This window comes from Arachis ipaensis, chromosome B1, assembly GCF_059453495.1.
Source record: "Arachis ipaensis isolate K30076 ecotype BB chromosome B1, ASM5945349v1, whole genome shotgun sequence".
NCBI classification, from domain to species: Eukaryota; Viridiplantae; Streptophyta; class Magnoliopsida; order Fabales; family Fabaceae; genus Arachis; species Arachis ipaensis.
The window spans coordinates 36,423,092-36,495,180 of record NC_142436.1 but is presented as its reverse complement, the minus strand read 5'-3'; the positions used below and the strand labels follow the sequence as shown (position 1 = coordinate 36,495,180).

General features: G+C 37.2%; 2 protein-coding genes, 1 non-coding gene and 1 pseudogene across 3 annotated transcripts; 1 reads left to right on the top strand and 3 right to left on the bottom strand.

Annotated features, from left to right (window-relative positions):
- Positions 1-12,261: 12,261 nt before the first annotated feature.
- LOC148576220 (small nucleolar RNA R71) lies at positions 12,262-12,365 on the bottom strand. The gene has a single exon (XR_015904107.1). It is a non-coding gene; the product is annotated as a small nucleolar RNA R71 (small nucleolar RNA).
- Positions 12,366-32,244: 19,879 nt separating this feature from the next.
- LOC148576219 (uncharacterized) lies at positions 32,245-40,334 on the top strand (annotated as a pseudogene).
- A 4,551-nt stretch (positions 40,335-44,885) lies between these two features.
- Positions 44,886-51,688, bottom strand: LOC148576218 (uncharacterized). Its single transcript, XM_088500087.1, has 2 exons — positions 50,563-51,688; positions 44,886-44,911 (listed from the first exon to the last, which is right to left on the bottom strand). Exons 1-2 carry the CDS (start codon positions 51,686-51,688, stop codon positions 44,886-44,888), a joined length of 1,152 nt encoding a protein of 383 aa, XP_088356213.1.
- Positions 51,689-56,915: 5,227 nt separating this feature from the next.
- On the bottom strand, positions 56,916-59,199 carry LOC148576217 (uncharacterized). The gene is made up of 2 exons (XM_088502690.1): positions 57,454-59,199; positions 56,916-56,969 (listed from the first exon to the last, which is right to left on the bottom strand). Exons 1-2 carry the CDS (start codon positions 59,197-59,199, stop codon positions 56,916-56,918), a joined length of 1,800 nt encoding a protein of 599 aa, XP_088358816.1.
- Between the last annotated feature and the right edge of the window lie 12,890 nt (positions 59,200-72,089).

Here is a 72,089-nt window from a genome sequence, read left to right as displayed (position 1 = left end):
CAGTAAACAGAGAAATTGAGAATGGGAATCCAGATCTCAGGACTCAAGAGACTAGATAACCAAGTCTAGATCTCAATGCCTTCCTAGATCCAACAAGAGCAATTGCAAAGGAAATGTAAATTGCAGAGAAAGTAGAAGAAGAAGCAATTATCAGAAATTGAAATTCAATTGTGCAGTAAAATTAAACAAGATCCCAAGGTGAGATTGAAACAGAATTTCTTCAATTCTCCACCCAAGATCCGAAGCAAGAAAAGTAAAGAGTATTCAAGCAAGAACAAGGAAGAAGAGAGATCAATTCTCCTCTCCAAATTCTCTTGAATTAAAACAACAATGCCAAAATGTAAAAGTGAGCTCTCTACAAAACTACTAAATCAAAACCGAAAAGAAAGCTGTCTAGAAACTTAAATCTTCATCTATTTATACACTTTCTTCAAATGGTCTTCAAGCCTTGAATTGGGCCTTTGCTCTTGATGGAATTGGGTTGATAGAGGCCTTGGTTGATTGCTCTTGGAGTTGGAGAGAGAACCGAAGTGAACCGGGTTGGGAATTATAAAAGCTTGGGTAAAAGTTTGAGTAAAAGTTTGAGGCAAACTTTTACTCAAACTTTTTACATCAGCAACCCCATTCTTGCTGCTACCAACGTTTGAGCTAAAGTTTGGGGTCAAACTTTTGCTCAAACGTTGGCCCCCTTATGCACACTCATGGCGCCAACGTTTGCCAAAAAGTTTGAGGCAAATGTTGGCGCAAACTTTTTGTCTCCAGGGTGTGTTGTTGATGGCGCCAACGTTTGCCAAAAAGTTTGAGGCAAACGTTGGCGCAAACTTTTTCTCTCCAGGGTGTTGATTTCTGATGCCAACGTTTGCCAAAAAGTTTGAGGCAAACGTTGGCTCAAGCTTTTCTCCCAAAAGTTTGAGCTAAAGTTTGAGGCAAACTTTTGCTCAAGCTTTTTGTTCCCTGGTGTGTTTTCACTTATCCGAAAGTTTGAGCTAAAGTTTGAGGCAAACTTTTGCTCTCTCTTTCTCAAACTTTTTGTTCTCTCTTTCTCCTAGCCATTCCTTCTTGCTTCAACCTTTCTCCAAGCTTTCTTCACCTATCATCAATCAACCAAACACATCAAAGCTATGCTCAAAATCATGAGTTTGTCATTCTTTCATAATATGTGGCAATTATAGCATAAATCCTCATGAAATTGCATTAATTCATCTATGGTTGATTAAATCAAAGGAAACATGGAAATCTACCCAATTGGCTTGCTTATGGCTCAAGAAAGTGCATAAATCAATTGAAAACAAAAGAAAAAGGCTAGTGAAACTAGGCTAAGATGACTTGTCATCAAGGGGACAAAATTATCCCAATATTAAGTTTAATAAAAGATCAATGCACATGTGATAAAAATTAAAGAAAAATTTGGTACATGAGTATGGAAATTATACAAAAGTGAGAATTATGGGTAGCTAGGCATGAATTTAAAAGTATATAGAGTATATGTATATTAGGTGAGAGCTTAGGTTAATTGAAGATTCATATTATAGCTCACTTGGCCATACATATATCCTTACCTTTACCTCAGCCCCATTACAACCTTGAAAAGACCTCATGATGTTTGTATTGGTACATTAAATATTTGTTGATTGGTTAGATGAAGAACAAAGTTTAGAAAGCATGATTAGAGAAGAGTAGAGTGAATTACCCTATACACTTGAGAGTTAGAGTGATATACACTACCAGTAAGGGTTCAGTGCTAAATTCTATGTTCCCTGCTTTCATGAGCTATCTTCTTACAAGTTTGCTTGTGCCTTATTTTGTATAATTTGAATTAGTGAAATCTGATTTATATTTGTCTTGGAGAATTTATTTATTTTTAACCAAGTAGGTAGAAATATTTTGCAAGTAGTTGCATTCATAGGTTGCATTTCATACCATTCCTCTTCATCTTTATAGTTTCTCTTGAGCTTAGCATGAGGACATGCTAGTGTTTAAGTGTGGGGAAGTTGATAAACCACTATTTCATGGTTTATCTTGTGCTCAATTGAGTGGATTTTATTAACTCTTTACCCACTTATTCATAATATTTGCATGGTTTTATGTTGCCTTCCTAATTATGTGCTTTGATTGAAAACATGCTTCTTTGATCTTATATTTGCTTATTATTAATCCTCTCTTATTACCATTAGATGCCTTGATATGTGTGTTAAGTGTTTTCAGATATTATAAGGCAGGGATGGCTTGGAGGATGGGAAGAAAGCATGCAAAAGTGGAAGGAATGCAAGAAGTTGGAGAAATTGCTAAGCTGTCCAGCCTGACCTCTCTGCACTCAAACGGCTATAACTTTAACTACAGAGGTTCAAACGACGCGGTTCCAGTTGCGTTGAAAAGCTAACATCCGGGGTTTCGATTTAATATATAATATGTTATAGTTTCCCTGATGCTAGGTGACGCGACCGCGTGATCCATGCGGCCACGTCGCAATGACAGAAATCCAGCGTGGCAAAATTCGAAACCAGCGAATTCTGGACTGTTTCTGACCCAGTTTGTGGCCCAGAAAACATAGATTAGAGGCTATAAAGTGGGAGACTGCATCCATTCATAGGAAGGCTTTCACAATTCACAATTTTAGGAGTAGATGTAGTTTTTAGAGAGAGAGATTCTCTCCTCTCTCTTAGGATTAGGATTTAGGATTTCTCTTAGTTTTAGGAGTGACTCTCAATCCCAGGTTCAACGTTCTTTTACTTTATATTTATCTCTTACGTTCAGATACTTTAATGCTTATATTAGTTATGTTGCCTATTTGGCTTATGCTACATTCATGTTATGATTTTCTTAATTGATATTATTGAGGTATTTCAGATTTAAGATTGTTTTACTTTTAATTTAATTTAGATACTTTCCTTTTGGCTTTGGTTAAATAATTGGTGACTCTTGAGTTATCAAACTCATTGTTGATTGAGAATTGGAATTCTTCAAGAATTAATTCATCCACTTAACTTGCCTTCATAGTTAGAGGTTAATAAAGTGGGAGAAAAATCCAATTCTCATTACAATTGATAAGGATAACTGGGATAGGACCTCCAGTTCTCATACCTTGCCAAAAGCTTATTTTTCAGTTATTTATTTATTTTTATTGCTTTGAAAATATACCTGTGCACATTGCCCAAACTCCAAATTTCTCAAAACCCCAAATTTACAATCTCCATAACCAATAATAAGAACATACCTCCCTGCAATTCCTTGAGAAGACGACCCGAGGTTTGAATACTCGGTTATCAATTTCAAAGGGGTTTGTTACTTGTGACAACCAAAACGTTTGTACGAAGGGATTTCTGTCGGTTTAGAGACTATATCTACAACGCGACTGTTTTTATGACATTCTTTACTGGAAGTACAAACATTGGTGGAGATTCCTGGATGAATACAAGCATAAGCCACCATAACAGGAAGCTCACCAAATGTCCAACTTAAGGACTTTAACTAAAAGTGCTAGGTGGGAGACAACCCACCATGGTATGATCGTTCTTTTTCATTTTTATTTAGTTTTATTTATTTTTGAAATTTTATTTTATTTTATATTGAAACTGGAGTTTTGCATCACATTCATATTAACACTGCATTCTGCATCTTTTCAGATAAAAAAAAAAAGCGAGCACGCGACGCGATCGCATCAGCGACGCATCCACGTCGCAAGGAGATGAGAGAATAATAAATTGAACAGAAAGTTACGCAGGAGCAGCGCTGGAGGCGTGCCAATGGCATAATCACCCCATGCGACCGCGTGACCGGAAATCGGCGTAAAAAGGGTGCATGGCTGAAAGTTGTGCTGGAGTTGGGCTGGACTCGTGCTGGCAGCCCAAGCCCTCCCACGCGAACGCGTGCCCCACGCATCCGCGTCATATTGGAAATAAGGCCACTCACGCGATCGCATGCCCCACGCGACCGCGTCACCCTGGATTTTGGCAATACTGAGTTTTGAACAGAGAGTTGTGCGACCGCAAGGTTGCACTCGCGCCATGATGTGCATAAACTTGATATGCTACGATTTAGGAAATTGCACGATCGGCAAAATTCCTTCCGGCAAGTGCACCGGCTATCGTCAAGTAAAAACTCACATTAGAGTGAGGTCGAATCCCACAAGGATTGGTTGAGTGAGCAATTCGGATTAGAAGTATGTTCTAGTTGAGCGAAATCAAGATTTAGATGAGAATTGCGGAATGTAAAATTGCATGAATTAAAGAGTGAGAAGCTAAATTGCTGAAATTAAAAGGGATGGGGGTGATTGCATGAATTTAATTGCAGAATGTAAAGAGAAAGTGGTAAATCAGAAATGGGGAGTTCATTGGGTGTTAGGAGATATTGAGATCTCCGAATCAAAACAACTTTTATCCCTTCCTCAACCAATGCATTCATTGAATTTTGCTTGGCAATCTTATATGATTGGATCCCAATCCCTTGGCTCACCAATTCTCTCTAAAAACAAACAAATTCCCAATCCCTTGGTTTAAATGTTCATAAGAAGAGATGATGCTCGATCACTGATTATACCACACAGTTTCATGAACCACAATTTGGTAGGATTACATGTCACAATATCCATCCAAACCCCAATCCAATTCACTGTGAGAAAGCTTCTCTAGCATGAATCCTCCATTCCTTTCCCAAGGTTCCGAAGGACTCCAATTATGGGTAGTTTCTTTCCCAAGACAACTACCCAATGGAATTAGATCGAGAAGCTTTCTAACAAAATTCAAGAGAAAAGATTGAAGAAGAAGATAAAACTATTATTGATTCATTGAATTACAATAGAGCTCCCTAACCCAATGAAAGGGGTTTAGTGAGTCATCGCTCTGAATTCAATTACAAAACTAAAAGAAAATGATCCCTAAGTTCTCCGTGTAAAAAAATATTCCTACTAACTTAAATTCTATCCTATTTATACACTTTCTAAATTGAGCTTTTGTTGTGTTTCTTGGGCTTTGAGGCCTTTCCCTGATTTCCTTTTGCTTTGGGTTTATGGTCCATAATCCTGATGAGGCAGTGATCCAATTCTGTAACATTCATTGAGCAAACTTAGTGATAAACAAGTAATGACACAAGACTCAACAAATTGAAGCTCCAGACTCATCAATTCTTCAGGCCCAATCCCATAAACCATGATATTCAATTGGGTTTCATACCATAATACGTTTAAGTTAGTGTTTGTGCTCAAATGCTAACTTAAACTTCAATATATTTGGCCCAGAAACCCCTTTCAAAAAGTGGCGTTTAAGTTGAAGTTTAAGTTTTAGTTTAAGGTTAAACTGAAACTTAAACGTGGAAATGGAAGAAAGCAACCCAGGAGTGTGAAATGTCGAACACGTTTAAGCTTCAGTTTAAGGTTAAACTGAAGCTTAAACGTGGAAATGAAGAAAGCAACCCTGGAGGAGCAATTGGGTCGAACACGTTTAAGCTTCAGTTTAAGGTTAAACTGAAGCTTAAACGTGGAAATGAGAAAGCAACCCTGGAGGAGAGAAATAGTCGAACACGTTTAAGCTCCAGTTTAAGGTTAAACTGGAGCTTAAACGTGGAAATGCTCCTGGTGCCTTTCTTACTTCTGGCGTTTAACCTCCAGTTTAAGGTTAAACTGGAGGTTAAACGTGGAAATGCTTCCTGGTGAGATTCTCATTCTGGCGTTTAACTTCCAGTTTTAAGGTTAAACTGGAGGTTAAACGCCAGTTCCAGCATTTCTTAGCCTTCATGATTCTGGCGTTTAAGCTCCAGTTTAGGCTTAAACTGGAACTTAAACGCCATTTCCAGCATTATATGGTTTGGTAATTTAAGTTCTAGTTTAAGCTTAAACTGGAACTTAAACTCCACATGTGATATTCAAGCTTCCTTTATTGATTTTGTTGCTTCCTTGCCTAGCCTCTTCTTCCCTGAAATCATCCAAACAATTGCATCAAAGTCTTGCAAAATTTCATGAGAAATCTTCCATTCATAGCATTCAAGTAATATAACTAAAAACTCATGGAATTTGCATCAAAATCATACTGTTTGGATGGTTCATTGCTTTGTTATTCATTTAACCATTCTTGGTTACTTTGAGCTCAAGAAAATGCATAAAACAACTAAAACTAACAGAAAAATGCTAGTGAAACTAGCCTAAGATGCCTTGGCATCACGCCACTAGCACAAATCAAGTCACGCGATCGCGTGCCCCACGCATCCGCGTCACCTAACCTTATTGCGCACCACGCGACCGCGTCACCCACGCGACCGCGTCGCCAGCATCGCACAACCTATCCAGATTAGTGCCAATTTTCTTATCTTTTCTCTTCTAATCCTAATTTCTTCCTTCTCTCTCCTTTCTCACTTTCTTTTTCTACTTCTCATTCTTTTTCACTTTCATTTTATTTTATTTAATTGCATACTCTCATTCATTGCATATTTTTATTTTCTCTAAATTTATTATTGGTGTTCAAATGTTCTTATTCAACTGTTACATCATTTCTGGTATTTTCTTGGTGCTTCATGACTTGTTTTATTCTGATTGGGTAATATTATTTAAATCAATGCTAATTTTTATAATACTGATATTCCTTTTGCATTGACATGAACTCACATTGTCTTTCATTACCCACTCTATTCCCCATTGTTGCAAATTTTGCACCACTGGTATGCCATGGCTTCTATTGTTTTCTCACTTACATGTTGAAGCTTCCATATAAATGAGACCCTTATCATTTGGCATCAACCCATACTTTTTTTATTTTCTTATCTCTATTTCTGGGTTACTCTTCTTCCCTTTTTCTTTCAGGATGGCCACCCGGAAGGGAACCGGAAGACGTTTACATGGAGAGACAGATAAGTCCATCTGCACAATCCTTAGAGAAAAGCAACAGTTGAAACAACCCATCCACCTGCAAATCTCAGCATGCACCGAGGACGGTGCAATCTTTAAGTGTGGGGAGGTCGATACCGATCTCCGTGGGTTAGTACTTTCTTTTCAACACCAATAATCTTATTTTCTTTATTTGTTCATTGTTGCATCTGCATATTTGATTGCATATTTATTTGATTTTGTGCATTTAGTTACTACTTGGTTAAAATAATAAATCTCTTTTTAAGATCCTATTTTAAAAAAAAAATTTCACTAATTTAAATAAAAAATTAAAAAAAATTTTTTTTATGTGTTAAATTTGTTTGAAGTTGTATTTGGAACATGATTTTTGAGTCAAAGAACACACAACCTGTGAGACTTTGAGCTTATTTACATGGTTACATTATTTAACCATAAATATTTTATTCCTGTGTGTTCCCTTCTCTATAATTGTAATCTATATTTTGTTCCAACCTATATGTCCATTATTTAGTGTATTTACATGTTTGCATATGATTGAGGCCATTATTTGATTTTAGCTCACTTATCCCAAATAAGCCTACCTTTTAAATCACCCTTGTCAGCCACTTTGAGCCTTTTAACCCCCTCTTGTTCTGTATTTTACCACATCACTAGCCTTAAAGCAGAAAAACAATTAAATATCCCAATTGAATCTTTGGTTAGCTTAAGATAGTGTGTTAATTAAGTATGGGGAAACTGTAGGAACATGGGTTAATAAAGGAAAAGTATAATGTTTCTAATTTATTTGAATATCAGGAATTTGGGAACCTACTCATGAAAAAACCAAAATAGAAAAATAATAGAAAATCCATGTGCATTGATAAGTTATGTTTGTTTCTCTACAAAAAATAAAAAAATAAAAAATAAATAAAAAAAAAATAAAAAAAGAGAAAAAAGAGAAAAATCCAAAAATACTCAATAAATAAGTAAATAAGGGGACAAAATTATCCCAATATTAAGTTTAATAAAAGATCAATGCACATGCGATAAAAATTAAAGAAAAATTTGGTACATGAGTATGGAAATTATACAAAAGTGAGAATTATGGGTAGCTAGGCATGAATTTAAAAGTACATAGAGTATATGTATATTAGGTGAGAGCTTAGGTTAATTGAAGATTCATATTATATCTCACTTGGCCATACATATATCCTTACCTTTACCTCAGCCCCATTACAACCTTGAAAAGACCTCATGATGTTTGCATTGGTACATTAAATATCTGTTGATTGGTTAGATGAAGAACAAAGTTTAGAAAGCATGATTAGAGAAGAGTAGAGTGAATTACCCTATACACTTGAGAGTTAGAGTGATATACACTACCAGTAAGGGTTCAGTGCTAAATTCTATGTTCCCTGCTTTCATGAGCTATCTTCTTACAAGTTTGCTTGTGCCTTATTTTGTATAATTTGAATTAGTGAAATCTGATTTATATTTGTCTTGGAGAATTTATTTATTTTTAACCAAGTAGGTAGAAACATTTTGCATGTAGTTGTATTCATAGGTTGCATTTCATACCATTCCTCTTCATCTTTATAGTTTCTCTTGAGCTTAGCATGAGGACATGCTAGTGTTTAAGTGTGGGGAGGTTGATAAACCACTATTTCATGGTTTATCTTGTGCTCAATTGAGTGGATTTTATCAACTCTTTACCCACTTATTCATAATATTTGCATAGTTTTATGTTGCCTTCCTAATTATGTGCTTTGATTGAAAACATGCTTCTTTGATCTTATATTTGCTTATTATTAATCTTCTCTTATTACCATTAAATGCCTTGATATGTGTGTTAAGTGTTTTCAGATATTATAAGGCAGGGATGGCTTGGAGGATGGGAAGAAAGCATGCAAAAGTGGAAGGAATGCAAGAAGTTGGAGAAATTGCTAAGCCGTCCAGCCTGACCTCTCTGCACTCAAACGGCTATAACTTTAGCTACAGAGGTCCAAACGACGCGGTTCCAGTTGCGTTGGAAAATCCAATTCTCATTACAATTGATAAGGATAACTGGGATAGGACCTCCAGTTCTCATACCTTGCCAAAAGCTTATTTTTCAGTTATTTATTTATTTTTATTGCTTTGAAAATATACCTGTGCACATTGCCCAAACTCCAAATTTCTCAAAACCCCAAATTTACAATCTCCATAACCAATAATAAGAACATACCTCCCTGCAATTCTTTGAGAAGACGATCCGAGGTTTGAATACTCGGTTATCAATTTCAAAGGGGTTTGTTACTTGTGACAACCAAAACGTTTGTACGAAGGGATTTCTGTCGGTTTAGAGACTATATCTACAACGCGACTGTTTTTATGACATTCTTTACTGGGAAAAATCCTAACATCAACGAGCTTCAAACCTGCGAATGTGGGGCACAAGTGACAGTGTGCAAAAGGACAATGGTCCTATTCTGACGCTAGCGGGAACCGACAGATGATTAGCCGTGCGGTGACGGCGCATATGGATTTGTTTTCATCCGAGAGGATCATACAACTTGCCATGGAAGGAGGTAACGCATGGTTGGTAGAAGACAATAGGAAAGCAGAGGTTCAGAAGCAACAAAGCATCTCCAGACGCTTATCTGAAATTCCCACCAATGAATTACATAAGTAACTTTATCTTATTTTATGTTTTATTTATATTTTAATTATCAAAACCTCATAACCATTTGAATCTGCCTGACTGAGATTTACAGGGATGACCATAGCTTGCTTCAAGCCGACAATCTCCGTGGGATCGACCCTTACTCACGTAAGGTTTATTACTTGGACGACCCAGTGCACTTGCTGGTTAGTTGTGCGGAGTTGTGAAAAAGAGTTGAGATTAAGATTGTGCGTACCAAGTTTTTGGCGCCGTTGCTAGAGATCACAATTTTGTGCACCAAGTTTTTGGCACCGTTGCCGGGGATTGTTCGAGTTTGGACAACTGATAGTTCATCTTAATGCTCAGATTAGGTAATTTTATTTTCTGTTCAAGCATTTTGTTTTTATTTTTTTAATGTCGAAAAAAATTTATATAGTTTTCGATAAATTAAAAAAAATAATAATTTATATTTGTTCTTCAGAATTTTTAAGAATGAATTCTATAGTTTCAGATGATATATTGAAGCCTGGCTGGCTGTTAAGCCATGTCTAAATTTTTTGGACTGAGGCTTCCACTTATCATTGCAAGAGCCTTTGGATTCCCATCTAATTGGCTGTTGTATGTCTGATTTGTATGCTGAAGCTTGGCTGGCCATTGACCATGTCTAATATTTTGGACCGAAGCTTTCACATAAAGCTTGGCTGGCTATTTAGCCATGTCTAAATTTTTGGACCGAAACTTTAGACTAACATTGCATGATTCCTGGAATTCCTATTAAAAATTTTGAATTTGTTTATTTTCTTTTTCCAAATTAATTTTCGAAAAATTAAAAAAAATTAATAAAATCATAAAAACTAAAAAAAATTTTATGTTTCTTGTTTGAGTCTTGTGTCAAATTTTAAGTTTGGTGTCAATTGCATACTTTTAATTTTCTTTAATTTTCGAAAATTCATGCATTATGTTCTTCATTGATCTTCAAGTTGTTCTTGATGATTTTCCTTGTTTGATCTTTGAATTTTCTTGTTTTGTCTCTTTTCTTGTTTTTCATATGCATTTTTGAATTATTAGTGTCTAAAGTTTAAAAATTTTTAAGTTTGGTGTCTTGCATGTTTTTCTTTTCTTAAAAATTTTCAAAAATATGTTCTTGGTGTTCATCATGATCTTCAAAGTGTTCTTAGTGTTCATCTTGACATTCAATGTGTTTTTGCATGCATATTTGTTTTGATCTTGAACTTTCATGTTTTGTCTCATTTTGGTGTTTTTCTCTCTCCTCATTAAGAATTCAAAAATAAAAAAATATCTTTCCCTTATTTCACTAATAAATTTTGAAATTTTGAATTGATTTAGTAAAAAAGTTTTAAAATTTAGTTATTTCTTATTAGTCAAGTCAAAATTTCAATTTAAAAATTCTATCTTTTTCAAATCCTTTTCAAAAATTAAATCTTTTTCAATTTTCTTCTTAATAATTTCGAAATTTTTAAAATTGATTTTCAAAATTTTTTTCTTATTTTATCTCATATTTTCGAATTCTTTGCTAGCATTTAATATTTTGATTTAAAAATTTCAAGTTGTTACTTGCCTATTAAGAAATGATCAATCTTTAAATTCTAGAATCATATCTTTTAGTTTATTGTTAGTCAAGTAATCAACTTTAATTTTCAAAATAAAATCTTTTTAATTTCCTTTTCAAATCTTTTTCAAAATAAATTTCAATCATATCTTTTTCAAAAATCAATTTCAAAATCTTTTCTAACTTCTTATCTTTTCAAAATTGATTTTCAAATCTTTTTCAATTAACTACTTGACTTTTTGTTTGATTTTAAAAGTTTTCTATTTCAATCATATCTTTTTCAAAACCACCTAACTACTTTTCTCTCTCCAATTTTCAAAAATTACTAACCACTTTTTCAAAAAATCTTTTTAATTAATTAATTTATTTAGTTTTCAAATTTTTTTTTATTTCTTCTCTTAAATTTCGAATACTAACCAATAATTAAAATAAAAACAAAAATATTTTCCTTTTATTTTAATTTAAAATTCGAATTCTCTCTCTCTCTCCCTCTCTCTCTCTCTCATCTCTTTCTATTTATTTATTTATTTACTAACACCTCTCTTCTTCTTATAATTCGAACCCTCTCTCCCTCTCTGTGTTCGGATTTTTCATCTTCTCTCTTCTTCATTCTACTCTTCTTTTCTTCTACTCACATAAAGGAATCTCTATACTGTGACATAGAGGATTCCTATTCTTTTCTGTTCTCTTCTTTTTTATATGAGCAGGAGCAAGGATAAGAACATTCTTGTTGAAGCTGATCCGGAACCTGAAAGGACTCTAAAGAGGAAGCTAAGAGAAGCTAAAGCACAACACTCTGGAGAGGACCTGACAGAATTTTTCAAAAAAGAAGAAGAGATGGCCGAACCCAACAACAATTGTGGAGATGCAAGGAAGATGCTTGGTGACTTTATTGCACCCTCTTCTGACTTCTGTGGAAGGAGCATCTCAATTCCTGCAATTAGAGCAAACAACTTTGAGCTTAAGCCTCAATTAGTTTCTCTGATGTAGCAGAATTGCAAGTTTCATGGACTTCCATTGGAAGATCTTCATCAGTTCTTAGCTGAATTCTTGCAAATCTGTGACACTGTTAAGACCAATGGGGTTAATCCTGAGGTCTACAGACTTATGCTTTTCCCCTTTGCTGTAAGAGACAGAGCTAGGACATGGTTGGACTCACAACCTAAAGATAGCCTGAACTCTTGGAAAAAGTTAGTTAATGCCTTCTTGGCCAAATTCTTTCCACCTCAAAAGTTGAGCAAGCTTAGAGTGGAAGTAAAAACCTTCAGACAGAAGGAAGGTGAATCCATCTATGAAGCTTGGGAAAGATACAAGCAATTGATTAGAAGGTGTCCTTCTGACATATTTTCAGAATGGAGCATCATATGTATATTCTATGATGGTCTGCCTGAATTGTCCAAGATGTCATTGGACCACTTTGCTGGAGGATCTCTTCATCTGAAGAAAACGCCTGCAGAAGCCCAGGAACTCATTGAAATGGTTGCAAATAACCAGTTCATGTACACTTCTGAAAGGAGTCCTGTGAATAATGGGACAACTCAGAAGAAAGGAGTTCTTGAGATTGATACTCTGAATGCAATATTGTCTCAGAATAAAATATTGACTCAGTAAGTCAATATGATTTCTCAAAGTGTGTCTGGAATGCAAGCTGCAACAGGCAGTACTAAGGAAGCTTCCTCTAAAAAAGAAGCCTATGACCCTGAGAATCCTGCAATAGAAGAGGTGAATTACATGGGAGAATCCTATGGAAACACCTATAATCCTTCATGGAGGAATCATCTAAATTTCTCATGGAAGGATCAACAGAAGCCTAATCAAGGCTTCAGTAACAATAATGGTGGGAGAAACAGGTTTGAAAACAGCAAACTTTTTCCATCATCTTCTCAGCAACAGACAGAGAATTCTAAGCAGAGCCACTCTGACTTAGCAACTGTAGTCTCTGGTCTATCTAAGACCACTCTCAGCTTCATGATTGAAGCAAGGTCCTCCATTAGAAATTTGGAGGCATAAGTGGGTCAGCTGAGTAAGAAAGTTACTGAACTCCCTCCTAGTACTCTCTCAAGCAATACAGAAGAGAATCCAAAAAGAGAGTGCAAGGCCATCAGTATAACCAACATGGCCGAACATGGAGAGGAAGAAAAGGCAGTGATTTCCAATGAGAAAAACCTCAATGGACGTCCACTAGCCACCAAGGAGTTCCCTAATGAGGAACCAAAGAAATCTGAGGCTCATATAGAGACCATAGAGATTCCACTGAACTTATTGTTGCCATTCATGAACTCTGATGAGTATTCTTCCTCTGAAGAGGATGAAGATATTATTGAAGAGCAAGTTGCTCACTAACTAGGAGCAATCATGGAGCTGAATGCCAAGTTATTTGGTAATGAGACTTGGGAGGATGAACCCCCATTGCTCATCAATGAACTAAATGATCTGGTTCAACTGAAATTACCTCAGAAGAAACAGGATCTTGGAAAGTTCTTAATACCTTGTACCATAGGTACCATGACCTTTGAGAAGGCTCTATGTGACCTGGGGTCAGGGATAAACCTCATGTCCCTCTCTGTAATGGAGAAACTAGGGATCTTTGAGGTGCAAGCTGCAAGAATCTCACTAGAGATGGCAGACAATTCAAGGAAATAGGCTTATAGACTTGTAGAGGATGTCCTGGTGAAGGTTAAAGGCTTGTACATCCCTACTGATTTCATAGTCCTAGATACTGGGAAGGAAGAGGATGAATCCATCATCCTTGGAAGACCCTTCCTAGCCACAGCAAGAGCTGTGATTGATGTGGACAGAGGAGAGTTAGTCCTTCAATTGAATGAGGACTACCTTGTGTTTAAGGCTCAAGGATCTTCTTCTGTAACAATGGAGAGGAAACATGAAAAGCTTCTCTCAATACAGAGTCAAACAAAGCCCCCACACTCAACTTCTAAGTTTGGTATTGGGATGCCAACATCAAGCTCTGAGTTTTTGTGAAAGCTCTCTAAGAGCTTCATTATCAAGCAATTGATATTAAAGAAGTGCTTGTTGGGAGGCAACCCAATGCTATTTAATTATATTTATTTTATTTTCCATTGTTACTTTATGTTTTCTTTAGGTTGATGATCATGTGAAGTTACAAAAACAAATGAAAAATAAAAAACAAAATGAAAAACAGCATAAAAAATAGCACACCCTGGAGGACAGACTTAAACGCCAGTAAGGATAGCAGAATGGGCTTTTAACACCCAGCCTGGTAGCATTTTGGGCGTTAAATGCCAGAATGGGCAGCACTCTGGATGTTTAACGCCAGAAAGGACTGGCTGGCATCTGGCTGGCGTTAAACGCCAGAAATGGGCATCTGGCTGGCGTTTAACGCCAAGAAAGGTAGCAGAGCTGGCGTTAAATGCCAGATTTGGCACAGAATGGGCGTTTGAACGCTAGATTGGTGCAGGGACTCAAACTCCTTGACACCTCAGGATCTGTGGACCCCACAGGATCCCCACCTACCCCACTTCCTCTTCTCTCCTCTTCCCACCTTTCCATAACACTCTTCTTTATACACCCTTGACCAATCACCTCAATACCTCTTCCCCAAACACCATTCACCTATCAAATCTTACCCTTTTCTCCATACTCTCTTCACCACTCACATCCATCCATCATAAAATCCCACCTACCTCACCATTCAAATTCAAACCATTTTCCTCCCAAACCCAACCCCTCATACACGGCTACCCTCTCTCCCTTACCCTATAAATACCCCTCCTTACCACTTTTAATTTCACACTTCATACACACTTCTTTTTCCCTTAGCCGAACCACTCACCTCCCTCCATCTCCTCTATTTCTTCTTCTTCTACTCCTTCCTTTCTTCTTTTGCTCGAGGACGAGCAAACCTTCTAAGTTTGGTGTGGGAAAAGCTAAAGCTTTTTGTTTTTCCATAACCACTAAATGGCACCTAAGTCCGGAGAAACCTCTAGAAAGAGGAAAGGGAAGGCAATTGCTTCCAACTCTGAGTCATGGGAGATGGAGAGATTCATCTCAAAAGTGCATCAAAACCACTTCTATGAAGTTGTGGCCAAGAAGAAGGTGATCCCGGAGGTCCCTTTCAAGCTCAAAAAGAGTGAATATCCAGAGATCCGACATGAAGTTCGAAGAAGAGGTTGGGAAATTCTCACCAACCCCATTCAACAAGTCAGGATCTTAATGGTTCAAGAGTTCTATGCTAATGCATGGATCACTAAGAACCATGACCAAAGTGTAAACCCGAACCCAAAGAATTGGCTCACAATGGTTCGGGGGAATTACTTGGATTTTAGTTCGGAAAATGTGAGGTTGGCATTCAACTTGCCTATGATGCAAGGAGATCCTCACCCTTTCACTAGAAGGGTCAACTTTGATCAAAGGTTGGACCAAGTCCTTAGGGACATTTGTGTAGAAGGCGCTCAATGGAAGAGAGATTCAAGAGGCAAACCGGTTCAACTAAGAAGGCTTGACCTCAAACCCGTGGCTAGGGGATGGTTGGAGTTTATCTAACGCTCTATAATTCCTACTAGCAACCGATCTGAAGTTACAATAGACCGGGCTATCATGATCCATAGCATCATGATTGGAGAAGAAGTAGAAGTTTATGGGATCATATCGCAAGAACTTTACAAGGTGGCAGACAAGCCCTCTACTTTGGCAAGGTTAGCCTTCCCTCATCTCATTTGTCACCTATGCAATTCAGCTGGAATTGTCATAGAGGAAGACATCCTCATTGAAGAGGATAAGCCCATCACTAAGAGGAGGATGGAGCAAACAAGAGAGCCCACTCATGGACCTCAACAAGAGCATGAGGAAATTTCTCATCATGAAATCCCTGAGATGCCTCAAGGGGTGCACTTTCCTCCACAAAACTATTGGGAGCAAATCAACACCTCCCTAGGAGAATTAAGTTCCAACATGGGACAACTAAGGGTGGAGCACCAAGAGCATTCCATCCTCCTCCATGAAATTAGAAAAGACCAAAGAACCATGAGAGAGGAGCAAAAAAGGCAAGGAAGAGACATTGAGGAGCTCAAGCACTCCATAAGATCTTCAAGAGGAAGAGCTAGCCGCCATCACTAAGGTGGACCCGTTCTTTAATTTTCTTATTCTTATTTTTCTATTTTTCGAAATATATGCTTTATGTTTTGTCTATGTTTGTGTCTTTATTACATGATCATTAGTGTCTAGTGTCTATGCCTTAAAGCTATGAATATCCTATGAATCCATCACCTTTCTTAAATGAAAAATATTTTTAATTGCAAAAGAACAAGAAGTACATGGTTTCGAATTCTATCTTGAAATTAGTTTAATTATTTTGATGTGGTGGCAATACCTCTTGTTTTCTGAATGAATGCTTGAACAGTGCATATTTTTGAATTTGTTGTTTATGAATATTAAAATTGTTGGCTCTTGAAAGAATGATGAAAAAGGAGAAATGTTATTTGATAATCTGAAAAATCATAAAATTGATTCTTGAAGCAAGAAAAAGCAGTGAAAGCAAAGGCTTGCAAAAAAAATATGAAAAACAATGGCGAAAAAAAGAAAAAACAAGCAGAAAAAGCCAACAGCCCTTTAAACCAAAAGGCAAGGGTAAAAAGGATCCAAGGCTTTGAGCATTAATGGATAGGAGAGCCCAAAGGAATAAAATCCTGGCCTAAGTGGCTAAACCAACTGTCCCTAACCATGTGCTTGTGGCGTGAAGGTGTCAATTGAAAAGCTTAAGACTGAGCGGTTAAAGTCATGGTCCAAAGCAAAAAGAGTGTGCTTAAGAGCTTTGGACACCTCTAATTGGGGACTCTAGCAAAGCTGAGTCACAATCTGAAAAGGTTCACCCAGTTATGTGTCTGTGGTATTTATGTATCCGGTGGTAATACTGGAAGACAAAATGCTTAGGGTTACAGCCAAGACTCATAAAGTAACTGTGTTCAAGAATCAACATACTGAATTAAGAGAATCAATAACACTATCTGAATTCTGAGTTCCTATAGATGCCAATCATTCTGAACTTCAAAGGATAAAGTGAGATGCCAAAACTATTCAGAAGCAAAAAGGCTACAAGTCCCGCTCATCTAATTGGAACTAAGTTCAATGATAAGTTTGGAATTCATTGTATATTCTCTTATTTTTATCCTATTTTGTTTTCAGTTGCTTGGGGACAAGCAACAATTTAAATTTGGTGTTATGATGAGCGGATAATTTATACCCTTTTTGGCATTGTTTTTACATGATTTTTTGTATGCTTTAGTTAATTTTTATTATATTTTTATTAGTTTTTATTAAGAAATTACATTTCTGGACTTTACTATGAGTTTGTGTGTTTTTCTGTGATTTCAGGTATTTTCTGGATGAAATTGAGGGACCTGAGCAAAAATCTGATTCAGAGGCTGAAAAAGGACTGCAGATGCTGTTGGATTCTGACCTCCCCGCATTCGAAATGGATTTTCTGGAGCTACAGAAGCCCAACTGGCGCGCTCTTAATTGCGTTAGAAAGTAGACATCCTGGGCTTTCTAGAAATAGATAATAGTCCATACTTTTCTCGAGATTTGATGGCCCAAACTGGCGTTCAAAGTCAGCCTAAAACATCTTGGCGTAAAACGCCCAAACTGGCACCAAAGCTGGAATTTAACTCCAGGAAAAGCCTAAGCACGAAAAAGCTTCAATGCTTAGCCCAAGCACACACCAAGTGGGCCCCAGAAGTGGATTTCTGCACTATCTGCACTTAGTTACTCATTTTCTGTAAACCCTATTTACTAGTCTAGTATATAAACTACTTTTAGAGATTTATTTTGACATCTTTGGATCATTTTTGGTATTTTGACCATCTTTGGAACTTGTATGTACACGTTTGGAGGCTGGCTTCATGGCCATGCCTAGACCTTTCACTTATGTATTTTCTATGGTGGAGTTTCTACACCCCATAGATTAAGGTGTGGAGCTCTGCTGTTTTTCATGAATTAATACAAGTACTATTGTTTTTCTATTCAACTCACGCCTACTTCTTCTCTAAGATATTCACTCGCACTTCAACCTGATGAATGTGATGACCCGTGACACTCATTATCATTCTCACTTATGAACGCGTGCCTGACAACCACTTCTGTTCTATCTGCAATAGCTTGAGTGTGTATCTCTTGGCCTCCTGGTTCACAATGCATGGTTGCCTCTCCTGACAGAGCATTCCATTCCATGAGATCAGAGTCTTCGTGGTATAGGCTAGAACCATTGGCAGCATTCCTGAGATCCGGAAAGTCTAAACCTTGTCTGTGGTATTCCGAGTAGGATCTGGGAAGGGATGACTGTGACGAGCTTCAAACCTGCGAATGTGGGGCACAAGTGATAGTGTGCAAAAGGACAATGGTCCTATTCCGACGCTAGCGGGAACCGACAGATGATTAGCCATGCGCTGACAGCGCATATGGATTTGTTTTCATCTGAGAGGATCATACAGCTTGCCATGGAAGGAGGTAACGCATGGTTGGAAGAAGACAATAGGAAAGTAAAGGTTCAGAAGCAACAAAGCATCTCTAGATGCTTATCTGAAATTTCCACCAATGAATTACATAAGTAACTTTATCTTATTTTATGTTTTATTTATATTTTAATTATCAAAACCTCATAAACATTTGAATCTTCCTGACTGAGATTTACAAGGATGACCATAGCTTGCTTCAAGTCGACAATCTCCGTGGAATCAACCCCTTACTCACGTAAGGTTTATTACTTGGACGACCCAGTGCACTTGCTGGTTAGTTGTGCGGAGTTGTGAAAAAGAGTTGAGATTAAGATTGTGCGTACCAAGTTTTTGGCGCCGTTGCTAGAGATCACAATTTCGTGCACCAAGTTTTGTCTCAGTTGTAAGACATAGCAAGAATCCCATTGGTAAGAGGAGCTTATAGTTGCATGGACAATGTCGGATCTGGTTCCATGTGGAATAACTAGCAAGATTTGTCTAAAGTCACCGCCTAATAAAATTGTTTTACTAGTAAAAGGCTGGGTTGCATCATAATCACTCGAGTACTTTAAGAGGTCTTTTAAACATTTATCTAGCGCTTCAAAACAAAATTTATTAAGCATTGGAGCTTCGTCCCATATAATCAACTGGCATGAGCATATTAGATTACCAAGGGAAATCAGAAGAGTCTCTGCCCCTTTTGGGCGCTAAACGCCAATCCTGGCATTTAGCGCCAATCAATCCGGATCTAACCTCTTCAAAGGAGCATCTTTAGTGGATTTAGCTTTTTAATTATTATCTTATCTTTTATTTTGTGATTTTTATTTACAAACAAAATCGTTTTGGTTTAGAATTTACTATTTTATTTTATTTTTAAATCAAATTAGGTTAGATATAAAAGGGAAAAGATTCACCCTTTAGGGAGATCTTCTCTCTTCCACACGTTTCACTTTTCAGAACCCTTGTTTTCTCTGTAAGTCATGAGCCACTAAACCTCCTTGGTTAAGGTAGGAGCTTTGTTTATTTCTATGGATTAAGACTATTGCTTTTCTATTTTAATTAATGTATTGATTCAGTTTCAAGGATTTCTTTCGTTCTTCATCTTATGAATCTGGGTAGAACGACAGTATAACCTTTATTCTAAATGTGTTCTTGTAATTCTCGACAGAGTTATCTCACTTGAGCAACAGCTTGAATGCAAATTCCTCCTAAATTGCTAATTACTTGAACTAATCGGGATATGTGATATATAATACGCTTGGTTTGCGTAATTAGGGTTTCTGTGACCATAAACTAGAATTGAATTTCACCCTCTAATCTAAATTAAGTGACCAAGATATTAGCGGTTGATTTGGGTTAAAGGAGACTAAATCACTAAGACATTAGGGTTTAGTCAATTACATTTTGCTATGAAACAAATTTTGCATGATTAAAATAGTGGCAAGAAAAGTTAATCCGAAAGGATAAACAACTCTGAAGCCTTAATTGTTTTTTCTCATATATTTCACACAACTTTTATTGTTAGCTTTCCAAATCTCTAAATTTACTATTTAATACGTTTTATAACCCTCAAAACATAACTTTCTGCTTGCCTGACTAAGTGAGTCATTTGATCATAGTTGCTCAGTCCATCAATTCTCGTGGGATCGACCCTCACTCACCTGAGGTATTACTTGGTATGACCCGGTGCACTTGTCGGTTAGTTTGTGGGTATTCAAAATCCCGCATCAAGTTTTTGGCGCCGTTGCTGGGGATTGACTGTGATTGACAACTACCCGTTGCCTGATTGCTTAGATTAGGCATTTTTAGCTTTTGATTTTTATTTATTTTGTTCTTTGATTTTTGAAAGTTTACTTTAATTTTATCTTAAAGTTTTTTCTTAATTTCTGAAATTAAGTTTGGTGTTTCCTAGTTATTTTATTTTATTTTATTTTAAAAATTTTTGAAAATATTAGTCTTTTTCTTGTTTAATTTTCAAATTATTTAGCTTACCTTATTAGTTGGATTCGAATTTTCCTAGTTACTTGCTTAGTAGCTTTCGAATTTTATTGTCTTGTTTATTTAGTTATTTTATTTTATTTCTTTTACACAGGATACCTCACTGAAAATTCTCTACACTCTGACATAGAGATTTCCACCTTTTCTTATTTTCTGTTTGTTTATGAGTAGGAACAGGAGCAAAGAACCCCTTCTTGAGTTCGACACTAAACCTGAGAGGACCTTAAGGCGGCGTTTATAGCAAGCTAGAGCTTACAAAGCTGGTGAAAATCTCAAAGACACTTTTTAGAAGGAAGCTGAAGAGCTCACCATGGATCCCGATACTAATGTTGAGAATCTGAGTGGTAATGAGCATCCTAGAAGGATATTTGACTCATACACTGCTCCCACCCATGATTTCTATGGGAACAGTATTGTGGTACCTCCTATAGGTGCAAATAACTTTGAGCTGAAGCCACAGTTGATCACTCTGATGCAACAAAACTGCCAGTTTCATGGACTCCCACAGGAAGATCCCAACTTGTTCATCTCTAACTTCCTGCAGATCTGTGACACTATGAAGACTAATGGAGTGAATCCAAATGTCTATAAGCTGATGCTCTTGCCATTTGCTGTGAGAGATAAGGAAAAGCAGTGGCTTGATACTAGCCCAAGGAGAGCTTAGACACTTGGGACAAGGTGGTCAACAAGTTCCTGACCAAGTTCTTCCTTCTTCAGAAACTGACTAAGCTGAGGACAGAGGTTCAGACTTTCAGGCAGAGAGATGGTGAGTCCCTCTATGAAGTCTTGGAGAGATACAAGTCAATGATCAGGAGGTGCCCTCCTGACATGTTTTCAGACTAGATTAGGTTGTAGATCTTTTATGAAGGACTTTCAGAGATGGCCAAAATGTCTCTGGATAATTCTGCAGGTGGCTCTCTGTATATGAAGAAGACTCCTGAAGAGGCTGATGAGTTAATTGAGATGGTTGCTAACAACCAATACTTGTACTCTTCTGAGAGGAATTCTGTGAAGAAAGGAGTGATAGAGCTAGATACTTTGGATGCCATTCTCGCCTAGAACAAGGCCATGTCTCAACAAATCAACATGATTACTCAACACTTGGTGGAATGCAAGTCTCAGCTGTTAATACTCAAGATGCATCTTATGACATGAGTAATAGTTTTTACCAAGGGGAGACTTATGGTTATGCTCAACCCGCTCCAGAATAGGTTAACTATATGGACAATTCCTCCAGAAATTCCAGTAATGATCCTTACTCTAACACATTCAATCAGGGATGGAGGAATGACCCCAATTTTGGGTGGAAAGAGTAACCCTAGAAACCTCATCCAAGTTTCAACAACAACTCTCTAGGTAGTTTCAATCAGAATAAATTTTAACAACCGTCAGTTCCAATCCTCTTAGCAACAACAAGCGACTTCCCAACCTCAGCACACTCCTGACCTAGCCTCTATAGTTGTATAATTTTCCAAGAGCACTCAGAGTTTCATATAGGAGACTAGAGTTTCAATTTGGAACTTGGAAGTACAAGTGGGTCAATTGAGCAAACGAATACCTGAGAGGCCTCCTAACACTCCACTCTTCCTGGTGACATAGAAGTAAATCCAAGAGAAGAGTGTAAGGCCATCATCATAACTGGTGAATCCGTGGCAAAGGAGGAAGCACATGTTATTGAAGCTGCAGAGAAGGCTGAGAACACTATAGTGCACGTCTCACCCAGTACACCCGAGCTCAAGCAAAAGATATCATCCTCTCAGAAACTCCAAGAGGAGACCAAGGACGAGCAATTCTCACAGTTCTCAGAAATCTTTAAAAAGTTACAGATCAATATTCCTTTTGCTGAGGTGCTGGAATATATTCCTCAATATGTTGAGTCCATGAAGGGTTTACTCGCTGAAAAGAAGACCCTAAGGGGAGATGAAATAGTGGTCTTGACTGAAGAATGCAGTGCATTAATTCAGAGCAAATTGACAAGGAAGATGTTAGATCCAGGCAGTTTTTAGATTCCATGCACTATTGGGAACATCAATTTTGACAAGGCCCTGTGTGATCATGGTGCAAGCATCAACCTAATGCCCTTATCTGTGATGAAAAAGCTACAAATTTAAGAAGTGCAGCAAACAAGGATAGCGTTGCAAATAGTAGATAAATCTCTGAAACAGACACATGGAATAGTGGAGAATGCCTTGGTTAAGGTTGGAGAATTATTCCTCCATACAGATTTTGTGATTCTAGACATGGGAGAGGATGAAAGAGATTCTATAATCTTGGGAAGACCATTCCTAGCCACTTGGAGAGCTCTAATTGATGTGGAAAAAGGGGAATTGGTTCTGAGGATGTATGAAGACTACTTGGTGTTCAAAGTTTTTAAATCTTTACATCACTCTGGTGAAGGAGGCACTAGAATGAAAGATGGACTCAATACTCCAAGTCTCCAATGGTACCTGACTGAAGAAAAATAGAGTTTTCAGTCCAAGCCCTTCTTTAGTGGGAACGAACAAAATTCTCCCTAACATCAAACCTAAGTTTGGTATTAGGAGTGCATCATTCACCAAGGAGAGAGGTCCCAAGAAGAAGGTACCTAGGGGTTGGAGGAACAAGAAGATTCTCACTGAAGACTTCTCTCCAGGAATGAAGGTGGTATTCACTAAGAGTCCAATTCTGCCTCATACAGTGAACATGATCCTGTCTCTTGAGCACATTGAGTTAATCTATGATAGCACAGGAAAGAGATTCATCGTAAGGGGTGAAGAGCTAAGCCCCTATGATCACCCCCTCCCTAGTGGAGCTAGTCGTCAAGCTAGTGACCATAAAGAAGCGCTTGTTGGAAGGAAACCCAACACTGAGTATCCTTTGGTTTTCTTTCAGTTTGTCTTTTCTTTATCTTTAATTTTCAAATTTTCTTATTATTCATAGTTTTTCTTGGTTTAATCTTTTTTGTGGTCATGCAAAGTTTGTAGAACAGAGACAAAAGGACTCTAAAAGAGAAATAGAACACCTCGGGGAACAATGAAATTGAATGCATTAGTGCTAAATGCCAGCTGGGTGTTTAGCGCTGAAATTAGCAGCAAGGAGTTGGCGTTAAATGCCAGGGATGGTGTTTAACGCCCTGGAGGGCAAAAGGACCTTACGTTAAATGCCAGATGGGCGTTTAACGCCCACAATAGGTAAAAATTTTTATGGCACCATGCCTCCTATGGCGCTAAATGCCAGCTGGGCGTTTAGCGCCATGTGACTCATTCAAAAAAAAAAGTGCCAACTCTGGTGCTAAACGCCGAGGCTAGCGTTTAGCGCCAGCAACACCAGTTTTGAATCTGAAGGAGGGAGTGTAACCAACGGTTAACTCCCAACTTTCTTCCACTTTGACTAGTCAAACCACACTCCTTCTCACCCCTACCCATTATTCCATCCACATAGATCCCCCACTTCCACATACACCTATCAACCTTTCCATCACTCAATCAAATCCCATCAATCTCTCCACATTCACCTTCCCCATATTTACCTACCACTATCACATTTACCCACATTCAAATTCATTTTCTCCCCACCCTCTCCACCTATAACCAAACCCTCCCCCTTCCCCACTTATAAATACCCCACCCACTTTTCACTTTCACCACACCACCCTTCAATATCCTACTTCTTACTATTACTCTTTTCTACATACTTCCAACTCCCATATTCTTCTTTTTCCTCTCTATCCCTCCATACATATTCTTTTTCATAATTTTATTTTCACTATCCCTAACCTCTTTTACTTCTTTTCACCATTATCTTTATTTTTCTTTGCTCGGGGACGAGCAAAACTCTAATTTTGGTGTGCGACGCTCCACTTGTTTTCTCCTCATATACTACATGGTACCCAAAACCGGTGAATCTTCTTCAAGAAAGAGAAAAGAGACGGCTCCTGCCTCCAGTCCTTATGATTTCACACGGTTCTTCTCTAAAACTCACAAGGATCACTTTAATGAGATAGTGAGCAAAAAGAAAGTGATCCCTAAGGTCCGCTTTGATCTTCAGCTGGAGGAGTACCCAAAGATCCAGGAATAGATTTTGAGGAGGTGTTAGGAAGTTCTGACCAACCCCATGGCTGACGTGGTCATGCTGATGGTCAGAGAGTTCTATGCTAATGCTTGGGTGACTTACAAGCATGCACAAGGCGTGAACCTGGATCCAAAGAAATGGTGCACTATGGTCCGAGGGGCGATCATGGAGTTCAGTCTAGAGAGGGTGAGGAAGATACTTCATTTGCCGCCATCTAGAGACAAACCTTACTCTTACACTCAGAGGGTCAACATGGACCAGAGACTGGACCAGGTCCTTGCTGATATCCGCCTCTCCAAAGCACAGTGGAGGAGGGATTCCAGAGGTCAACCGTACCAGCTAGGCAAGCACGATTTGAGGCCAGTTGCTCGGGGGTGGTTGGAGTTTATTCAGTGCTCCATCATCCCTACGAGTAATCGGTCCGAGGTTACTATCGACCGAGCTGTGATGATTCACTGCATCATGCTCGGCAATGAGGTGGAGGTGCATTGGATGATCCCGCAGGAAATATACAGACTAGCCGATAAGGCACCCACTTCTACTAGATTGACCTTCTTCCACCTCATCCGCCATATATGTGAGGATGCCCAAGTCCATATTGATGGAGATACCCCATTACTGTTGACTAACCTATCACTAGGAGGGGGTATGGAGCATGCTAGAGAGCTTGGACATGTATCGCCACAGGAGCCAGTTCTCCCTCATTAGCAAGAGTAGCCTAAGATGCCTCAGGAATTCTATTTCCCTCCTTGCGACTACTGGGATAAGTTGACCACATCCATTGGGAGCTGACATCGTCTGTTGATCAGCTGTGGATTGAGCATCAAGACCACTCAACCCTCCTCTATCAGCTAGTGAAGGAGCAGCTGAGGCAGATGTGCGACTTGGATGAGCTGAAGTGCCAGAGAAGATTCTCGGGAGGGAGCAGCAGCCACCATAACTGAGGTGGTTGAGTTTCTTTATCTTTCGCTTTCCTTATTTTTATTTTCTGCTTCCTGGTATTTTATCTTATTTTCTGTTTTCTATTTGAAAGCCTTTGCATGATTAGTAGTAATATTTTATTGCTTTCTAGTTATTTATTCTGCTATTTGATAGTTATTTTGAAAAAATTGTCTCAAGTATTGCTCACTAAACTTGAAAAATCAAAAGAAAAAGAAAAGAAGTAGTAAAATGCATGAGACTTGAGTTATATATTATGAGTTATTCTGATTAATTTGATGTGGTGGTATTGTCTGTAATTCTGAATGTATGAACTGAACAGTGCATATTTGATATTGAAGTTAAGAATACTGATTCTTGAGGTACAGGAACTTAGAGAAGTATTATGGATTTTCTAAAAGTAAGTAAGAAATTGATCCTTGAAGCAAAACAAACAGCAAAAAGAAAATAAAAATAAAAAGTAAGGTCCAAGGCTCTGAGTACCAATGGTTGGGAAAGTCTAAATGATTAAAAGCTCAAAAGAGTTATTTTCCTAACCATTTGCTTGTGGTGTGAATGTATCAAGTGACTTTTGAGACACAACACTAAGAGTCGAGATCAAGTGCAAGTACAGAGTATGCCAAAGGCTCTGAGCACAACTAACTGGGAGAAATTAAAAGAAAAATTAGAACTCAAAGAGTTCCCCAGTTAAGTGCTTGTAGTGTTTTTATGCCAAGTTAAGCTTGAGGACAAAACATTTAGAGTCACGGCTAGGCTCAAGGTGCAAAGCACCAAAGAGAAGATAAAAAAAAGCTGTGTTTAAGGATTAATCAAAGCATCAAAAGAATAAAAGAGAACCGATAATATCATCCAAATTCTAGTTCAGAGGGATATCAATATTTCTGAGCTCTAAAGGATAGTTGTAACACCCTACTACATAGAGTTTTACGCTTAAGTCGTAGAACAGAGGTAGTGTGGTGTTACGGGCCTCTAATCCATAAAATAGATACATATAATAGTGAAAAGAGATAATATACTAGGAGCTTTGAAAAACGGATAAACAAAAGTCACAAAATAATAAGCGAACGCTCAAGGAATAGGATTACTTGCGTGCTAATAAACCTAGAAGATAAGGATAAGAATAAGCGATAGAGTAAAAGAAAGCCAAGAATACATCATAACTAGCTCCTGACTTAGCCCGTGAAGCCAAGGCTGGCCGGTGGATATATATATATACAAAATAGGATCCTATCTCTCCCTCAACCTCTAAGAGGAACAAAATAATCAAGTTTCTTGGAGAGTAAGCTAGTACATATGCACATACATATACAAACTAGAAACCCAAAATACACTGGAGACTGCTCCGCTTCAAGGAATCCAGACGCCTAGCAAGGAGCCTCTCGACCTGCATCTGAAAACAACAACACAGTATGGGATGAGAACCGAAGGTTCTCAGCATGGTAAAGGTACCACGCGTATAATAAATAAGGTCCTGGGAATGCCAGAGGCAATCCTAGAACCCCGTCATACAATTATAAAACTTAATCTCAAAATAGAAGCCATAAAAAGGGGTAGGTGGCCTAATGAATTTTAACCTTACATACTTTAAACCTAACATTAACTCTAAACCGGTCCACCCTTCCTCCGCTCCTCCATCACCAATTAGTTTACGCATACAAAAAAGTAAACAAGGCAAAGCACAAGTAACTTACAAGTAATACAGATAACAAGTACAACAGATAGCATGTTATAATCACGTAGGCATTCCCAAATAGTTCACAAACAAGCAATTCAAACAATGTGCACATGATGCATGCCCGTCCTATGGCTGTTGATATCAACTGTCGGTTACGTAGCCATCCCGACATGTTCTCAAGCTTAGAAATACACCATGGGGAGAATCCCCAAGCTGACATGGGAAAGAGAATGCCCCCAAGCTCAATAATATCCATGGGACGAATTCCAAGCTGACATGGGGAGAAAAGACAACACCCCAAGCTGACATGGGAAAAACAATACCCCAAGCTCAATAACAACCACGGGAAAAATCCCGGCTGACATGGGGACAACGCCCCAAGCCTAAGTTATTCAATCATTTTCTCATAATTATCATTTTCATTCTCGAAACCAATTCATATCTCATCTCATCATTCTCAACTTTACTTAACTCATTGCTCATACATTTTATTATTCTTGATTGATTAACATCATCAATTCTCAAATTTTATTTCATTCCTCGTTCCTCATTTTTCGTTCTTCTCTTTATCTCTCAATATCATTGTCTTTAACTTTAACCCTTCCTAGGGGCAACTTACATTTCTTTTTATTTCCTAAGCTTGTTTAATCTAAAACCTTCTTGTGTTGTAAATACTTATGCACGACCTATTTTTCTTGGTAAGATAACTCTAGAGATCCTAATCTTCAATTTAAGTTAGGTTTTGCTGAACTTGGATTAGAATTGAATTTTTTTTACAAAATTTAGAATTCTGCTACTGCATTTACAAAATTCCAGAAAAACAGACAGCAGTAGTATTTTTATAAATTCCACAATAATTCTAATTCTAATCCGTTGCCTTTAAATTTTGGTGGGATTACAGTAAGCATTCACAAGTTTAAAAACCCACAAGTTTCAGGTTCATATCACTTCATTTGAGTAATTAATTATCAATTGGAAGAGGTGCCCTGTTTTTATGAATTAGTTCAGAATTTCCAGCAAACAACCCATCTTCCAAATGACTTATCTAAGTCTACAAAATAGGTATGGACCTGAAACTTCTTCTCACTTAAAATAGACTGATAAATATTTAAATCTCTTTTGAAAGCAACTAAAAATTCTGTTTAAATCCAAAGTTATAGCTTCTGGAAGTTGGTACTGCAGAACCAGAAAACCAGAAAATCTGCAGCAACCACTAAACTTCAAAAAATCATATCTTCAAAACCACTTGGACAAATTACCTGAAATTTTTTTGGAATAATCTTGAGTTATAGAAATTTGTTAGAAAAATAGATTTGTTCAAAAATCATGTCCATATTATTTCCAGTTTTCGTTTTAAGTTTTTGTCCAAATAGATTAGGAATTTCTGTAGCAAGACTTCTCAATTTCACTAACCAAATTTAGTCCTCTAGGTTTCCAACTTATACTAATCCACCATTCCTCTCATTCATCACTATATCTACTTTAATTATATTATAATCCTACTCCAAAATCTACAAATTTACCACATATCAAGTCTCTTTTTACTAACACCAACCACTAGCACACTAGTACACACCATTCCATAAAATCCATACATTAATTCTAACATTTACCATTCCAACCACAAGTTACAACCTTTAAAACTTCATTAATTTACTTCTTCAATTCATTAATAACCAATCAACAAGTCATAACCACAAAATCTCATTGACATATACAAACAACATCATCAATTCACCATTATTAATTCCAATAACACATTCTCATTAATTCCATTCATCTTATGACCATTAATTCCAACACAAGCCTAATCATCAAGTTACCATCAACATCACAAAACTAACCATTTAATGCTTAAAACTATTTCAACTTATCCTATAGTTCTCTAACTTAAGTTTTCACACAACCTTACATATTAAACGCACGAAACCTAAACCATACCTTGACCGATCACTTTATTTAGTCTAAGACAGCCCCCAAGGTCACAACATAGCCCCTCAAGCTTAGAGAAACCAGCCACAAGTTTAGCCTCAATCACCACCAAGCTTCCAAATGCTCATTTTTCAATTCCAATGCTTATATACAAACTTAATTCACACCTAGTTCACATATATATATTCCAAATTCAGATTTTACATAATGAAATTAAAATTGAATTAGGGTTTGAGTGATCCTTACCGTACTCACACGCGTAGCAACTCAAACCCAATAAGCTCCGCAAGCTAAATCAAACCTAGGACACCAAAATTGAACAATTTTCAACATAATTGTTCATGAATTTTCGAAATTGGGGGAAGCTATCTGAGAAAAAAATAGTGAGTTACATACCAAATTTTTCATGGGTTTCGTAGAGCTCATTGCGGTGAACGTGTAGTCACAAACGGTTCGTCAATCGGAGCTCCGAATCAAAAGTTATCTTTGTTTGAAGATCAACCTAGGTTTATGTTTGTGAGAGAGTTCCTTCCCCCTTCATGCTGAGTTTCTGCGTGAAAATGAATGTCACAAGGGAGGAGGGTGCTGTTTTACTTAATTGGGCTGAGTTGGGTTGGGCCATTGGGCCCAGTCCACTCGGTTCGGCCCGTTTGGCCCAATCTTGAGCCAAATTCTTTGAAATTAGTGTCAAAATTCTTATTTTAATTTGCTCTATCCTATTTTGCTATAAAATTTACTTTTCCAATTTATTTTATTAAAATTTAATTTATTGACAATTATTCGCTAATTTTATGGGGTTTACAATAGTGAGATGCCAAACTTATTCAGAATCACAATGTCATCAACCCCATTTAGTAATTAGGCAAGATCTTAAATGAAAACTCAAGTCTTGAAGCAATTTGTACTTTTCAGTCCTATAATATTTTTAGTTGCTTGAGAACAAGCAACAGTTCAAGTTTGGTGTTGTGATGCGTGAGCATCTTATACCCATTTTCTGCTTATTTTCTAGTTAAATTTAGTTAGAATTTAATAAGTTTAATTATATTTTAGTGTTAAAATTCTCTTTGGATTCTACTTTGAGTTATTTTAGTGTTTTATTCATTTCAGGTGAAATTCAGATCAATTTAGCAGAGTTTTGGGCAAAAAGGAGAAGTTTTGAAACTGCCCTCTAGGGTGCTAAACACCACACCAGCAACCAGCGAAATCAGAAGAGTCTCTACCCTTTTTGGGTGCTAAATACCAAGATTGGCGTTTAGCGCCAATCAATCTGGATCCAATCTCTTCAAAGGAGCATCTTTAGTGGATTTAGCTTTTTAATTATTATCTTATATTTTTATTTACAAACAAAATCTTTTAAGTTTAGAATTTATTATTTTATTTTATTTTCAAATCAAATTAGGTTAAATATAAAAGGGAAAAGATTCATCCTTTTGGGGGATCTTCTCTCTTTTGCACATTTCACTTTTCAAAACTCATGTTTTCTCTATAAGTCATGAGCCACTAAACCTCCTTGGTTAAGGTTAGGAGCTCTATTTATTTCTATGGATTAAGACTATTACTTTTCTATTTTAGTTAATGTATTGATTTGGTTTCAAGGATTGCTTTCGTTCTTCATCTTATGAATCTGGGTAGAACAATAGTATAACCCTTATTCTATATATGTTCTTGTGATTCTCAACAAAGTTATCTCGCTTGAGCAACAATTTGAAAGAAAATTCCTCCTAAATTGCTAATTACTTCAAATAATCAGGATACGTGACATATAATCTGCTTAGTTTTGGGTAATTAGGGTTTCTATGGCCATAAACTAGAATTGAACTTCACCATCTAATCTAAATTAAGTGACTAAGACATTGGCAATTGATTTGAGTTAGAGGAGACTAAATCACTAAGACATTAGGGTTTAGTCAATTACAGTTTGCTATGAAACGAATCTTGAATGATTAAAATAGTGGCAAGAAAATTCAATCAGGAAGAATAAACAATTCTAAAGTTTTAACTGTTTTCTCTCATTTTTTCACACGGCTTTTATTGTTTGCTTTCGAAATCTCTAAATTTACTGTTTAATGCATTTTACAACCCTCAAAACACAACTTTCTACTTGCCTGACTAAGTAAGTCATTCGACCATAGTTGCTCAGTCCATCAATCCTCGCGGGATCGACCCTCACTCACTTGAGGTATTACTTGGTATGACCTGGTGCACTTGCCGGTTAGTTTTTGGGTATTCAAAATTCCGCATCAATCACTCTGACTCAATCATTGTATAACTGTCAATCGAAAATTGTTGGAAAATTCTACGGGATCTAACCAACAAAGATGATTCTACCAATCTATCTTGGATGCAAAAGGAAAAGAATTCTCTCATGCTGATTTTATCCTTCTTGTATTTCTTTTTACTATCCATCATGTTCGATATCAAAATGTCACCTCAATAACCATCCTCCCTATATGGGAATAACAATGGATATTGCAATGCGAGGTACGTTGGATGATTAACATAAATTCTCTTTATTTTTTTGCATGAGTTTCAATAATAACACCTCTATCGCAATTTTCATAGTCGACATATCCAACAATAAGTGCAGCAACCTCTGACATAGTAGGCAAGTTGTATCGCCTACCATCAATAGTCCTTTTCTTGATAAGGTGAAGCATAACATTGGAAAAATCGGATTCTGCGCATCTATCTCGAGCATAACGAAAGCACTTGGCAAGTGAGTTATTTTTGTCAAGCATCTGAGTGAGGTCAAGAACAATTTTCCGTTCAAGTGGTGTAACATCCGACAATGACCTATAGCATTAACTAATTAGAATAATAGGCTGTAATGTAGGATGTAGTTACCTTATTATTAAAAGAGTAATTGAATAGCATAGTAAATCACTACATACCTGAATGAACTTAAACAATTATTGGTTTTATTTTCTGTATCATATATATAGCTGTGAAAATTTTGGTTTGCATGATTGATTTGGTAACAAACTTCCAATTGAGTGATAATTTTGACCATTAATAACAAACATTGGCGGTGCCCCTCTGTTAATTCCATGTTGTATTTTGCCGGCCATCGATGTAAACGCAAACATTCCATTGAATGATCAAATATTTTTTTATATAACTTAGCTTTTAAGTCAGTGCCCTCAACTAAATCTCTTAGAATAGATGGTGGTGATTGTAACATAGGCAGTGTTATCTTCTCTCCCATGTAGCAAAGAGTAAATATAGGAGTAAGATTGTTCCTGGTCATAGATAAACTTTTTTGATTCCACATTAGGGCATGACAATAATGACATTCATAGTTTCGATCTTCTAATATCCAAATATCTATGTCATAAAGAATAAATGACCATTTGTATCCATAAAAGATGGAAACACTGACATATGTACACATACTAGATCGAAACTAAATTTATACCCACGTAAGATTCCCTCCGTGTGACAAAAGTACCCTAGTGGCACTCTAACCCTCCAAAGACAGGGTACTTTTGTCACACGAAAGGCATCTTGTATGGGTATAAGTTTAGTTTCAATTTAGTGTGGGTATATGTCAGCGTTTTCATCTTTCATGGGTACAAATGGTCATTTATTCATGTCATAAATATGTGCACAATTACACGGATGTGTAAGCATATGTTATACATGTCTATGTCAATATACAATTTAAGTTGTATCAAACAAAAAAGATTACAGGTTTGGAAGTCTAACCTTCTTCGATAGTGTTTGAGAATATTAGTAGGGCTAGATGAAGAGCATGTGTTGAGGCTGGGACACTTGTTGAAGGAGATGGGCTGCCGTCTATTGTGAATGAAAAAAGTTATGAAAATAAATAACAAATAGATGATGTGTTACAATTTGATGGCAACAAATTCATGTTAAAAAGAGAGCACTATAAAGGAAGTTTCTGTTGTAGAAGTTATGAATAATTTTCATATTGACTGAGATAGTCCTTGTTGTAGAAATTGATTGCTAAATTTTTAATAATACCACTATAAACAATGAAATTTAAAAAATCATAATTCTTATAATTTTTTTAAGACATAGCTCTTACCAATTAAAATGTGAGGCATGTGATAGTTTATCATCCACCATATCTGAGGAGTCTTGATGCATAGTTACTTTCAGGTGGATACAGTAAATGTATGAGTTATTAAATAGTCATTTGTGATGAGACCATAAAAAAATTGGCATTTGTTATATTTTAAAGTATTGATGTATATCAAATGGAACAATAAAAAGTTTGATCGAAATAGCGTTGGGATATTAACTTTTTTTAATTTAATTATATTTAATCTCAACAGATAATTAGCATTTGATACTTATGGAGGATGTCGTACATATGATACTTTATATATATGATGTTGGGATTTTTAATATAAACTCATAGAAGTAAAGACTGAATGTATCCTAGAAAATGTACTAGAATAGGAATACAAAGGTCACCTTCTCCGATTCCTTAAAATGAGTAGCCTTCTTTGATGGTTCAATCTTTGCTAGATCTTCCGAGACTTGTCGTTCATCTTTAGTGAGCTAACTGCCAACTATAAACAAAAGAGATGTATTAGAAAAAACGGAGAAAACAATTTGTCATTTCCAGCTATTATATATGATAAACCCATATTTTATGATATATCTTGTGCTTAATTTGAGTGATTTATTCAATCCTTCACCCACTTGTTCATATTAATTGCATGGTTTTACTTTCCCTTTCTCATTATGTGACGTATGTAAAAAAACATATTTCCTATGCTTAAAAATAATCATTTTGATTACCCTTTATTTCCATTCGATGCCGCGATTTGTGTGTTGAGTAGTTTCAGATCTTCTAAGGCAGGAATGACTTAAAGGATGGAAAGGAAACATACAAAAATGGAAGGAAAGCACAAAACGGAGTTTTTGAAGAAACTGGCATCCACGCGATCGCATGGGCGACGCGGACGCATGCCAGCGCGAATCAACAGCGACGCGACCGCATGACTGACGCGATCGCGCGCCACAAGCAGAACACATATGACGCGGCCGCATGACTGAAGCGACCGCGTGACAAGAAAAACTCCGAATGACGCGACCGCGTGACCCACGCGGACGCGTGACAGAGGCCACGCACCAGAAATTGCAGAAAATGCTCCCAATGATTTCTAAAGCCCTTTTTGGCCCAAATCCAAGTCCAGAAGGCATAGACCAGAGGTTATGAAGTGGGGGGACGCATCCATTCAAAGGGGACTCTCCAATTAATTAGTTTTTCATGATTTAGATTTAGATTTGAGGGAGGTTCTCTCCTCTCTCTTTAGGATTAGGATTTAGATTTAGGATTTTATTCGCTTTACGGATTATCTCTTTACCAGGTTCAATATTCCTTTTTATTTTGTTCTCAATTTAATTATGAATTCTTCTATGTTACAGATTACTCTTTGAATTAATGTTATTTGAGGTATTTCAGTTTAATATTGCTTTCTTTTATTTATGTTACTTTTATCCCCAATCTGAAGACATTTTTATTCCAGTAGATTTACTTTTCCCCTTTCGGTCTTGGTTAAGAAATCAGTAACTCAGGAGTTATCAAACTCAAACATGATTGATAATCGTTATCTTTGCTAATTGAATTGAACTTCAATAATCCCAATCTTTCCTTAGGGATTAACTAGGATTTGAGGATCTAACTAATTAGTCACTTGACTTTCCTTTACTCTAGCAAAGGTTAACTAAGTAGAATTAAGATTCAATTTTCATCATCATTGATAAGGATAACTAGGATAGGACTTCTAATTTCTCATACCTTGCCAAAAGTGTGTTTTACAGTTATTTATTTAATTTACAGTCTTTTACTTACTTTAATTACAATTTAAATCACTTGTTCCTCATCTTCAAAACCCCAATTTACAATCTTCATAACCAATACTAAGAACATACTTCTCTGCAGTTCCTTGAGAAGATGACCCGAGGTTTAAATACTCGGTTATCAATTTTAAAGGGGTTTGTTACTTGTGACAACCAACACGTTTGTATGAAAGGACTTTTGTTGGTTTAGAAACTATACTTGCAACGAGAGTTTACTATAACTTCTAAACCATCAATCTTCAGTTCTGATCAAAATGGCGCCGTTGCCGGGGAATTGCAATCGTGTGCCTTATTATTGGTTATTGTAAATATTTTTCCTTTACGTGTTTATTTGTTTTTATTTTCTTCTTTTATCTTCATTAGCTACTATGAATTCTCACCCCTCTCGCTTTGAGTTTGGTTCTAATATTGTTGAAAGGAATGAAGGTTATAACAGGAATATGCATCAAGGTCAGAGCAATTAAAGATGGATGGAGCCAAGAGGATCTGATCAACCCTTTAGGCAGCAACACCCTCCAAGATATCATGGACAAAGACCATTCTACAATGCATACCAAGGCAATAGACATGGTGGACAACCTTGTAGTTACCAACAAGCCCCACCCTATGCTTATAGGTCATCCTCTCAACACAACCTTGAACCACCACACTCACAAGCTCCTTTTCACCATTCGCCACCATATAATCCTTATTTACGCCGATTCCAATCCAATTACTCCCAAACACCACCACTTCCCAATGTACCACATCCAAATCCATCACCCCGAGAATCAGAAGTTCGCCTCAAGGGAACAGTAGATCAACTTCAAACAACCCTTCATCAACTGGAGCAAGAAATAAGTCAATTATCTTCTAGACGTTCGAACATTCAAGGGCCTCCCAGAGCCCCATGTGGACAATCTAATGAAGGGCGTAGCATGAAGGAGATATTAGAAACTCCAGTGGACAAGACAGAGCATGACTTCGTACTAGAACAAGTAGAGAAAGCTGTCATTATACAAGAAGAAGAGTTGGTTGAAGACTTAGGAGACGCTGAACTTCCATGGGAACCCAGAGTTGTGGAGAATTCTGTCAAGGACGTTACAACTGATGCTAAGGAGGATATTGCACAATCCCCAAGGCAGGTATTTCATGAAAAACTAGACAGAATAATCCAAGAAGCAATTTTCCTTGATGATGATAATCTCAAGTCAAGTTCTTCTAGTAATGAACTTGCATCCGCGAGTGAATTCTCTGAGATCGAAGAATCTTCCCCAAGCGAGTACGAAGATGATACGGAGGTAGATTTCTCTCAACCTCCAGTTTATGACTTAAGTGACGAGGAAGACATAGAAGGGTTTAATCAGGACATGGATACATTTGAAGAATCTTGCAAAGAAGTGAAGAATTTCACAAAAGAGCACAAGGGAGTAGAACTCACAGAACTACTGGAACCACCTATCCCAAGGCCATTACCACCCAATACAAGCTTCAAGTGGGTACAGTCCTTAACCTTTAGCTTTATTTTTCCACTTGAATATGGTTTGCTTGAAACAGATGGCCAGCTTAGAGCTTTCTGCGGCTTTAAGAGTAAGAGGGAAATGGCTCGTGCTCAGAGCTGGTGCACAAAGTTCAATAAGGTTCCACGCTTCAACTCGAAGTGTGCAGATTGGCATCATGATCTATCAAATGGATCTCGGAAAACGTTTGGTTATTCTGGTGAGAATCTAATTTCTAAACCACCTGGATGGAAAAATATAGATCAAGACGAAGGTGGATTTAAAAGCCAAGTTTGGGATCCTGGAATCTATTCTGACATTCGTCACCCAGGGAGCCTGAGAATCTATTTGAAGCTGCTCAGAAGCTTTGCATGCCTAGTTTGGGACCCCGGAGGCTATTGGCATTCCAAGCATTGGTAGAGATTTATGGACGAGTTTAAGCATAAACCGCCATAGCAGGAAGCTCGTCCAATGTCCAACTTAATAACTTTAACTAAAAGTGCTAGGTGGGAGACAACCCACCATGGTATGGTCGTTTCTTTTTCAGTTTTATTTAGTGTTATTTATTTTTATTTCCTTTTCAATTGAACCTGAATATTCTTCATTCGCATTGCATACTACATAATTGCATACCAGTTTAAAAAAAAAGGGTGCGCGACGCGACCGCATCATTCATGCGATCGCGTCAAGTTGCGAAAACACTCCCCACGCGGCCGCGTGATCTGGAGATCGGCATAAACATCTAACGTCCAGAAAGTTAGGCTAGAATCGTGCGGCCATTGTGCGTTTTGCACAAAACGCCCACGCGATCACGTCACTTGCACAACATCAATCCCACGCGACAGCGTGAGCGACGCGATCGCATCGCATGGATTACACAACATCCCAAAAAGAGACAGAGAGTTGCGCTGAAACGACGCTAGAATCGTGCGTTTAGCACAATTTCCAACGACGCGATCGCATGCCCCAGGTGATCGCGTCATTCACTCTTTTAGCTATTCCATGCGATCGCGCCACTCACGCGATCGCGTCAACCACCATTTCAGCCCAACCACGTGACCGCATGCCCCACGCGGTTGCGTGGATTCAAATTTATAACCCCCCAGTCACGTGAACCCTACCATTCGCACCCCCCAACCCCTTCTCCTTCCTCTCTTCTTCTCCAACCACCCAACCACCACCCAGCCACCATCACCAACCGTCACTATCCCGCCGACCACCCAGACCCCGCCGCCACGCCACCCCCTTCCTCCTTCCCCTTCCTTCTTCTTCTTCCTTCTTCCTCCTCCCTCCAACGCCACTGCCCCCCTCCGCGACCACCACCCACCGCCGCCGCCCCGTCCCAGCCGCCCCCCCATCCGCCACCCACGCCCCCTTCCCTTCCTCCCCTTTCTCTCTCTTCTACCCCCATAACCCTTCCCGAAGCCCCTGCCTCCGAACAGCACCCGCCGCGCCACCGTCAACTGCCACGCCACCGCCACCGCCACCATCCCCCAGCCACCTCTCTGCCCCACTCTCCTTAATTTGCCTACCAGGTTCTGACGAACACCACCCTTCTATCCATTCGTAGTTAATTCATATTTTTCTGTTTATGTTCATATTTAGGCTAGTTAGATATGCATGTTGTAGTGGATTTTAGGGTGTTAGGTAGCCTAGGATGTGGTTAGTGGATTTAAGCCTGTTTAATTGCACTGTTCGTGTTTCTTGTTTTATAATTTTCGCAATTCTGCTGTTGTTGTGTGTTAGTAATGTTCATATGCTGTTCTTCAAGTTCATGCTGCTATTCCAAATGTTCTTTCTTGTTCATACTCTTTAATTGCAATCTGTTTTAATTCATATGAACTATTCTGATTGCTATTTATTTTCCGGGAACATCCAATTTTAGCCGGAACGCTGCCCAAATTTCTGTACATTATTTTGATTTTCATTCCTGTTTTGGTTTTGGCAAACTTGAACTCTGCTTTAATCAGCTTTTACCAAATCAATTGCTGAATGACAGGGCAAGCTTTCTTATTCTTTTTAATTTCCTGGTTTATAAATTGCATCTTGGATGATTCAATTCCACTTTTTGCTATTTTCATTTGAGTCATCCCTAACTTCCTTGTTTGAATTTGAGTTATCTGTTGCTTTAATTTGTGAATTCTCGTTATTTAGAAATTGATCCTCATGTGACTTACTCTAATCCATTTTTATTCCCTAATTTTAACTTTCTAAACTCTTTTTTTTTTAATTCTAACCAAACCTAACCCTTCAAAACATCTCTTCTGGTTTTTCACTTTCTTTTTAACATTCTAACCAAGGCATGATGATACTTTTTCTAATCAACTTGAATGAAAGTACATTTTGGATTGTTACATTTTTTTCTCAGTATTCTAACTCTTATACAATCCTTAAATGCAAATTTACTTAACTCAATTTCCTCTTCTATTGCCCCTTTGCCACTTTGTGTTTTTTTTTATTATTTGCCTATTTATTTTCCTGTTTTTATTATATCCTGGTTTTCTATTTTTCAGGATGTCTGCCAGCCAAAGAAAAGGAAAAGCAAAGGCAACTACTGGCAAACATAAAAGAGGAGAATCCTCCATGTCCATCCTGGATATCATGCAGGATGACTCTTGGCGGGAGAAACACTTTACCCCGCAGGAGAAGGCTGACCAGCTACTCCCTGCCACTGATCCCCTTAGATTTGCAAACCGATACTGTGAGCTGAAATATCCGGTGTTTGCAACCTCCAGAAACCTGTACCTGGAGAGGAATTTGAAAATCCCAGAAGAACTCCAGCAATACACCTCTGAGCAAATCAAACAAAGAGGCTGATTCTTCCTGGAGAGAAACCTGACTGAGGTCAATGCATCTTGGGTAAGGGAATTCTACTGCAATTACTTCAAAACTTCCCTAGATGCAGTGAACCTTAGGGGGAAGCAGATTCTGGTCACTGAAGAGGCCATAGAGGATGTTCTGAAGCTTCTGCCTAAATCTGATCAGCTGGATGGCTATCAAAGAGCTGATGAGGATATGCGCTTCATGAAATTTGATTGGGATGCAGTCAAGGCTAGGATAGCCCTTGACCCGACCGTTCCATGGATCATGGGTCAGAATACCACCATGCCAAAGGGAATCTAGTGGATTTACTTAAATGATGAGGCTCGGCTATGGCACCAGATCCTGAGAAATTTTGTCATGCCGAGTACCCATGAGACAAAGATACCTACCGCTATGATCACCCTCCTATGGTGTGTGATGGAGGGTAAGGACCTGTACCTGCCACGCTTTATCCGGTACTATATGGCCAGGGTCCACGTCCGAGGCACTCTACCCTTTCCTTATCTGATTACACAGCTAGGCCGTCGAGCTGACGTGCCTTGGGAGGATGCTGATGAGAAGCCACCTGCTGCAGAATGCAAGAAGATTATCCCTCACAGCAGGAACTTTCTGGCTTTGGGCTACAGACCTCCATTCCTCACTGCTACTACTGAGACAGCCACACCATCTGCTGGCCCCTCTTCTTCCACAGCTACCCCAGCTACCCCTGCTACCACCACTGCACCTCCACCTACCTCAGAGCCCATCTATCACCTAGTACACCGCCTGTTTCGACGGCTTGACCAGATGGAGCGTCGCAACAAGCGACGCTATGAGCACCTGAAGCTGATGATACGATCTGGCAACATCCCCTCCGAGCTTGACACACCATCCGAGGCATCTGAGGAGGAGGCGGATGATCACGAGGCAGAGACTCATCCATAGAGCGAGGCTGCACAGGCAGGCACAGAGCAGGCTGCATCACATCAGGAGGCTCTGCCTCAGATTCAGGCTGTAGACCCTGAGATCCCTATCCAGTCAGCACCTCCTCTGCAACAGGCAGATCCTCAGACCACCACCACAGAGACTCCAGTTACCCACCCTTCCAATGATGACACCCCTTCACACCCTGCTTGAGTGAGCATCAGGGACGATGCTTCATTTTAAGTGTGGGGAGGTCACCATCTCTGGCGTATTCTTTTGGTGAACCACTACAGACTCTTTCATTTTATTTTGCTATTTTTCTGTATTTTTCTCATTATTTTTATTTTTATTCTCCCAGTACTTATACATTACTCTTTTCATGTATTTTTACTCTATTTCTGCATTTTGCATTTTTAGTTCATATTTTAGCCATTTAGTTTAGTAGCAATTCTAACTTATTAGTTATAGAAATTGTGGATTAATTAGTATAGTTTACCCTTTTTAGCATAAGATAGCTTAGTTTAATTTGAAAATATAAAAAGGAAGTAAACTAGAGACTTGAACATAATAGAAACAACCCACACCTTGTATATATAGCATTTCATGTTAGCTAGTTAACAACATTTCATCAAGGAGAAACACAAACTTTAAAGCCATTCAAAATAAATTTTACATTGAGAATAATGGGAACTTTTAATTTTACTTGCATGACATACATAATTGATAAATGATTTTTGAGCTAGAGAATACACAGCCTGTGAGTTCTGAGCTTAATTGTATGGTTACATTCAAACCAAAATTTTTATTCCTGTGTGTTCCGCCCTTCTTATTTATTCTGATGTTCTTTACTTTGTTTTAATCTATATGTCCGATTATAGAATAGAAATACATACCAAGAGAGTGATTGAGGCCATTGTTTGATTTTAGCTCACCTATCCCAAATTAGCCTACCTTTTACATCACCCTTGTCAGCCCCCTTGAACCTTTAAACCCCCTCTTATTCTATAAACCACAATACTAGCCTTAAGTAGAAAAACAAAATAAAAATCCCAAGTTGAATCCTTGGTTAGCTTAAGATAGAAAATGTGTAATTGTTTAAGTGTGAGAAACCTATTAGGAACATGGATGATAAAAACAAAAGGTAGAAAAGTTGAAAAGAATAAAATAATTCAAATAAAAATTTTGGGAAGCATGCTCATGTAAAATCAAATAATTGAATTACCATGTGCATTAAAAAAAAAGAAATATTTGTTTTTCAGTATCTAAAGAAAGGGGATACAAAAGAATTCCCCACATGCAAAATAAAGCAATGCACATGGGACAAGATAAAAATTAAAATATGACCATGTATCAAAAGTGGGAAAAATATGGGAAAATAGGTAAAGAAGCTCTGCTTTACAAAGTATGTATGTTAGGTGAGATCCTAGACTAATCAAGGATTCGCTTAATTAGCTCACTTAGCCTTATACATATACCCTTACCTTTACCTTGGCCCCATTACAACCTTAATTAAAGACCTCATGACTTTGGTATGTCTATATTCTATAATTGTTGATTGGTTAGATGAAGAACAAAGTTATAGAAAGGAAGGATAAAAAGAAGAATAGAGTGATTAACCCAATAAACACTGAATGACTAGAGAGTAAACACAAAATCCAGTGAGGGTTCAATAGCTCATTAACATATATCTCTGCTTGAATTATTAATTGTCTTGCAAGTTTATAAAATGTTTTTCTCTCCCGTCTCAACTGTAAAAGTGCTTTATCATTATCTAAGGTTTGGCTATATATATATATATATATATATATATATATATATATATATATATATATATATATATATATATGACTCCTTGAGAATGTGAATTAATTCAACTACATGTAAGCTTTATATACAAGTGAATAACAATTAAGAATTGCATGATTCATGTAGGTAGTTGCATTTAGAGTAGATTGCATTGCATGAGATTCCACCACTTTAACCTTAACTTACTCTTTATCTTGGACTTAGCATGAGGACATGCTATTATTTAAGTGTGGGGAGGTTGATAAACCCATATTTTATGATATATCTTGTGCTTAATTTGAGTGATTTATTCAATCCTTCACCCACTTGTTCATATTAATTGCATGGTTTTACTTTCCCTTCCTCATTATGTGACGTATGTAAAAAAACATGTTTCCTATGCTTAAAAATAATCATTTTGATTACCCTTTATTTCCATTCGATACCGTGATTCGTGTGTTGAGTAGTTTCAGATCTTCTAAGGTAGGAATGACTTAAAGGATGGAAAGGAAACATACAAAAATGGAAGAAAAGCACAAAACAGAGTTTTTGAAGAAACTGGCATCCACGCGATCGCATCGGCGACGCGGCCGCATGCCAGCGCGAATCAACAGCGACGCGACCGCATGACTGACGCGATCGCGCACCACAAGCAAAACACATATGACGCGGCCGCATGACTGAAGCGACCGCGTGACAAGGAAAACTCCGAATGATGCGACCGCGTGACCCACGCGGACGCATGACCCACGCGGGCGCGTGACAGAGGCCACGCACCAGAAATTGCAGAAAACGCTCCCAGCGATTTCTGAAGCCCTTTTTGGCCCAAATCCAAGTCCAGAAGGCATAGACCAGAGGTTATGAAGTGGGGAAACGCATCCATTCAAAGGGGACTCTCCAATTAGTTAGTTTTTCATGATTTAGATTTAGATTTGAGGGAGGTTCTCTCCTCTCTCTTTAGGATTAGGATTTAGATTTAGGATTTTATTCGCTTTCCGGATTATCTCTTTACCAGGTTCAATATTCCTTTTTATTTTGTTCTCAACTTAATTATGAATTCTTCTATGTTACAGATTACTCTTTGAATTAATGTTATTTGAGGAATTTCAGTTTAATATTGCTTTCTTTTATTTATGTTACTTTTATCCCCAATCTGAAGATATTTTTATTCCAGTAGATTTACTTTTCTCCTTTCGGTCTTGGTTAAGAAATTAGTAACTCAGGAGTTATCAAACTCAAAGATTGATAATCGTTATCTTTGCTAATTGAATTGAACTTCAATAATCCCAATCTTTCCTTAGGGATTAACTAGGATTTGAGGATCTAACTAATTAGTCACTTGACTTTCCTTTACTCTAGCAAAGGTTAACTAAGTAGAATTAAGATTCAATTTTCATCATCATTGATAAGGATAACTAGGATAGGACTTCTAATTTCTCATACCTTGCCAAAAGTGTGTTTTACAGTTATTTATTTAATTTACAATCTTTTACTTACTTTAATTGCAATTTAAATCACTTGTTCCTCATCTTCAAAACCCCAATTTACAATCTTCATAACCAATAATAAGAATATACTTTCCTGCAGTTTCTTGAGAAGACGACCCGAGGTTTAAATACTCGGTTATCAATTTTAAAGGGGTTTGTTACTTGTGACAACCAAAACGTTTGTATGAAAGGACTTTTGTTGGTTTAGAAATTATACTTGCAACGAGGATTTATCTGCAAATTTCTAGACTACGCAAAAGTTCTCTCATCAATATACAAAAAGCTTCCATAATGTACGGTTTCTTCAGTCAACAAATATGTGTTGACCATATTTCAATTAAATTAATAATACCCAAATCAGGTGTATTCAAGTGGGAATTTGAATTGTTGGTTGTTTTATGACCAAGGAACAAAATATATATTAAGATGACATAATTTTCATTAGATTTATTCATTTGACAACAATCTTAAACACCAAATCAAATACTTATTACTTAGGGGGAACATCAACACCATGTGAGTATCATGTTGGCATGAAAATATAATATGCCTTCAAATTTGATTCAACCTAATCTTTAACGTGCAACATGTATTTGTGTCCACGGAATAATTTAAACCTCTTACTGATAATATATACACATCATTGAAAACGTTCTTTCTACCATAAATACACCTTACATGAATAATATTACCTATACAATCAAAAGAGACCAAAAAAATAATTAATTTTTTTTCATGTACTCTATAAAGCGCGTGCATTATTTGTAATCCATCGTTATAGATGTAAAAAATTTTGTGATAACAATATTATTATGAATATCTTCACTAATTTTTATGTTAACATGTTTTAAATAATATTATTGGATCCTAAATAAGTAAATAATATATATTAACTATGTACCTTCCTGGTTAAATATTGGTTTCATTAATTGAAACGTAGTTAGATTTACCTATATAGTCAAAAAGGCCAGACAAATAATTATTTTTTTCATGTACTCTATATGTAACACCCTACCACACAAAGCTTTACGCTTAAGTCGTAAAACAGAGGTGATGTGGTATTACGACCTCTAAAATAAAATAAGTACATATAATAGCAGAAAAGTTATAATATGCTAGGAGCCTTGAAGAAAAGGGGGAAATAAAAAATCGCACAATAAAGGCGCAACGCTCAAGGAACGAGTTAACTTACGTGCTAAGAAAACCATAACTATCAAACATAAGCTAATAGAAGTGGGAATAGAGTGCCAAAGATACAAAATATCAAGCTCCTAACTCAGCCTGCGAAGTCAAGACTGGCCGGAGAATATTTACACATATATATACATACATATCCAAAACCCAAAAGTACATATACACAATCCTGCCTCTCCATAAACCTCTAAGAGGATCAAAAAGAATAAGTCATGCGGAGAGAAAACTAAGTACATATATATACATCATAGCATAATAAAATATCCCAGTAACCACTCCGCTTCAAGAGTCCAGACGCCTAACGAGATGCCTCTCGACCTGCATCTGAAAATTAACAACATGGTATGGAATGAGAACCGGAGGTTCTCAGTATGGTAAAGGTGCCACACACATAATATATAAGGTCCTGGGAATGCCAGAGGCAATCCTAGAACGCCGACACTCAGATTGTAGAGCTTAAAGTATTAAACAGAAGCCATAAAAGGTGGTTTCCTAGAAATATTTAATCCTAACTTAACTTAACCTTAAATCTAAGTCCTATACTGCCATTCCTCCATACCTCCAATTCCATCATGCATTTTCATAGACAAATAAACAGATAAAGGCAAACACAAGAAAGTTACAACTACTGCAGGTAACAAATACACATTTAGCATGGCAAATACAGATAGGCACACCCAATTAGAGCACAAGCAAGTAATTCAAGTAATATGCATATGATGCATGCCTGTCCTATGGCTGATGAGGCTCATCTGTCGGTTATCCAGCCAACCCGACAAGTCTGAATTGTCCTTAGACTGTCCCCCGACGTGCATCCCCAAGAGTCTATGCATAGATTTTTCTCAAATAATCAATATTGCTCAATGGGGGTAACATTCCCGGGAATTTATGTAGTGCCCGGTCACACTTACGTCGTAGGGTCAACAGAGTATCGAGTTTTCAACCTGGTACACGTGGTGGCAAGCCACGGCACTTAATCCAGGGAATCTCGTATCTCAGATTATTCAAATTCATAAGCCATATAAATAATTCAATTATAATTCATCAACATCCACATCATTCCCAATTGCATCTCATTCATCATCATACATTAAACATATTCAATCCTTATCCTTCATTATATCACCTCCCATTCCATCCATCAATAGTTTCAATTCAAAACATAATTCATTCTTTTCTAAGAATCAAACTTCAAACTTAAAACATACTCACTATCTTAATAACTCAAAATCAAACCATATAACCTTTAAATCTAAATCTCTTTTAAATAATCATCTAAATAAAATCTCTAATTTTTTATAAAATTTCGGCAGCATCTCCTCTAAAACTCGGACTTTGCCACCCTTTTCGGGTCCAAACCTGCTTTCTTTTCAATTCAACATACCCTTCCTCATCATCATAACAATCACCACAATAAATCTACTTCAAATCAACAATTAAACTCATACAATATTCAAATCCAACAACCAAAATTCAACTAAGGATCATAGTTCACAAATCCTAGGCTTTTAACACAAAATACCTCATTATCACAACAACCTCCACAATAGTTATACCTCAAATCAATAATTCACCAAATCATTAGTTAATCAACAATAACATTCAACCATAATTCTCTCCAAATTAACATAACAACATTCACCATCCAAAATTAAAAACTAATTATCCAATAAACTTCAACCAAATATATTCATCGATAAATTACTAAACATTAAACATACACCTGCATTCCAACTTATCCAATGGTCATCTAGCCTAAGTTTTCACAGAACATTATATATTAAATGCAAGAAACCTAAACCATACCTTAGCCGATTTCCACGTAACGACCAAAGCTATTTATTCAAAACCAAAACAGCCCCTCAAAACTCAACTAATCCGCTTCCTCCAAGTTCCAGTATTCATAATTTCAAGCTCCAATTATTTATTTTCAACCTAATACACATTCATAATACATATATACCCAATTTAATACTCAAAGCTCAAATTTAATGAAATTAAAATAGAATTATCGTATCCTCACCTTACCCAAGCTTCACATAAGCAAGAGTGAACGTTTCTCTCAAGCTAATTGGATCCTAAAACATCAGAAATCAAAGAAATTCAATATTCCCACTTAAAATTCGAAAATTGGGGGAAATGAGAGGCTGAAGTGGAATATCAAGTTACCTATGAAATTGTTCCGGTAGAAATGTAGAGCTCGACGCGGTGAACGCGTAGCCGCAAACGGTGCGGCGATCGGAGCTCGAACGGAGGAATTACGGGATTTGGAACTTTGCCGTAAAGGTTCGGCGTTCCTTTCCTCTCCCTGGAGCTCAGCTGCGTCCTTGAGGAAATGAGGGCGGGCTCTTTTTAATGGGCTGGTCCGGTTGAACCGACAGCCCGGTTCGGGTCCGGTTCAACCGGTTCGGTCCTTTCGGTCCATTCTTGGACCGTTTTCTTCAAAATTAGTGTCAAAATTCTCGTTTCGATGAGTTCTACCCTAATTTAATATAGCATTCACATTTCTAATCCTCCTTATTAAAAACTAATTTATTAACTAATTATCTACTAATTTAACCGGGGTTTACATCCTACCCACCTAATAAAGAATTTTGCCCTCAAAATTCAAATATAGTTACCTGAAAAGAGATGTGGATAGTCCTTTCGCATATCTGATTCGAGTTCCCAGGTATGTTCCTCGATACCAGCTCGTCTCCAAGCTACTTTTACCAATGATACTTCCCTTCCTCGTAATCGTTTAACACTGGTGTCATCAATCCTCACCGGAATTACTGGGAGTGTTAGATCTTCTCTCACTTGGATTGGTTCTGGTTCTAGAACATGACTTGCGTCAGGAGTATACTTCCGAAGCTGTGATACATGAAATACATCGTGCAAATTCGAAAGGTACGGCGGTAAGGCAATTCTATAAGCCACTGGTCCAATTCTCTTCAGAATCTCAAACGGTCCAATATAACGAGGATTCAGTTTCTTGGTCTTAATAGCTCTTCCCACTCCAGTGGTTGGTGTAACTTTCAGAAAGACATGTTCTCCTTCTTCGAATTCCAAAGGCTTTCGCCTCTGATCAGCATAACTTTTCTGGTGGCTCTGGGCTATAAGCATTCGATTACGAATCTTCTTTATCTGCTCAGTCGTTTCAGCTATCATTTCAGGCCCTAACAAACTCCTTTCTCCAGTTTCATACTAACATAGTGGAGACTGACATTTTCTGCCATACAGAGCCTCATATGGAGCCATTCCGATGCTCGCATGATAGCTATTATTATAAGCAAATTCTATTAATGGCATATACCGATCCCAGCTTACCGGCTGGTCCAAAACACAAGCCCTTAGCATATCCTCTAAGGTCTGAATAGTTCTTTCTGACTGACCATCTGTCTGAGGGTGATACGCAGTACTCAAACTTAACTGAGTCCCAAATGCACGCTGAAAAGCTCCCCAGAACCTTGATGTAAAACGGGGATCTCTATCAGATATAATAGTAGAGGGCACACCATGTAACCTGACAATCTCTTTGATATACATTCGAGCCAATTCCTCCATTGTGCAACTTATTCGGATAGGAAGAAAGTGAGCTGATTTTGTCAGTCGATCCACAACCACCCAAATAGCGTCACAACCAGATCGGGTTCTAGGCAAACCTATCACAAAATCCATTGCGATACTCTCCCATTTCCATTGTGGAATCTCCAAAGGCTGAAGGGTCCCTGATGGTCTCTGATGCTCAATCTTAACCTTCTGACACGTTAAACATTTAGATACATGCAATGCCACATCATTCTTCATACCTGGCCACCAGAACATCGCTTTCAGATCCTGATACATTTTAGTGCTCCCTGGGTGAATTGAAAACCCGCTCTTGTGAGCTTCCTTCAAGATACTTTGTCGTAGGTCTCCAACATCAGGCACAATAATCCGGTTCTTGAACCTCCATAAACCATCCTGACCTTTTGACATTCTCCACTGTTTTCCCTGTTCAACTGCTGGTAATACCTTACGTAACGCTTCACTATCTTGATGAGCCTTCAGAAGTTCTAATTTAAAATCACTTGAAATCTGTAACTGACTCAAACACAAGATTCCAGATTCTTCTCTAACTCCCAAATTCAAACCTTGAAATGCCTTCAGTAACTCTTCCTCCCGTAGCATCATCCAAGCTGCATATAAAGACTTCCGACTCAAAGCGTCCGCCACAACGTTCGCTTTTCCTGGATGATAATTCAATTCAAAATCATAATCTTTCAGAAGCTCCATCCACCTCCTCTGACGCATATTCAACTCTTTCTGCTCAAAAAGATACTTCAAACTCTTATGGTCTGAGAAAACATGAAACTTAACGCCATAGAGGTAGTGCCTCCAAATCTTTAAAGCAAACACAACAGCAGCAAGTTCTAAATCATGTGTCGGGTAGTTCATCTCATGCGGCCTTAACTGCCGTGAGGCGTATGCTACAACATTCTGGTGCTGCATCAAAACACACCCCAACCCTTTCAGAGATGCATCACAATACACTTCAAACGATTCACTTGGTTCAGGTAATACCAATACAGGTGCAGTAGTCAACCTGTGCTTCAATGCCTGGAAACTCTCTTCACATTCCGGAGTCCAGATAACAGGTGTATCCTTCCTAGTCAACTTAGTTAAAGGTAAGGCGAGCTGTGAAAATCCCTTAATGAATCTGCGATAATACCCTGCCAAACCTAAGAAACTCCTGATCTCTGTCACTGAAGTTGGTCGCTCCCAATTCATCACTGCTTCCACCTTAGCAAGATCCACAGCTACCCCCTGCTTACTCACCACGTGGCCAAGAAACTTCACTTCACTCTTCCAGAACTCATATTTAGATAGCTTAGCATATAACTTCCTGTCTCTCAGAATTTGCAGCACAGTTCGCAAATGATCAGCATGTTCCTCTTCAGTCTTAGAATAAACAAGAATGTCATCAATGAAGACAATAACAAACTTGTCCAGATACGGTCGAAAAATCCTGTTCGTATAATCCATAAATACTGCCGGGGCATTAGTTAACCCGAAAGACATCACTGTATACTCATAATGACCATAACGGGTTCTGAAAGCAGTTTTCGGAATATCCTCGTCTCTAACCCTTATCTGATGATATCCGGATCGCAGGTCAATCTTAGAAAACACACCGGCACCCTGTAACTGATCCATTAGATCATCGATTCTAGGCAACGGATATTTATTCTTCACAGTGATCTTATTCAATTGCTGATAATCGACACACAGCCGCATACTTCCATCCTTCTTCTTTACCAGTAACACTGGCGCTCCCCACGGAGAAACACTTGGTCGGATAAAATGCTTACCCAATAGATCTTCCAGCTGAGCCTTCAGTTCAGCCATTTCTAAAGGCGACATCCTATAAGGAGTAATTGAAATTGGACCGGATCCAGGTACCAACTCAATTGCAAATTCAACCTCTCGGTTAGGTGGGAATTCATTAATATCATCCGGAAACACATTTGGAAATTCACATACAACCGGAATTTGCTCTAAACTCTGATCATCACCTGATACTCCCGCAGTTAATAACATAATACCCTGACATTCGGTTCCAGAACAGTTTACTATCATAGAATTCAAATAGTAACTATTCACCACAACCGGTGCTTCTGACCCTTCTGGCATAAACTGTACTGACTTCTCAGAACAATCAAGCAAAACATGATTCTTGGATAACCAATCCAATCCCAAAATGAGATCAAGACCAGTCATAGGCAAACAAATCAAATCATGCACAAATTCACGCTGTTGCACTCGAAAAGGAACTTGTGGACATTCTATCCTAGTCACCATAGCTTCATGAGTAGCATTATATACTTTCAAATCATAACCTAGAACCACCATTCTCAATCTTAATTCATGGGCCTTTTCAAATGCAATAAATGAATGACTTGCTCCTGAATCAAATAAAGCATTTAAGATTTTACCAGCCATTTCACAATTACCTCTAATAAGTATCTCAGATCCCTCAGCACCAATGGTAGAAGTAGTGTATACTCTCCCCGGCTGTTGCACCCTACCAGTCTCATACTTCTTCTTCTCAGGGCAATTACTGGCTATATGCCCGGGATGTCCACAGGAATAGCACACTCCAAGTCCTAATCTACACGGAACTCCAGGATGATATTTTCCACACTTCTGACAATTCAGATCCTGCTGTGGCTGCTTCCCAAACCTTTTTCCTTGATTAGCAGTAATATTCGGCCTTCTGTAATTACCTTGACCCTGAGTCTGCTGCGAAACAAAACCTCCACGTTTGAAATTCCTACCTCTCGGAGCAAAGTTCCTCCCTGAAGGCCTCTGAAAAGGCATCCTCAAACTCCCTTTCTCTGCTGCCGCCTTCCTCACACAATCCTCAGCCACCCTACTCTTATTCACTAATTCAGAAAATACCCTGATCTCCATTGGGGCAACGAAGCTTAGAATATCGCTCTGAAGACCTCCCTCATATTTAATACACTTCCATTCAGCAAAATCTTCAGGCGCACCTTGACAGATACGAGAAAAGCGACATAACTCCTCAAATTTGCTGGTATACTCAGCAACAGTCATTTGTCCCTGCTTTAACTGCATTAATTCAAGTTCCTTGGCATTTCTAGCTGAATTAGGAAAGTATTTCTTATAGAACTCTGTCCGGAAAACCTCCCAAGGAATCGCAGCACCATCAGGCTGCAGGATACGTCGTGTTCCCTGCCACCAATATTGAGCTTCACCTTGCAACTGATAAGTTCCAAATTCAACCCATTGCTCTTCAGGAACCTGTTGTGCCTGTAATGCCCTTTCCATAGCCTGAATCCAATTATCTGCATCAGTGGGATTTGAGGTTCCCCTAAAAGTCGGAGGGCGAACTTTCAGAAATGTAGCAAGTGTCATAGGACCGTCTCCATCATTATTGTTCCCATGATTACCCTGATTTATCTGATTACCCAGTGCCTCAGCTGTTGCCTGCATAGCTGCAGCCATATTTCCCAAGGCAGCCATAAAGTCTACTGGATCAGTCCCTGTGGGTACAGGAGTAACGGTGCCTGTCCTACCTCTACCTCGCCCGCGACTGCGTCCGCGAGTCGACATCTGGTCCCTATACACACCAAACAAGTGATATTAAGTTGATCAGTCTCAATATCGCAGGTCTAATGCTTTAAGTTCCAAATGCATGCTCACAAACGTTTATGCCATATATATCAATCAGATATCCTAATAGCACATAAACACATATATAGAGAATGCACAGAAGCACAATCAGTCCGTCTTTCAGGCTCTATAGGAACGAACTGCTCTGATACCATTAATGTAACACCCTACCACACAAAGCTTTACGCTTAAGTCGTAAAACAGAGGTGATGTGGTATTACGACCTCTAAAATAAAATAAGTACATATAATAGCAGAAAAGTTATAATATGCTAGGAGCCTTGAAGAAAAGGGGGAAATAAAAAATCGCACAATAAAGGCGCAACGCCCAAGGAACGAGTTAACTTACGTGCTAAGAAAACCATAACTATCAAACATAAGCTAATAGAAGTGGGAATAGAGTGCCAAAGATACAAAATATCAAGCTCCTAACTCAGCCTGCGAAGTCAAGACTGGCCGGAGAATATTTACACATATATATACATACATATCCAAAACCCAAAAGTACATATACACAATCCTGCCTCTCCATAAACCTCTAAGAGGATCAAAAAGAATAAGTCATGCGGAGAGAAAACTAAGTACATATATATACATCATAGCATAATAAAATATCCCAGTAACCACTCCGCTTCAAGAGTCCAGACGCCTAACGAGATGCCTCTCGACCTGCATCTGAAAATTAACAACATGGTATGGAATGAGAACCGGAGGTTCTCAGTATGGTAAAGGTGCCACACACATAATATATAAGGTCCTGGGAATGCCAGAGGCAATCCTAGAACGCCGACACTCAGATTGTAGAGCTTAAAGTATTAAACAGAAGCCATAAAAGGTGGTTTCCTAGAAATATTTAATCCTAACTTAACTTAACCTTAAATCTAAGTCCTATACTGCCATTCCTCCATACCTCCAATTCCATCATGCATTTTCATAGACAAATAAACAGATAAAGGCAAACACAAGAAAGTTACAACTACTGCAGGTAACAAATACACATTTAGCATGGCAAATACAGATAGGCACACCCAATTAGAGCACAAGCAAGTAATTCAAGTAATATGCATATGATGCATGCCTGTCCTATGGCTGATGAGGCTCATCTGTCGGTTATCCAGCCAACCCGACAAGTCTGAATTGTCCTTAGACTGTCCCCCGACGTGCATCCCCAAGAGTCTATGCATAGATTTTTCTCAAATAATCAATATTGCTCAATGGGGGTAACATTCCCGGGAATTTATGTAGTGCCCGGTCACACTTACGTCGTAGGGTCAACAGAGTATCGAGTTTTCAACCTGGTACACGTGGTGGCAAGCCACGGCACTTAATCCAGGGAATCTCGTATCTCAGATTATTCAAATTCATAAGCCATATAAATAATTCAATTATAATTCATCAACATCCACATCATTCCCAATTGCATCTCATTCATCATCATACATTAAACATATTCAATCCTTATCCTTCATTATATCACCTCCCATTCCATCCATCAATAGTTTCAATTCAAAACATAATTCATTCTTTTCTAAGAATCAAACTTCAAACTTAAAACATACTCACTATCTTAATAACTCAAAATCAAACCATATAACCTTTAAATCTAAATCTCTTTTAAATAATCATCTAAATAAAATCTCTAATTTTTTATAAAATTTCGGCAGCATCTCCTCTAAAACTCGGACTTTGCCACCCTTTTCGGGTCCAAACCTGCTTTCTTTTCAATTCAACATACCCTTCCTCATCATCATAACAATCACCACAATAAATCTACTTCAAATCAACAATTAAACTCATACAATATTCAAATCCAACAACCAAAATTCAACTAAGGATCATAGTTCACAAATCCTAGGCTTTTAACACAAAATACCTCATTATCACAACAACCTCCACAATAGTTATACCTCAAATCAATAATTCACCAAATCATTAGTTAATCAACAATAACATTCAACCATAATTCTCTCCAAATTAACATAACAACATTCACCATCCAAAATTAAAAACTAATTATCCAATAAACTTCAACCAAATATATTCATCGATAAATTACTAAACATTAAACATACACCTGCATTCCAACTTATCCAATGGTCATCTAGCCTAAGTTTTCACAGAACATTATATATTAAATGCAAGAAACCTAAACCATACCTTAGCCGATTTCCACGTAACGACCAAAGCTATTTATTCAAAACCAAAACAGCCCCTCAAAACTCAACTAATCCGCTTCCTCCAAGTTCCAGTATTCATAATTTCAAGCTCCAATTATTTATTTTCAACCTAATACACATTCATAATACATATATACCCAATTTAATACTCAAAGCTCAAATTTAATGAAATTAAAATAGAATTATCGTATCCTCACCTTACCCAAGCTTCACATAAGCAAGAGTGAACGTTTCTCTCAAGCTAATTGGATCCTAAAACATCAGAAATCAAAGAAATTCAATATTCCCACTTAAAATTCGAAAATTGGGGGAAATGAGAGGCTGAAGTGGAATATCAAGTTACCTATGAAATTGTTCCGGTAGAAATGTAGAGCTCGACGCGGTGAACGCGTAGCCGCAAACGGTGCGGCGATCGGAGCTCGAACGGAGGAATTACGGGATTTGGAACTTTGCCGTAAAGGTTCGGCGTTCCTTTCCTCTCCCTGGAGCTCAGCTGCGTCCTTGAGGAAATGAGGGCGGGCTCTTTTTAATGGGCTGGTCCGGTTGAACCGACAGCCCGGTTCGGGTCCGGTTCAACCGGTTCGGTCCTTTCGGTCCATTCTTGGACCGTTTTCTTCAAAATTAGTGTCAAAATTCTCGTTTCGATGAGTTCTACCCTAATTTAATATAGCATTCACATTTCTAATCCTCCTTATTAAAAACTAATTTATTAACTAATTATCTACTAATTTAACCGGGGTTTACATCCTACCCACCTAATAAAGAATTTTGCCCTCAAAATTCAAATATAGTTACCTGAAAAGAGATGTGGATAGTCCTTTCGCATATCTGATTCGAGTTCCCAGGTATGTTCCTCGATACCAGCTCGTCTCCAAGCTACTTTTACCAATGATACTTCCCTTCCTCGTAATCGTTTAACACTGGTGTCATCAATCCTCACCGGAATTACTGGGAGTGTTAGATCTTCTCTCACTTGGATTGGTTCTGGTTCTAGAACATGACTTGCGTCAGGAGTATACTTCCGAAGCTGTGATACATGAAATACATCGTGCAAATTCGAAAGGTACGGCGGTAAGGCAATTCTATAAGCCACTGGTCCAATTCTCTTCAGAATCTCAAACGGTCCAATATAACGAGGATTCAGTTTCTTGGTCTTAATAGCTCTTCCCACTCCAGTGGTTGGTGTAACTTTCAGAAAGACATGTTCTCCTTCTTCGAATTCCAAAGGCTTTCGCCTCTGATCAGCATAACTTTTCTGGTGGCTCTGGGCTATAAGCATTCGATTACGAATCTTCTTTATCTGCTCAGTCGTTTCAGCTATCATTTCAGGCCCTAACAAACTCCTTTCTCCAGTTTCATACTAACATAGTGGAGACTGACATTTTCTGCCATACAGAGCCTCATATGGAGCCATTCCGATGCTCGCATGATAGCTATTATTATAAGCAAATTCTATTAATGGCATATACCGATCCCAGCTTACCGGCTGGTCCAAAACACAAGCCCTTAGCATATCCTCTAAGGTCTGAATAGTTCTTTCTGACTGACCATCTGTCTGAGGGTGATACGCAGTACTCAAACTTAACTGAGTCCCAAATGCACGCTGAAAAGCTCCCCAGAACCTTGATGTAAAACGGGGATCTCTATCAGATATAATAGTAGAGGGCACACCATGTAACCTGACAATCTCTTTGATATACATTCGAGCCAATTCCTCCATTGTGCAACTTATTCGGATAGGAAGAAAGTGAGCTGATTTTGTCAGTCGATCCACAACCACCCAAATAGCGTCACAACCAGATCGGGTTCTAGGCAAACCTATCACAAAATCCATTGCGATACTCTCCCATTTCCATTGTGGAATCTCCAAAGGCTGAAGGGTCCCTGATGGTCTCTGATGCTCAATCTTAACCTTCTGACACGTTAAACATTTAGATACATGCAATGCCACATCATTCTTCATACCTGGCCACCAGAACATCGCTTTCAGATCCTGATACATTTTAGTGCTCCCTGGGTGAATTGAAAACCCGCTCTTGTGAGCTTCCTTCAAGATACTTTGTCGTAGGTCTCCAACATCAGGCACAATAATCCGGTTCTTGAACCTCCATAAACCATCCTGACCTTTTGACATTCTCCACTGTTTTCCCTGTTCAACTGCTGGTAATACCTTACGTAACGCTTCACTATCTTGATGAGCCTTCAGAAGTTCTAATTTAAAATCACTTGAAATCTGTAACTGACTCAAACACAAGATTCCAGATTCTTCTCTAACTCCCAAATTCAAACCTTGAAATGCCTTCAGTAACTCTTCCTCCCGTAGCATCATCCAAGCTGCATATAAAGACTTCCGACTCAAAGCGTCCGCCACAACGTTCGCTTTTCCTGGATGATAATTCAATTCAAAATCATAATCTTTCAGAAGCTCCATCCACCTCCTCTGACGCATATTCAACTCTTTCTGCTCAAAAAGATACTTCAAACTCTTATGGTCTGAGAAAACATGAAACTTAACGCCATAGAGGTAGTGCCTCCAAATCTTTAAAGCAAACACAACAGCAGCAAGTTCTAAATCATGTGTCGGGTAGTTCATCTCATGCGGCCTTAACTGCCGTGAGGCGTATGCTACAACATTCTGGTGCTGCATCAAAACACACCCCAACCCTTTCAGAGATGCATCACAATACACTTCAAACGATTCACTTGGTTCAGGTAATACCAATACAGGTGCAGTAGTCAACCTGTGCTTCAATGCCTGGAAACTCTCTTCACATTCCGGAGTCCAGATAACAGGTGTATCCTTCCTAGTCAACTTAGTTAAAGGTAAGGCGAGCTGTGAAAATCCCTTAATGAATCTGCGATAATACCCTGCCAAACCTAAGAAACTCCTGATCTCTGTCACTGAAGTTGGTCGCTCCCAATTCATCACTGCTTCCACCTTAGCAAGATCCACAGCTACCCCCTGCTTACTCACCACGTGGCCAAGAAACTTCACTTCACTCTTCCAGAACTCATATTTAGATAGCTTAGCATATAACTTCCTGTCTCTCAGAATTTGCAGCACAGTTCGCAAATGATCAGCATGTTCCTCTTCAGTCTTAGAATAAACAAGAATGTCATCAATGAAGACAATAACAAACTTGTCCAGATACGGTCGAAAAATCCTGTTCGTATAATCCATAAATACTGCCGGGGCATTAGTTAACCCGAAAGACATCACTGTATACTCATAATGACCATAACGGGTTCTGAAAGCAGTTTTCGGAATATCCTCGTCTCTAACCCTTATCTGATGATATCCGGATCGCAGGTCAATCTTAGAAAACACACCGGCACCCTGTAACTGATCCATTAGATCATCGATTCTAGGCAACGGATATTTATTCTTCACAGTGATCTTATTCAATTGCTGATAATCGACACACAGCCGCATACTTCCATCCTTCTTCTTTACCAGTAACACTGGCGCTCCCCACGGAGAAACACTTGGTCGGATAAAATGCTTACCCAATAGATCTTCCAGCTGAGCCTTCAGTTCAGCCATTTCTAAAGGCGACATCCTATAAGGAGTAATTGAAATTGGACCGGATCCAGGTACCAACTCAATTGCAAATTCAACCTCTCGGTTAGGTGGGAATTCATTAATATCATCCGGAAACACATTTGGAAATTCACATACAACCGGAATTTGCTCTAAACTCTGATCATCACCTGATACTCCCGCAGTTAATAACATAATACCCTGACATTCGGTTCCAGAACAGTTTACTATCATAGAATTCAAATAGTAACTATTCACCACAACCGGTGCTTCTGACCCTTCTGGCATAAACTGTACTGACTTCTCAGAACAATCAAGCAAAACATGATTCTTGGATAACCAATCCAATCCCAAAATGAGATCAAGACCAGTCATAGGCAAACAAATCAAATCATGCACAAATTCACGCTGTTGCACTCGAAAAGGAACTTGTGGACATTCTATCCTAGTCACCATAGCTTCATGAGTAGCATTATATACTTTCAAATCATAACCTAGAACCACCATTCTCAATCTTAATTCATGGGCCTTTTCAAATGCAATAAATGAATGACTTGCTCCTGAATCAAATAAAGCATTTAAGATTTTACCAGCCATTTCACAATTACCTCTAATAAGTATCTCAGATCCCTCAGCACCAATGGTAGAAGTAGTGTATACTCTCCCCGGCTGTTGCACCCTACCAGTCTCATACTTCTTCTTCTCAGGGCAATTACTGGCTATATGCCCGGGATGTCCACAGGAATAGCACACTCCAAGTCCTAATCTACACGGAACTCCAGGATGATATTTTCCACACTTCTGACAATTCAGATCCTGCTGTGGCTGCTTCCCAAACCTTTTTCCTTGATTAGCAGTAATATTCGGCCTTCTGTAATTACCTTGACCCTGAGTCTGCTGCGAAACAAAACCTCCACGTTTGAAATTCCTACCTCTCGGAGCAAAGTTCCTCCCTGAAGGCCTCTGAAAAGGCATCCTCAAACTCCCTTTCTCTGCTGCCGCCTTCCTCACACAATCCTCAGCCACCCTACTCTTATTCACTAATTCAGAAAATACCCTGATCTCCATTGGGGCAACGAAGCTTAGAATATCGCTCTGAAGACCTCCCTCATATTTAATACACTTCCATTCAGCAAAATCTTCAGGCGCACCTTGACAGATACGAGAAAAGCGACATAACTCCTCAAATTTGCTGGTATACTCAGCAACAGTCATTTGTCCCTGCTTTAACTGCATTAATTCAAGTTCCTTGGCATTTCTAGCTGAATTAGGAAAGTATTTCTTATAGAACTCTGTCCGGAAAACCTCCCAAGGAATCGCAGCACCATCAGGCTGCAGGATACGTCGTGTTCCCTGCCACCAATATTGAGCTTCACCTTGCAACTGATAAGTTCCAAATTCAACCCATTGCTCTTCAGGAACCTGTTGTGCCTGTAATGCCCTTTCCATAGCCTGAATCCAATTATCTGCATCAGTGGGATTTGAGGTTCCCCTAAAAGTCGGAGGGCGAACTTTCAGAAATGTAGCAAGTGTCATAGGACCGTCTCCATCATTATTGTTCCCATGATTACCCTGATTTATCTGATTACCCAGTGCCTCAGCTGTTGCCTGCATAGCTGCAGCCATATTTCCCAAGGCAGCCATAAAGTCTACTGGATCAGTCCCTGTGGGTACAGGAGTAACGGTGCCTGTCCTACCTCTACCTCGCCCGCGACTGCGTCCGCGAGTCGACATCTGGTCCCTATACACACCAAACAAGTGATATTAAGTTGATCAGTCTCAATATCGCAGGTCTAATGCTTTAAGTTCCAAATGCATGCTCACAAACGTTTATGCCATATATATCAATCAGATATCCTAATAGCACATAAACACATATATAGAGAATGCACAGAAGCACAATCAGTCCGTCTTTCAGGCTCTATAGGAACGAACTGCTCTGATACCATTAATGTAACACCCTACCACACAAAGCTTTACGCTTAAGTCGTAAAACAGAGGTGATGTGGTATTACGACCTCTAAAATAAAATAAGTACATATAATAGCAGAAAAGTTATAATATGCTAGGAGCCTTGAAGAAAAGGGGGAAATAAAAAATCGCACAATAAAGGCGCAACGCCCAAGGAACGAGTTAACTTACGTGCTAAGAAAACCATAACTATCAAACATAAGCTAACAGAAGTGGGAATAGAGTGCCAAAGATACAAAATATCAAGCTCCTAACTCAGCCTGCGAAGTCAAGACTGGCCGGAGAATATTTACACATATATATACATACATATCCAAAACCCAAAAGTACATATACACAATCCTGCCTCTCCATAAACCTCTAAGAGGATCAAAAAGAATAAGTCATGCGGAGAGAAAACTAAGTACATATATATACATCATAGCATAACAAAATATCCCAGTAACCACTCCGCTTCAAGAGTCCAGACGCCTAACGAGATGCCTCTCGACCTGCATCTGAAAATTAACAACATGGTATGGAATGAGAACCGGAGGTTCTCAGTATGGTAAAGGTGCCACACACATAATATATAAGGTCCTGGGAATGCCAGAGGCAATCCTAGAACGCCGACACTCAGATTGTAGAGCTTAAAGTATTAAACAGAAGCCATAAAAGGTGGTTTCCTAGAAATATTTAATCCTAACTTAACTTAACCTTAAATCTAAGTCCTATACTGCCATTCCTCCATACCTCCAATTCCATCATGCATTTTCATAGACAAATAAACAGATAAAGGCAAACACAAGAAAGTTACAACTACTGCAGGTAACAAATACACATTTAGCATGGCAAATACAGATAGGCACACCCAATTAGAGCACAAGCAAGTAATTCAAGTAATATGCATATGATGCATGCCTGTCCTATGGCTGATGAGGCTCATCTGTCGGTTATCCAGCCAACCCGACAAGTCTGAATTGTCCTTAGACTGTCCCCCGACGTGCATCCCCAAAAGTCTATGCATAGATTTTTCTCAAATAATCAATATTGCTCAATGGGGGTAACATTCCCGGGAATTTATGTAGTGCCCGGTCACACTTACGTCGTAGGGTCAACAGAGTATCGAGTTTTCAACCTGGTACACGTGGTGGCAAGCCACGGCACTTAATCCAGGGAATCTCGTATCTCAGATTATTCAAATTCATAAGCCATATAAATAATTCAATTATAATTCATCAACATCCACATCATTCCCAATTGCATCTCATTCATCATCATACATTAAACATATTCAATCCTTATCCTTCATTATATCACCTCCCATTCCATCCATCAATAGTTTCAATTCAAAACATAATTCATTCTTTTCTAAGAATCAAACTTCAAACTTAAAACATACTCACTATCTTAATAACTCAAAATCAAACCATATAACCTTTAAATCTAAATCTCTTTTAAATAATCATCTAAATAAAATCTCTAATTTTTTATAAAATTTCGGCAGCATCTCCTCTAAAACTCGGACTTTGCCACCCTTTTCGGGTCCAAACCTGCTTTCTTTTCAATTCAACATACCCTTCCTCATCATCATAACAATCACCACAATAAATCTACTTCAAATCAACAATTAAACTCATACAATATTCAAATCCAACAACCAAAATTCAACTAAGGATCATAGTTCACAAATCCTAGGCTTTTAACACAAAATACCTCATTATCACAACAACCTCCACAATAGTTATACCTCAAATCAATAATTCACCAAATCATTAGTTAATCAACAATAACATTCAACCATAATTCTCTCCAAATTAACATAACAACATTCACCATCCAAAATTAAAAACTAATTATCCAATAAACTTCAACCAAATATATTCATCGATAAATTACTAAACATTAAACATACACCTGCATTCCAACTTATCCAATGGTCATCTAGCCTAAGTTTTCACAGAACATTATATATTAAATGCAAGAAACCTAAACCATACCTTAGCCGATTTCCACGTAACGACCAAAGCTATTTATTCAAAACCAAAACAGCCCCTCAAAACTCAACTAATCCGCTTCCTCCAAGTTCCAATATTCACAATTTCAAGCTCCAATTATTTATTTTCAACCTAATACACATTCATAATACATATATACCCAATTTAATACTCAAAGCTCAAATTTAATGAAATTAAAATAGAATTATCGTATCCTCACCTTACCCAAGCTTCACATAAGCAAGAGTGAACGTTTCTCTCAAGCTAATTGGATCCTAAAACATCAGAAATCAAAGAAATTCAATATTCCCACTTAAAATTCGAAAATTGGGGGAAATGAGAGGCTGAAGTGGAATATCAAGTTACCTATGAAATTGTTCCGGTAGAAATGTAGAGCTCGACGCGGTGAACGCGTGGCCGCAAACGGTGCGGCGATCGGAGCTCGAACGGAGGAATTACGGGATTTGGAACTTTGCCGTAAAGGTTCGGCGTTCCTTTCCTCTCCCTGGAGCTCAGCTGCGTCCTTGAGGAAATGAGGGCGGGCTCTTTTTAATGGGCTGGTCTGGTTGAACCGACAGCCCGGTTCGGGTCCGGTTCAACCGGTTCGGTCCTTTCGGTCCATTCTTGGACCGTTTTCTTCAAAATTAGTGTCAAAATTCTCGTTTCGATGAGTTCTACCCTAATTTAATATAGCATTCACATTTCTAATCCTCCTTATTAAAAACTAATTTATTAACTAATTATCTACTAATTTAACCGGGGTTTACACTATAAAGCTCGTGCATTATTTCTAATCCATCGTTACCGATGTTAAAAATTTTGTGGTGACAATATTATTATAAATATCATCACTAATTTTTATAGTAACATGTTTTTAACAATATTATTGGATCCTAAATAATATATATTAACTATGTATCTTCCTAATTAAATATTGGTTTCATTAATTGAAACATTGATAGGTTTACTTATACAGTAAAAAAATGCCAAACAAATAATTAATTTTTTTCGATGTACTCTATAAACTCGTGCATTATTTCTAATCCATTGTTACTGTTGTAAAAAATTTTGTGGTGACAATAATATTATGAATATCTTCACTAATTTTTATATTAATATGTTTTTAACAATATTATTAACAAATTTGAAAGCAACATAGATAAAACGATTTGTCTCAATTGACCAAAACATTAAGATATAAAATTAATCGATCAAATGAGTACACTCACTACAAATTAAATACCTTTAGCATGCATTCTTGAGTTTTGAAGTTCATTTTTGAGTTGCGTAAATTAGAGTATGAAATCAATTAAACGGGCATGCGCGAGTATAATAAGTTGATGCCAAAAATAGTACAAAAAATATATCGTTGTGATATTGGCTGATTAAGTAATTGAGGAGTTACTAGGGATATAAATAAAATAACTTACACTACAAGAAAAACACCTATTCAGGTACACTTGAAAAGTGTAGCCAAAAGTGAAAAAAATGATACCTTAGGAAAAGGCTACGCTTTTTAGGCTTCGGAGACGCTTTTCTGAGGGATGCCTATACCAGTGTTGCCTATTCTCAAAGGCTACGCTTTTCTGTACCAAAGGCTATGCTTTTGGCATTTGGAAATAGAGTGTGCTTTTTACGTGATGCTGTTCAGGACCAAAGGCTACGCTTTTCAGCTTCCAAGTTTACCATAATAGGCTACACTTATCCTTGCTACTGCATCACCTATAAAGCGTAGCCACATTGTATACCATAGCTACTCTATATAAGTGTAGCCTTAGATCCCTTATTGTTTATTTTTTGTATATATATTGCACAACATAATATGTAGTAATATGATTACATATATAATTCTGCATTTTTAATTAAATGAATTAAATATTATAAAATAAAAATAAAAATATAATTATACTAAATAATTTTTTTAAATAATAAAAATTATCTGTAAACAAAATATATTTATAATGAACCAAAAGTTCTGGAATGAATTTAATTTTGAATATTCATACATCTCACATTAAATTAAGCATAGCCAAATCAAAATAAGAATGAGACCTCTTAGAATTTACTCTAATACTCTATGAAAAACTAAAATATTATATCCTACATAAATATCTTCTAAGTCATTAGTCAACCATACATCTATTATTTCTCAACACTACTCCATCTTTACATCCATAATTTTGTGCACAATCTAATTCGTCAAGAGCTTCTCCTGCTCCTCTACCATCATCTTAGAGAATACACCTGGAGCATTAAGCATTGACCATTAGCAGTTTGTAACTGTTCACAGTAAAACAATCTTGAACTTGAAAGAAATAGCATGTTTATATATACTGTGAAACATTAGTTCCATCTCTCCATCTATAATGCTCGCTCCACCAGTGGCATGATCAACTAAGACAGAGAGTTCAGATTTCTAATCTTTAATATAAATTCCAAGATTAAGCTATAAAAAAAGTTTAACATTGTTAACAAACTTAACCATAATATCATAGAAGCTCAAAAACTATTAAAAGCCTAAGAGAGTGAAGAAATTTTATTGGATAATAGTTTCCTGCCACAGGTTGAGTAACTTGAAAGGGCCAATCTTTCTTGTGATCATAAACCTGTGTAAAAAAGTTTGAGTAAAAAAACTCAATGTTGAACATTTTTAACTGGAGGATTTTTATTACAAACGAACAAAAATTGGCATCAGAGTTACCCTTTTTAAAAAATCTCTTCCATTAGAATCAGTATAAAAATCCTTGTTTGTAGTCATATTTGCTGTTTTTTGAGTGATCGCCTCTTTTTCAACTCCATTATCAGTTAGAATTGGACCAACCTTCATAAAACTATTTGTTTCATAACCTTAGACAATTAACAGCATAATATTCTATTTTAGCTGATGAAAAAAGTGGCTTCTCACTATTACAAAGAAAGCAACTCACAGTGTATTCAACACCAGCATGGTCTTTGTTTTTGTAAAGCCTAATAACCTTCAAAAAATAAATGAAACAAATAAATAGGATGTAAAGGACATGCTTATGAACAAAGCAAACCCATTTAAGTATTTTGAAAATAATAGGATATACCATTATATATTGAAAAAGAAAAAAGACAATAAACACAATTATTTTAAAGGACACTGACCTGGTAAATCCAAGAGCTAAACTCTTGATGAATCTCATCAGCTAGTGGCCCGCGGATTACATTGTAGGGAACCTGCATGTATATCAAATAGAAAACAAATTTAAATATAAAAGCTTCAAAGGAATTGAAAATATAATATTATGTGTATTGTGAAATAATGTAATTGCAGTTCTTTTGTTATGTTACAACTAAAGAAGGCACATATATTAGTAGTAAGATTGAGCAGAAGTTTCTCTCTTACCTTCTAATATTTTTGCTGCCTAAATCCATAAGAATTGTCACTCTTTTTTTGTCTTCATGAATTGGCTACGTAGATGAAAAATTGAATCAGAAACAAAACTTTAATATATATATATATATATAAATGAATCTAAAAACTAAAAGCTAGAAGTAATGGCAGTGCTACAAGAACAAATTTCACATATGAAATTTTGGACTAAAGGGAAAAAAACTGAAAGCTTTCACTTATAACTTTATTCACTTCTTAATAATCATGCCATTAGATTTCAGCAGCTTCTAATTCTTAAGCAAAGAGCAAAATATAATTACAATTTCAATTACATCTATACGAGAATTAAATTAAGTGTGAAATTTAAACTAAAACTTGAAGTAGATTCACAAAAACCAGATTTGATTATTGAATGATTAATCAAACCATGAAACTAATTATTGAATATTAATAGATCCTATGCCATAAATAATTAGAGAATTGAATAAAAGCTTATGAATCAGAACTATCTAATATAAGTGTACATAAGTTGTTTCTGTTCCCATCTTCAGTTATTCTTCCCATAACCTAAGGAAATTAAGCGAACAAAATTAGCCATAACCCACAAAATAGACAAAAAGTGAAGACAATACAGCTTAGAAAGAATAGAGAATAGATCAGGCAAACAAAAATCTATTATAAAAGGGAAAACAAAATAAGAATTATAATATGAAGAATGATCCATTTTGTCTTGTTGTTGGCTTTGCTTTTAACAAGGCTCCAATAATTCTTAGAACTTAAAGGCAATTGATTCTATAAGGGAGATCAACCAATTCATGAAACTCTTACCAGAAAAAGTGAATTGGCCTTTAAAATGTATGGATTTTTTACTTTGCAGGTCAACAAGCTTCTCAGCATCCTTCAAATCCAACTGAAATGAATGTCAAGGGTCAACTACTAAGAGCAATTAGTTTGCAAAGATGATAATATTCACCATGATCAAAATAAGATCATTTTTGAGGAACTGGATTTCCATTTAAAATGTTAAATAAGGTTCACGCCATTTGCCAAACATTCTGGTCTTCCTCAATGAGAATATCACAAAGTATAGGATAACTCAAGAACTGCACAGTGAAATGTAAAACGAGTTATTTATCATAATAATCAAACAATAACTTATTGTAACTATGCTAAAAGAATGAAACTTTAGAAAGAATAAATCAAGTAGGATTGGAAAATACTATTATGATTAATGAAGTAGCATTGAAAAATAGAAGGAAAATAAAAACGTCTTATATGTACTACTACTCTTGATAACTTTGAAGTAGCTCCAAATTAGATGACTGCATTAAATCACTTTAAAATAAAGTATAACTATAATTATACTCTGACACTTTAAAATGAAATCACTCAAATATATCATTATTGTTTAGGGGCTTATTTTGATTAATGTTCAATGTAACAGAACTTGGAGTCAGAATCACTTACTTTTAGAAAGGCTTGTATTCATAGTTTCAAATAGACATACATGATTCTGGATCATATTTCATAAAAACATGAAGCAAATCTCAAAATTATATAACTATATAAGTTCCAACATTACTAAAGACTCACATTACAAACCAAAATATCATCGAACAAAAACAATAACAAATCAGCATACACACGGAAGCAACACTCCCAGATATAAGAACCTCTACAAAACAAGCTATGCATATGAGTACTTCATCAAATTTTCTTGAAGTTAGAGAAATGGTAAGAAACATCAACACTCGTGAAACAACACATGCATTTTCACAAACACATAGAGAGCAACAAGAACAACAAGGAGGACTGATGAGTACCTTGAGTTCTTTGGATCCTGACCTAAAATCAGCACAATCAGCCGCATCAAGCCACCATATTTGAAGTTAGTTCTTCATTTCTACAATGATCAAGGAAAATAGTTAAATTAAATTAAAAACAAACAATGTGTTTCTTAAATTAGATAAGGCCATTTCAGAAGCCAATACACATTCAGAAGCTAAAATCTCCAAATTAAAAAACCCTAAAATCGGAACCCTAAACCTCCCAAATTTCAGAACCAAATGAAAACCAATATATATACCTTCTCGACGATGGTGAGCGCAGAGACGACGATGATGAGCGTAGAGACCACGATGGTGACAGCGCGGTGACGGTGAGAACAGAGACGACGAGGGTGAGAGGCAACTATGAGAACAGAGACGACAAGGTTGAGCGGTGACGGTGTGCGCAGATACGACGCGGGTGAGCGGCGACGGTGAGCACAAAGACAATGAAGATGCGGTGAGTAGTAAGCGAAGGTGAAGTGGTGGTGGAGAAGAGGGGTGACGGGGAATGGAGAAGGGCGAAGGTGAGTGGTGAAGGATGAAGTGGCAAAACCCTTTCTTCTCCGATGTAGGGTGAAGCGGTGAATGGTGAAGCGCGGGTGTGCAGGGTACGATGAAAATGAAACAAAAAATTTACTAAGTGTATGGGTATTTGGCGCTCTTACATTAGAAAACATTTTTGAAGCGCACCCAAAATATATGGAACAGATTACTCTTCAAAAGCGCACCCTTTGATTAAAAAAGTGTGTACCAATAGATATCAAGATAAGGCTACACTTTATAAGTGATCTTTATAATATCTAAGGAGACACTTTTTAAGTGATGCCACAATTGTGTTTCCTATTCTCCTATAAAAAGGAAACACGGATAAAAGCGTAGCCTATTCATAGAATAGGCTACGCTTTTTAAATGTAGCTTAAAAAAGCGTGGCTGAATGGGTATTTTTCTTGTAGTGTTATATTATGAAGCATACAACAGAAAACGAACACGCGTGATGGACCATCAAAGGTAACAGGCATGTGTTTAATTTATTTAACGTAATAAACTCAAAACAAGCAGTAAAGTAAATGATAGAAGATTCCAAAATTGCCGAGTCATTTGTCTTAAAAGACATGGATAAATCTACTTGGTATCACCTTCCTCGTCACAACCATGTGATGAATCCATCTTAATCATCTTAGCGGATGCTTGGAAATCAACAATAAAGCATTTCACTACGGAAGGATTTATGTTGGTTGATGTTTTGGGGTCGACTGAACCCATTTGTTTTTATTGGAGTCTAGCAAACTTGGAGAGCCTTGGATACACACATGCCTTGCTTGTTTCCGGACGAAGGATGGGTTTCCGATTCCGAAGAAATCATGGCCATTTTTAACATATCCTCTTCTATAATACCTTCTTCTACTTTGTCTTCATTGTACACAATGACCGCCTAAATTAGAAACGATTTCAGAAACAAAAATTCAGCACGTCAATCTGAAAGGTCCATTTAACAAATATGTAACATTATTTTGGCAGGGTGTAAATATGATATTGATTGGCTTATTTGCATGTGAATTGGTATATACCATATCTATGTTGCACTTAGCAACAAACGAAGCTAGAATGTCTGGCTCAAAGCAAAGCCTGGATATAGTTATTACACAGGGTTGATATGAACTGAGATTTTCCAACTTTGCAAACACTTTTAAAGTAAATGGCTTCTCCTTGATGGCAAACAACTTACTTGGATAGGCATCGTCCATGTCACACTATAGCATGAGGTTAGAATAAAAATCCTTGTAAGAATGTAACAATAAGGTAATATTATAAACATAGTAAGGATGCAAACATTTTCTGAGATTGATGATATGAGTTCAGCAGCTGAGATGCCAAGGAACTGGCAGCTGCATTTTTTAACAGAACAAAGGACGCATCACCCATTCCGGCATGTACACGCAATTTCAGGCAATATCTAATAAGACACGAACAGTTCAGTGCTACATCCCAAGATTAATGACATAAGATTCTCTTGAAATTGTGGGTAGTAAAAGACCGGGGCAGTATATGAAATAGATGCACTAAAATAATGTACGAACCTAGTAGTAAATTCATTAGAGTAAGTATCACATTTTTCGTAGTAAAACTGATCACCTAGTGTCTCATGACCCTAAAAATATTTTTTTGCAGCCTTTATACCACCAATTATATTTTGTCTCTACTTGCTTAACAATTCCAAGAGTAACATAGCATGATCTCTGCATGGCAATTGACCATAAGCAATCCGTACATGCGTGGAATTAAAATCTCCATACAAATAAGTGAAGGGTGTATTTAATAGGGAGATTTAAAGGGAGTTGAAACCTATTTTGTTTCTTTGATACCAACAACGTTCGAAAATTTAGTTAGGTTCAACAAATCATCAACTAGTGAATATGTAAAAAGATGATTTATAGAAGTAACATCGAGAGACCTTCCGCTATTCAAGTGGAGCACCCTAGCGCAATATAAAATTCCAAATCCCTTGTTCATAATTAATACAAACCGTTTATGAGATGGTGTGAATAAAGATTTAATTTTTTTATTAAATATAGGGTAAAATATACTTTTTGTCCCTGAAGTTTAGCAAAAGTTTCAAAAATACCCTTAAATTTTATTTTGTTTCAATCTTGTCCCAGAAGTTTTCGATTTGTATGAAATATACCCTCGACGGCTAAATTTTCAAAAAATTTAAGACCAATCTAACAATAATGCATGAAAATTATGCTTGATTTGCTTGTGTTGAAGGGGTGTTCTTATGAAATTGTTGTTGAATCGGTATTAAATTTTTTGAAAAATTAGTCGTTAGGGGTATATTTGATGCAAATCGAAAATTTTTGGGACAAAATTGAAACAAAATAAAACTTAGAGGTATTGTTAAAATTTTTGGCAAACTTCAGGGACAAAAAATATACTTTACCCATAAATATATAACATGATGGTAACCTCTATCTAAATTTTTTGACCACATCCAAATCAAGGTTAACCTTCATTATTGTTGTGTAGTTTGTATTCGAGATTGTCATGGTCCCTGTTTATCCCACACACATCCATAACATATTATTATATAGGATTGGAAAGAATATGGACAAACTTAAGGCGCTAACAAATAAAATTCATATACAAATAAAAATAAAAAATGGAAAAATTTAGAAATTAACAATTAAATTTTTTCATTTTTACAAATTGAAGAACAATATATTCAGTTGCTAGATGATTCTCGAGATGATAAAGCAATTGGCGAGCATAGCTCTGCCATAGTGTGCACAATATTTTTCCATCGCTACTGCAAATTATATGTAAACCAGTGTAAGTATATTTTGATAGTAACGCGTAGTAAAAATGGTATTAGTCTTAATATGGCTCCAAAAAAAACCTAAAATAAATATTGAAAAATAATAACGAAACGATGAATAACATACGTAAGGTCATCCAGCTGAATGGTTAAATAATGTGAAGTCTGATCATTCTTAGTGTAAGTAAGAAGCTCAGTCTTCCCAGTTAGCAATCCCATGTAGTCTACATGAAAAAAATGACACTGGACATGAATAGCACTTAAGTGTTATTATGAATATGTTATAAGAGTATATAAGGCAAAAAAAGATAATTCATAATTTACTCCAACCAAGAGAAATGTGAAAGAACAATACCAATGAGTCTAGAATCATACTTGGTCTCAGACAATATTTCAGCTATATATATAAAATCAAACGAATCATGTGGAATTGGTAGGTCATGCACGGGGTGAACACGAGTCTCTCGTTTGAAGATCAATCTAAATTTGTGATTAGTTGGCTTGAATTTAATGTTATTTGCATCCATAGCCAAATTACTTATAACATAATCATTCCCCTCATCCATGATAGGGTCAAATAGATGACATTGATAAGTATTATACGATCCCCCTAGGTTAAACAACAAAATAAGTGTATATATGGTGATGTAAATCACGTAATCTTCATGCATGCATACAATGATAACGTGAACCTAAGGCTACATAGTTAAATGTAATTTTTTAAAAAAATGAGAAATTAGCACAATGAATATCTTTCCATAAATGATCATGTCATAATATCATATATATAGAATATAATATATATATATATATTATTTAGTACTTACCTGCTGATCAATAAAGACCAATTCCATAGATGGTTCGAACCGCTTTTTGGTAAATGAAGGCAACTTCCACTTGCAAATAGGTCTCATCTTAAGGGTCCAAGGTTTGTCCCCTTGAAAATCATTCACATCCTTGATGAAGTCGAGATTGGCTACCATCATGAAAGAGCTAAAACAAACAACGGAATATGATAACACTAAGAAATCTAAATAGATATTACTATAAGCTTTTTCGTTGTGCATGGAGTATTGCAATGAACTTCATTCCTTTATATAGAAAAGTAGTAATGAGATGTCCATCTAATCGATAGAAGAAATGATTGAAGAAACTGAGAAATGGAAGGAAACTGGTTTTGAAAAAATTATTTTGTCTCTTGTATATCAGACGACAGTATAGCATAGGATAGATACTATATTATAAATACATATATTATGAGCTAAATAAATATAAATATACATACAAAATCAGAAGATGGAATATACATATATATAATAATGTACTCTAATATTATAATATATACGTTGCTATAAGGTGTTATATAAGCATGAATAAGATAATAAAAATTAAATAAAAGATAAATAACCCACACATTTTTTAAAAGAACAATAACTCTCTCGACATATAATAGTTATGTATATGTATATATAACTGAAATATTTATGTAAGCATACTATCTATGTAAGATACGTCACACTATTAGTTAGACAGCACATCAAAGTTGCACAAAGATCAACGTGTTTTGTCATGTAGTCATTAACAGTAAGTGAACAAATTACCAGAGGAATATATTTGGTTAATGCATTTAAGTTATAAGTTATAATATTTGATATTTTGATTGCCTTCTTTCATATTATAATATACGGATTGGATAAATACAAATAGGAAAAAGAAATAATGGTTTATAAATAGTGCATTTAAAATATATTTTATTTGATGTTTGAGTCATAGAAAAAGTGTAAGTAAAAAATTATTCTTTCTTATTATTTTAAGACCATCATTTTTTTGGCCAAATGGGCAATAAATGAGGCTACTTTTTCTATATAAGGTATATCTGTGGAGTGTCATATATAATATATTTAATATAATATATTAATATATAAAAAAAGTTTTATCTATATCATGCCGATCGAATAAAATTAGATTTATCATTATTCAGGAATTCTTTAGTATATTGAATTTGATGTAATAGATATTTGAACTTGATTCTATTAAAACAAGTAACTAAATACATTGCAATTACTTTATCAGCCGAATATAGGTGCATTAAATGGTGCTGATTTAGGAAGAAAGCATTGGAAAATGTATATACAGCTGTTGACACAGTCATCAACATGAATTTAGGGATATTTCTC

Bases quoted from the DNA above. Each gene is read 5' to 3' on its own strand.
- LOC148576218 (XM_088500087.1), bottom strand. From the start codon at position 51,688: ATGTCGACTCGCGGACGCAGTCGCGGGCGAGGTAGAGGTAGGACAGGC. The intron at 44,912-50,562 runs GTAATTGTGAAA...GTTAATTTTCAG, and splicing joins ATCTGAGATACTTATTAGAG to ATGCAGGTCGAGAGGCATCT.
- LOC148576217 (XM_088502690.1), bottom strand. From the start codon at position 59,199: ATGTCGACTCGCGGACGCAGTCGCGGGCGAGGTAGAGGTAGGACAGGC. The intron at 56,970-57,453 runs GCTCAGCTGGAA...AAATTCTGAGAG, and splicing joins TAGAAATGGCTGAACTGAAG to ACAGGAAGTTATATGCTAAG.